Genomic DNA, 70,333 nt, shown 5'->3' with positions numbered 1-70,333 from the left:
ACCTCCATAGGGCTCAATGGTACTCAACAGATCAAACCTACAAAATTTTCTTTTGACAAAAAAGTAAAAATTATTAAATCACGAATTATGGGAGTTATTTTCGTAAAAATCGAATTTTGTGGGGTGTTTGCTACAGAAACCCTACTATAGTTTATATAAATACCCCGCTGTGTAGCCCCGGGGGCAGCCATTCCTGCACTGGTACAGCTGGGGTGTTTGCTACAGAAACCCTACTATAGTTTATATAAATACCCCACTGTGTAGCCCCGGGGGCAGCCATTCCTGCACTGGTACAGCTGGGGTGTTTGCTACAGAAACCCTACTATAGTTTATATAAATACCCCACTGTGTAGCCCCGGGGGCAGCCGTTCCTGCACCGGTACAGCTGGGGTGTTTGCTACAGAAACCCTACTATAGTTTATATAAATACCCCGCTGTGTAGCCCCGGGGGCAGCCATTCCTGCACCGGTACAGCTGGGGTGTTTGCTACAGAAACCCTACTATAGTTTATATAAATACCCCGCTGTGTAGCCCCGGGGCAGCCATTCCTGCACTGGTACAGCTGGGGTGTTTGCTACAGAAACCCTACTATAGTTTATATAAATACCCCGCTGTGTAGTCCCGGGGCAGCCGTTCCTGCACTGGTACAGCTGGGGTGTTTGCTACAGAAACCCTACTATAGTTTATATAAATACCCCGCTGTGTAGCCCCGGGGGGCAGCCATTCCTGCACTGGTACAGCTGGGGTGTTTGCTACAGAAACCCTACTATAGTTTATATAAATACCCCGCTGTGTAGCCCCGGGGGCAGCCGTTCCTGCACCGGTACAGCTGGGGTGTTTGCTACAGAAACCCTACTATAGTTTATATAAATACCCCGCTGTGTAGCCCCGGGGGCAGCCGTTCCTGCACCGGTACAGCTGGGGTGTTTGCTACAGAAACCCTACTATAGTTTATATAAATACCCCGCTGTGTAGCCCCGGGGGCAGCCGTTCCTGCACCGGTACAGCTGGGGTGTTTGCTACAGAAACCCTACTATAGTTTATATAAATACCCCGCTGTGTAGCCCCGGGGGCAGCCATTCCTGCACCGGTACAGCTGGGGTGTTTGCTACAGAAACCCTACTATAGTTTATATAAATACCCCGCTGTGTAGTCCCGGGGCAGCCGTTCCTGCACTGGTACAGCTGGGGTGTTTGCTACAGAAACCCTACTATAGTTTATATAAATACCCCGCTGTGTAGCCCCGGGGGGCAGCCATTCCTGCACTGGTACAGCTGGGGTGTTTGCTACAGAAACCCTACTATAGTTTATATAAATACCCCGCTGTGTAGCCCCGGGGGCAGCCATTCCTGCACTGGTACAGCTGGGGTGTTTGCTACAGAAACCCTACTATAGTTTATATAAATACCCCGCTGTGTAGCCCCGGGGGGCAGCCATTCCTGCACTGGTACAGCTGGGGTGTTTGCTACAGAAACCCTACTATAGTTTATATAAATACCCCGCTGTGTAGCCCCGGGGGGCAGCCATTCCTGCACTGGTACAGCTGGGGTGTTTGCTACAGAAACCCTACTATAGTTTATATAAATACCCCGCTGTGTAGCCCCGGGGGCAGCCATTCCTGCACCGGTACAGCTGGGGTGTTTGCTACAGAAACCCTACTATAGTTTATATAAATACCCCCGCTGTGTAGCCCCGGGGGCAGCCATTCCTGCACCGGTACAGCTGGGGTGTTTGCTACAGAAACCCTACTATAGTTTATATAAATACCCTGCTGTGTAGCCCCGGGGGCAGCCGTTCCTGCACCGGTACAGCTGGGGTGTTTGCTACAGAAACCCTACTATAGTTTATATAAATACCCCGCTGTGTAGCCCCGGGGGCAGCCGTTCCTGCACCGGTACAGCTGGGGTGTTTGCTACAGAAACCCTACTATAGTTTATATAAATACCCCGCTGTGTAGCCCCGGGGGCAGCCATTCCTGCACTGGTACAGCTGGGGTGTTTGCTACAGAAACCCTACTATAGTTTATATAAATACCCCGCTGTGTAGCCCCGGGGGCAGCCATTCCTGCACTGGTACAGCTGGTGTGTTTGCTACAGAAACCCTACTATAGTTTATATAAATACCCCGCTGTGTAGCCCCGGGGGCAGCCATTCCTGCACTGGTACAGCTGGGGTGTTTGCTACAGAAACCCTACTATAATTTATATAAATACCCCGCTGTGTAGCCCCGGGGGCAGCCGTTCCTGCACTGGTGCAGCTGGGGTGTTTGCTACAGAAACCCTACTATAGTTTATATAAATACCCCGCTGTGTAGCCCCGGGGGCAGCCATTCCTGCACCGGTACAGCTGGGGTGTTTGCTACAGAAACCCTACTATAGTTTATATAAATACCCCGCTGTGTAGCCCCGGGGGCAGCTATTCCTGCACCGGTACAGCTGGGGTGTTTGCTACAGAAACCCTACTATAGTTTATATAAATACCCCGCTGTGTAGCCCCGGGGGCAGCCATTCCTGCACCGGTACAGCTGGGGTGTTTGCTACAGAAACCCTACTATAGTTTATATAAATACCCCGCTGTGTAGCCCCGGGGGCAGCCGTTCCTGCACTGGTACAGCTGGGGTGTTTGCTACAGAAACCCTACTATAGTTTATATAAATACCCCGCTGTGTAGCCCCGGGGGCAGCCATTCCTGCACCGGTACAGCTGGGGTGTTTGCTACAGAAACCCTACTATAGTTTATATAAATACCCCGCTGTGTAGCCCCGGGGGCAGCCGTTCCTGCACTGGTACAGCTGGGGTGTTTGCTACAGAAACCCTACTATAGTTTATATAAATACCCCGCTGTGTAGCCCCGGGGGCAGCCGTTCCTGCACTGGTGCAGCTGGGGTGTTTGCTACAGAAACCCTACTATAGTTTATATAAATACCCCGCTGTGTAGCCCCGGGGGCAGCCATTCCTGCACCGGTACAGCTGGGGTGTTTGCTACAGAAACCCTACTATAGTTTATATAAATACCCCGCTGTGTAGCCCCGGGGGCAGCTATTCCTGCACCGGTACAGCTGGGGTGTTTGCTACAGAAACCCTACTATAGTTTATATAAATACCCCGCTGTGTAGCCCCGGGGGCAGCCATTCCTGCACTGGTACAGCTGGGGTGTTTGCTACAGAAACCCTACTATAGTTTATATAAATACCCCGCTGTGTAGCCCCGGGGGCAGCCATTCCTGCACTGGTACAGCTGGTGTGTTTGCTACAGAAACCCTACTATAGTTTATATAAATACCCCGCTGTGTAGCCCCGGGGGCAGCCATTCCTGCACTGGTACAGCTGGGGTGTTTGCTACAGAAACCCTACTATAATTTATATAAATACCCCGCTGTGTAGCCCCGGGGGCAGCCGTTCCTGCACTGGTGCAGCTGGGGTGTTTGCTACAGAAACCCTACTATAGTTTATATAAATACCCCGCTGTGTAGCCCCGGGGGCAGCCATTCCTGCACTGGTACAGCTGGGGTGTTTGCTACAGAAACCCTACTATAGTTTATATAAATACCCCGCTGTGTAGCCCCGGGGGCAGCCGTTCCTGCACCGGTACAGCTGGGGTGTTTGCTACAGAAACCCTACTTTTATGGTGTTACTGTTCCTTTAAGTGTCACAGCTATGAGGACAAAGTTATGATTTCATCACCAGGCTTCTCCAAGCAGAGAGAAGATTTGTGTATCAGCCACTATTGCACCTCCTTATCATATAGTATGTACAGAACTGCAAGCCCCAGCGCCCCGCTGTACCTGGAGACAAAAAGAATACATCTTGCAGGTTTTCATCTGAGGCCATTTCCAGAAGCTCTTTGGTCATGTTCACAAGTCGCCCGGCTACTGGCGGAACACGCCGGAAATCCAGGATCCTATGTTTCAGAAGGGAGGAATGGTTTAGTGAGAGAATTATATTGTATAACTCAGCCTGCAGCCTTGTGCCTTTATATGGGGGGCACAGAGCCCCTCAGTGACTGCTAATATCCTTATTATTTACAGTAGGGGGTACATTATCCCTTATAATACATGAGTGATACTCAGAGTTCCCTGTATAACTCAGCCTGCAGCCTTGTGCCTTTATATGGGGGGCACAGAACCCCTCAGTAACTGCTAATATCCTTATCATTTACAGTAGGGGGTACATTATCCCTTATAATACATGAGTGATACTCAGAGTTCCCTGTATAACTCAGCCTGCAGCCTTGTGCCTTTATATGGGGGGCACAGAACCCCTCAGTGACTGCTAATATCCTTATCATTTACAGTAGGGGGTACATTATCCCTTATAACAGATGACATACCCCGAGTACCTGCAGGCCACATAACCCAAGCCTATAGGACTCACCTGTCCAGATGGAAAGCTGCAATCTCCGCATTGTGGCGCTGAAAATCCACAAAATAAAAAACATCTTCTGAGGTTTCCTCGTCTCGACTTTGCCTTAAGAGAGGATGCAGATAAGATGTGAGGGGGGCTTAGAGTACAGGTATGGGACCTGTTATCCAGAATGCTCGGGACCTGGGGTTTTCCGGATAAGGGGTCTTTCCATAATTCAGATCTCCATACTTAAAGTCTACTAAAAAATTAAACATTTAATTAACCCAATAGGACTGTTCTGCCCCAATAAGGGGTAATTATATCTTAGTTGGGATCAAGTACAGGTACTGTTTTATTATTACAGAGAAAAGGGAATCATTTAACCATTAAATAAACCCAATAGGGCTGTTCTGCCCCAACTAAGATATAATTACCCCTTATTGGGGCAGAACAGCCCTATTGGGTTTATTTAATGGTTAAATGATTCCCTTTTCTCTGTAATAATAAAACAGTACCTGTACTTGATCCCAACTAAGATATAATTACCCCTTATTGGGGGCAGAACAGCCCTATTGGGTTTATTTAATGGTTAAATGATTCCCTTTTCTCTGTAATAATAAAACAGTACCTGTACTTGATCCCAACTAAGATATAATTACCCCTTATTGGGGGCAGAACAGCCCTATTGGGTTTATTTAATGGTTTAAATGATTATTTGGTCCACTTAAAGTGGACCTGTCACCCAGACATAAAAAGCTGTATAATAAAAGTCCTTTTCAAATTAAATAAGAAACCCAAATTAATTTCTATATTAACACATCCAAACCTGCTATAAAGGCATTTAAAAATCCCAGCTGTCAATCATAAATTGCCTGCCCCGCAGACAGACAAGTACTTTAACTTTCAATTCAGCTCTCACTTTCCCCCTCCCTCCTCACCATCTAACTGTGTAGCCATTGCTTGGCCTGGGCATCTGGCCCCCCATTCTGGCACATACACAAGATTTGGGGACGATACAAAGCTTGCCACAAAATGGCGCCTGCTGTGATTGTGTAATTCCAGGACTGAAGGAAAATAGATTTATATTACATATATAGTGTAAGTGAAGTTTATTTTACTTACCAAACACAAGAGAAAAGAATTTCAAATTATTTCTTAGGGTTACAGGTCCTCTTTAAGTTCCAAATTACGGAAAGAACCCGTATCTGGGAAACCCCCAGATCCCAAGCATTCTGGATAACAGGTCCCATACTTGTATTATTATATACAGAGTAGGATATTCTGTGTGTTGTACCATATTTAACAGTTTGGTGTTTCACTTGACTTCACTTTTGCTCCTATATATAAATCCATTTGGTGCTGTCGGGCCCAACGTACCTCATAGGCTTGAACATGGCTCTCCCCAAGTCTTGGAACTGTACGACCAGTTTGAGGTGGGTTCCACTTGGCTTCACAACTACAAACAGCAACATAAGCGCAGTCAGTTACACTCTAACAGCTTAGGGTAAGTGCGACTCTCAGGGAACGGGGGACAGAGTTGTGTGGCGCACAGGCTGAGTATAAGCACAGCGGGCAAGGGGGATAATACTATAACGTAAAGGGACGGTTCACCTTTAAGCTAACTTCTAGTGTGTTATAGAATGACTTATTGTAAGTAACTTTTCCATTGGTCTTCGTTATTTATTTGCCAAACGAGCAGATCTTCTCCTGATATGCCCACCTAGGGTGACATGAAGCTAATTTGATCATTTGGCCCTAGGGCCAAACAACTGAATTGCAATTGTGTACATAGGCGCTGTGGGACTCAGAACCGCATCCAGGTCCGATGTGGGGCCCAAAGGCACTTACTTTGGTCGCAGTCACATTCCTCGTTTAGTTTCTTTGTATCAAATGGGAGATCTGCCAATAGATAAGGAACTGGTATCAGATCCAGTAAGGAGAGAACTGAATACACTGAGAGAGACTGCACAGAACCAGCACCCACTGTTGTTTGGTGGGTCAGTACCAGCCCAAGCCCAGCACAGGCCTTAGGATATGTGCCCCTGAGATGCCCCCAGTAGCCCCCCATCTTTTACTGCACAATACTCCCGCCCCAGGTACACAATACTCCCGCCCCAGTTATGCAATACTCCCACCCCAGTTACACAATACTCCCACCCCAGTTACACAATACTCCCGCCCCTGCTACACAATACTCCCGCCCCAGGTACACAATACTCCCACCCTAGTTACGCAATACTCCCACCCCAGTTACACAATACTCCCGCCCCAGTTACACAATACTCCCACCCTAGCTACGCAATACTCCCACCCCCGCTACACAATACTCCCGCCCCAGGTACACAATACTCCCGCCCCAGGTACACAATACTCCCACCCCAGCTACACAATACTCCTGCCCCAGTTACACAATACTCCCACCCTTGCTACGCAATACTCCCACCCCAGTTACACAATACTCCCGCCCCCGCTACACAATACTCCCACCCCAGCTACACAATACTCCTGTCCCCGCTACACAATACTCCCACCCCAGTTACACAATACTCCCACCCTAGCTACGCAATACTCCCACCCCAGTTACACAATACTCCCGCCCCCGCTACACAATAATCCCGCCCCCGCTGCACAATACTCCCACCCCAGTTACACAATACTCCCACCCTAGCTACGCAATACTCCCGCCCCAGTTACACAATACTCCCGCCCCCGCTACACAATACTCCCGCCCCAGCTACACAATACTCCCGCCCCGCTACACAATACTCCCACCCCAACTACACAATACTCCCCCCCGCTACACAATACTCCCGTCCCCGCTACACAATACTCCCACCCCAGCTACACAATACTCCCGCCCCCCGCTACGCAATACTCCCACCCCCGCTACACAATACTCCCACATCCGCTACACAATACTCCCGTCCCCGCTACACAATACTCCCGCCCCAGCTACACAATACTCCCGCCCCAGCTACGCAATACTTCCACCCCCGCTACTCAATACTTCCGCCCGCGCTACGCAATACTCCCGCCCCCGCTACGCAATACTTCCACCCCCGCTACTCAATACTCCTGCCCGCGCTACACAATACTCCCGCCCCAGCTACACAATACTCCCGCCCCCGCTACACAATACTCCCGCCCCAGTTACACAATACTCCTGCCCCCTCTACACAATGCTCCCGCTACATAATACTCCCACCCCCGCTACGCAATACTCCCGCCCCCGCTACATAATACTCCCACCCTCGCTACGCAATACTCCCGCCCCCGCTACACAATACGGTACACAATACTCCTGCCCCAGCTACACAATGCCCCAAACTACAGAGCTGCTGAACAAAAAGTTGAATAACTAAAAATTACCAAATAATGAAAAATAAAGACCGCTACATAATACTCCCACCCTCGCTACGCAATACTCCCGCCCCCGCTACACAATACGGTACACAATACTCCCGCCCCAGCTACACAATACTCCTGCCCCAGCTACACAATACCCCAAACTACAGAGCTGCTGAACAAAAAGTTGAATAACTAAAAATTACCAAATAATGAAAAATAAAGACCAGGGGGGCAGGACAGTGACATTGGGTGGGTCTGATGACGATGGGGGTGGGGCCTGGCAATCTGCGTTTGGCAGGAGAGTCCTGTCTGGATTTCCTTATATGGGAAACCAGGCAAACAGTTTTGACCCTTACAGGCCCCCGGGATGCCAGGCTGCCAGCAGGACGGGTGACTCCGTACTTACCGGCTCTAATAATATTTATGTTCCCCATCCATTCGATGAGTTGCTCCACATTCCTGCTGGCCCGAGGGTACAGAGCATCTCGGCTTATCTCCAGGTGGAACTGCATCCAGGGGGCGCTCACATTAAGGGCTGCCTCTGTTACGTGGGCGGAGCTGTTCCAAGCGGCATGGTGCGTCAAATGCTCCTGGTTCCTGCAACATACAAAGCAGATTCACTGGCCAATCCCTACTTTCCATTTATTGCCCTAGTGTGTGAAACTCAGACACTCACAGTGGGCAAGTGTGGGGCAATATGGGGACAGTAGGGCAAGATGGAGACAGTAGGGCAAGATGGGGGCAGTAGGGCAAGATGGGGACAGTATGGCAAGATGGAGACAGTAGGGCAAGATGGAGACAGTAGGGCAAGATGGGGACAGTAGGGCAAGATGGGGACAGTAGGACAAGATGGAGACAGTAGGGCAAGATGGAGACAGTAAGGCAAGATGGGGACAGTAGGACAAGATGGAGACAGTAGGGAGGGCAAGATGGAGACAGTAGGGCAAGATGGGGACAGTATGGTAAGATGGAGACAGTAGGGCAAGATAGAGACAGTAGGGCGAGATGGAGACAGTATGGCGAGATGGAGACAGTAGGGCGAGATGGAGACAGTAGGACGAGATGGGGACAGTAGAGCAAGATGGAGACAGTAGGACAAGATGGGGACAGTAGGGCAAGATGGAGACAGTAGGGCAAGATGGGGACAGTAGAGCAAGATGGAGACAGTAGGGCAAGATGGGGACAGTAGGACAAGATGGAGACAGTAGGGCAAGATGGAGACAGTAGGGCAAGATGGGGACAGTAGAGCAAGATGGGGACAGTAGAGCAAGATGGAGACAGTAGGGCAAGATGGGGACAGTAGGGCAAGATGGGGACAGTAGGGCAAGATGGGGACAGTAGGACAAGATGGGGACAGTAGGACAAGATGGAGACAGTAGGGCAAGATGGAGACAGTAGGGCAAGATGGGGACAGTAGGACAAGATGGAGACAGTAGGGCAAGATGGAGACAGTAGGGCAAGATGGGGACAGTAGGACAAGATGGAGACAGTAGGGCAAGATGGAGACAGTAGGGCAAGATGGAGACAGTAGGGCAAGATGGTGATGCCAATACAATATTTGGGACGTGTGTGTCCAAGAGGTGAGCGTTACCATAGATACTTGTCATTTTTGGTCAATTTTTAATTTTTTTGCTCTGTCCAAGGAAAACAATAGTAGAAGGGATCTATTGGCCGTTACAGTTCAGCGCTGCCTCGTAGCCTGGAGACTGGGCCCTGGGGGGCTCTAATATGAATGGGCAGTAAGTGGGTGCTGTACAGTCCCCTATAAAGTTCATTGCTGTCAGATGGGGCAGGGGCAAGTAGGGCGACCCAAACAAGCACAAGTGAGAGTGATCCCTGCGTCACCCCCAGGGAATGGGACGTGTGTATAAGGATACAGAGCAGGTGCAGAAGGGAAGGCTAGAGGTGCAGCGGGAAATGCACTCCCCCGTGCAGGCACGACATGGAACTAGCAGGCATTTTTCCTCAAACAAGCGCTCTGCACATACGGATGTATTGTTCCAGGGGATATTCCAGCCAGTAACCAACAAATATTTGTTTTATTGTGATGTCAAACCTGCGCAAAACTCCTTTCCCTTCCCTTTGTATAATGGCCCAGAGCGTCATACACCTCTTAGCCAATCAAAATGCTGCACTGGGGCCCACATAGAGGGGCTGCTGCCTGCCCCAGGGCCCAAACACTAGGCTGCTGGGAGTTTCAGTTCAGCAATTCTAAAGCCAGTTATTTGCCTTTATATGTACAGCGGCGGCACCATACCTATTATTGTGTGAGACTGGGTCAGGGAACAGAACCCACTCCTGATTGGCCAAGCAAGAACAAAGCCCAATGGGGCAAAGCAGGGCCCAAACAAGACCCAGTGTAATGCTGTGGGAGTGGCTTATGGTTAAAGGGGAAGTATGAATTTTGGCCGCAGGTTGGTCTAGCCCTGTGATCGTTCTACTGATGATCTGATTGGCCGCAGGTTGGTCTAGCCCTGTAATCGTTCTACTGATAATCTGATTGGCCGCAGGTTGGTCTAGCCCTGTGATCGTTCTACTGATAATCTGATTGGCCGCAGGTTGGTCTAGCTCTGTGATCATTCTACTGATAATCTGATTGGCCGCAGGTTGGTCTAGCCCTGTGATCGTTCTACTGATAATCTGATCGGCCGCAGGTTGGTCTAGCCCTGTAATCGTTCTACTGATAATCTGATCGGCCGCAGGTTGGTCTAGCCCTGTAATCGTTCTACTGATAATCTGATCGGCCGCAGGTTGGTCTAGCCCTGTAATCGTTCTACTGATAATCTGATTGGCCGCAGGTTGGTCTAGCCCTGTAATCGTTCTACTGATAATCTGATTGGCCGCAGGTTGGTCTAGCCCTGTAATCGTTCTACTGATAATCTGATTGGCCGCAGGTTGGTCTAGCCCTGTAATCGTTCTACTGATAATCTGATTGGCCACAGGTTGGTCTAGCCCTGTAATCGTTCTACTGATAATCTGATTGGCCACAGGTTGGTCTAGCCCTGTAATCGTTCTACTGATAATCTGATTGGCCACAGGTTGGTCTAGCCCTGTAATCGTTCTACTGATAATCTGATTGGCCGCAGGTTGGTCTAGCCCTGTAATCGTTCTATTGATAATCTGATTGGCCGCAGGTTGGTCTAGCCCTGTAATCGTTCTACTGATAATCTGATTGGCCGCAGGTTGGTCTAGCCCTGTAATCGTTCTACTGATAATCTGATTGGCCACAGGTTGGTCTAGCCCTGTAATCGTTCTACTGATAATCTGATTGGCCACAGGTTGGTCTAGCCCTGTAATCGTTCTACTGATAATCTGATTGGCCGCAGGTTGGTCTAGCCCTGTAATCGTTCTACTGATAATCTGATTGGCCGCAGGTTGGTCTAGCCCTGTGATCGTTCTACTGATAATCTGATTGGCCACAGGTTGGTCTAGCCCTGTAATCGTTCTATTGATAATCTGATTGGCCACAGGTTGGTCTAGCCCTGTAATCGTTCTACTGATAATCTGATTGGCCACAGGTTGGTCTAGCCCTGTAATCGTTCTACTGATAATCTGATTGGCCGCAGGTTGGTCTAGCCCTGTGATCGTTCTACTGATAATCTGATTGGCCACAGGTTGGTCTAGCCCTGTAATCGTTCTATTGATAATCTGATTGGCCACAGGTTGGTCTAGCCCTGTAATCGTTCTACTGATGATCTGATCGGCCACAGGTTGGTCTAGCCCTGTGATCATTCTACTGATGATCTGATCGGCCACAGGTTGGTCTAGCCCTGTGATCGTTCTACTGATAATCTGATCGGCCGCAGGTTGGTCTAGCCCTGTAATCGTTCTATTGATAATCTGATTGGCCGAAGGTTGGTCTAGCCCTGTAATCATTCTACTGATGATCTGATTGGCCACAGGTTGGTCTAGCCCTGTAATCGTTCTACTGATAATCTGATTGGCCGCAGGTTGGTCTAGCCCTGTAATCGTTCTACTGATAATCTGATTGGCCGCAGGTTGGTCTAGCCCTGTAATCGTTCTACTGATAATTTGATTGGCCGCAGGTTGGTCTAGCCCTGTAATCGTTCTACTGATAATCTGATTGGCCGCAGGTTGGTCTAGCCCTGTGATCGTTCTACTGATAATCTGATTGGCTGCAGGTTGGTCTAGCCCTGTAATCGTTCTACTGATAATCTGATTGGCCGCAGGTTGGTCTAGCCCTGTGATCGTTCTACTGATAATCTGATTGGCCGCAGGTTGGTCTAGCCCTGTAATCGTTCTACTGATAATCTGATTGGCCGCAGGTTGGTCTAGCCCTGTAATCGTTCTACTGATAATCTGATTGGCCGCAGGTTGGTCTAGCCCTGTAATCGTTCTACTGATAATCTGATTGGCCGCAGGTTGGTTTAGCCCTGTGATCGTTCTACTGATAATCTGATTGGCCGCAGGTTGGTCTAGCCCTGTAATCGTTCTACTGATGATCCAATTGGCCGCAGGTTGGTCTAGCCCTGTAATCGTTCTACTGATAATCTGATTGGCCGCAGGTTGGTCTAGCCCTGTAATCGTTCTACTGATAATCTGATTGGCCGCAGGTTGGTCTAGCCCTGTAATCGTTCTACTGATAATCTGATTGGCCGCAGGTTGGTTTAGCCCTGTGATCGTTCTACTGATAATCTGATTGGCCGCAGGTTGGTCTAGCCCTGTAATCGTTCTACTGATGATCCAATTGGCCGCAGGTTGGTCTAGCCCTGTGATCGTTCTACTGATGATCCAATTGGCCGCAGGTTGGTCTAGCCCTGGGATTGTTCTACTGATGATTTTTACAAGGCTACAGATACAAGAAACTATATTTCTGAGAATATCTGAACATGTAGGGGAGGGTCCCTAGGTGTCGGAACAGGAGTGTGTGATCCCTGTCCCTGTGTATAGTACAGAGTTACTCACAGTGTATAGTACAGAGTTACTCACAGTGTATAGTACAGAGTTACTCACAGTGTATAGCACAGAGTTACTCACAGTGTATAGTACAGAGTTACTCACAGTGTATAGTACAGAGTTACTCACAGTGTATAGTACAGAGTTACTCACAGTGTATAGCACAGAGTTACTCACAGTGTATAGCACAGAGTTACTCACAGTGTATAGTACAGAGTTACTCACAGTGTATAGTACAGAGTTACTCACAGTGTATAGCACAGAGTTACTCACAGTGTATGGTACAGAGTTACTCACAGTGTATGGTACAGAGTTACTCACAGTGTATGGTACAGAGTTACTCACAGTGTATAGTACAGAGTTACTCACAGTGTATAGTACAGAGTTACTCACAGTGTATAGCACAGAGTTACTCACAGTGTATAGTACAGAGTTACTCACAGTGTATAGTACAGAGTTACTCACAGTGTATGGTACAGAGTTACTCACAGTGTATGGTACAGAGTTACTCACAGTGTATGGCACAGAGTTACTCACAGTGTATGTACAGAGTTACTCACAGTGTATGGCACAGAGTTACTCACAGTGTATACAGAGTTACTCACAGTGTATAGCACAGAGTTACTCACAGTGTATGGCACAGAGTTACTCACAGTGTATAGTACAGAGTTACTCACAGTGTATGGGTAAGAGTTACTCACAGTGTATAGCACAGAGGAGTTACTCACAGTGTATAGTACAGAGTTACTCACAGTGTATGGTACAGAGTTACTCACAGTGTATAGCACAGAGGAGTTACTCACAGTGTATAGTACAGAGTTACTCACAGTGTATAGTACAGAGTTACTCACAGTGTATGGCACAGAGGAGTTACTCACAGTGTATAGTACAGAGTTACTCACAGTGTATAGTACAGAGTTACTCACAGTGTATAGTACAGAGTTACTCACAGTGTATGGTACAGAGGAGTTACTCACAGTGTATAGTACAGAGTTACTCACAGTGTATAGTACAGAGGAGTTACTCACAGTGTATAGTACAGAGGAGTTACTCACAGTGTATAGTACAGAGGAGTTACTCACAGTGTATAGTACAGAGTTACTCACAGTGTATAGTACAGAGGAGTTACTCACAGTGTATGGTACAGAGTTACTCACAGTGTATAGTACAGAGTTACTCACAGTGTATAGTACAGAGTTACTCACAGTGTATAGTACAGAGTTACTCACAGTGTATAGTACAGAGTTACTCACAGTGTATAGTACAGAGTTACTCACAGTGTATGGTACAGAGGAGTTACTCACAGTGTATAGTACAGAGTTACTCACAGTGTATGGTACAGAGGAGTTACTCACAGTGTATGGTACAGAGTTACTCACAGTGTATAGTACAGAGTTACTCACAGTGTATGGTACAGAGTTACTCACAGTGTATAGTACAGAGGAGTTACTCACAGTGTATAGTACAGAGTTACTCACAGTGTATGGCACAGAGGAGTTACTCACAGTGTATAGTACAGAGTTACTCACAGTGTATAGTACAGAGTTACTCACAGTGTATGGTACAGAGTTACTCACAGTGTATGGTACAGAGTTACTCACAGTGTATAGTACAGAGTACTCACAGTGTATAGTACAGAGTTACTCAAGTGTATAGTACATGAGAGTTACTCACAGTGTATAGTACAGAGTTACTCACAGTGTATAGTACAGAGGAGTTACTCACAGTGTATAGTACAGAGGAGTTACTCACAGTGTATAGTACAGAGTTACTCACAGTGTATAGTACAGAGGAGTTACTCACAGTGTATAGTACAGAGTTACTCACAGTGTATAGTACAGAGGAGTTACTCACAGTGTATAGTACAGAGGAGTTACTCACAGTGTATAGTACAGAGTTACTCACAGTGTATGGCACAGAGGAGTTACTCACAGTGTATAGTACAGAGTTACTCACAGTGTATGGTACAGAGTTACTCACAGTGTATAGTACAGAGTTACTCACAGTGTATGGCACAGAGGAGTTACTCACAGTGTATAGTACAGAGTTACTCACAGTGTTATGTACGAGTATATGGTCACAGTGGTATAGTACTAGAGTTACTCACAGTGAAGTAAAGAGGAGTTATCACAGTGTAAGTAAGAGTTACTCAGCAGTGTAGTACATGAGTTACTCACGTGTTAGTACATGAGTTTTTTAAAAACACCACAATGTTTAAAAAAATAGGGTAAACAGACGGAGTACTCACAGTGTCAAGTACAAGAGTCCTCACAAGTGATGGGTAAGAGTTACTTCCCCAGTGTATGGTACAGATTACTGCACAAGGTAATACAAGTACTCACAGTGTATAGTACAGAGAGTTACTCAAAGTGGTTATAGTACAAGGTTACTCACTAGTGATAGTACGAGTTACACAGTCGTATATAAGATTACTCACAGTGTAATATACAGAGGAGTAATCAACAGTGTATAGTACATAGTTACTCACAGTGTATAGTACAGAGTTTACCACAGTGTTAAGCAACAGGAGTCTCCAGCGTGTATAGGTAAGAGGAGTTACTCACAGTGGGTATAGTTATAGTGTTTGGTTCTTACCCGTGAGCTGGGCGACCCTTCTTATAACTGTTCCATGGTATCTGGATGCTGAGCAGCCGTCCTGGGGGGGCAGTGGGAGGGCTCTGGCTGGTACAGGGGTGGGAGAAGAGTTGTGTATTTGGGGGAATCATTGGGGGTCCCCCCACTTGGCGCAGTCAAGCGCCGCCCCGATCGCGCCCGCATCAGTACGGCCACAGTGCAGTGAATTATCCACGAACAGAAGACCGCCAGAACCGACAACATCACTATTTCCGGATCCTTCGGCATGCCTATCTATGCAGCGTCGCGGGGCAGCTTCAGCCTGGGGTGTGTGAGCGGCGGCGGGGGGGGTTATACCTAGGGGCAGGTAGGGGCTGGGTGGGGTCAGTGGGGCAGGTACAGCCTTGGGATATATAGTTAGGGGGCAGGTAAGCTCAGCCAGTCTCCTCACTGATCTATAGGTACATAGCTGGCACCCAGTGGCGGCCGGCGGGTGTTAGAGCTGGGTGCCCCGGATGGCAGATTGTGCCTGAGCTGTGAGTGGCACCAGGTGAGGGGGTAAGGGCAGGGGGGGGGGCAGGGTACCAGGGGCAGCTGCTGAACCCGCTTGGGTCCAAGTTAGTTGCAGGGGCAGTTAGAGCCCGTCTGTTCTCATGGCTGGTACTACTGCTCGGGTCATGTTGGCATCCTGGCTCATACACCGGGGGGGCTCATATGTATATAGCGGCCTTCCGGAGGGGGCTTCCCGGCACCGGGGGAGGGAGAGCCCGGTCTGTCCGTCCCTCCTGCTCTGTATCCTCTGCTCCCAGGGTCCCGGCTTTCTGTCATGCTGCCCCCGCTACTGGCACCGACTGGGGGAGGGAGGTGGGTAGGGGCTGGTACAGAACCGTGTGTATCCCCTGTCTGCTCTCTGCTCCCCCTGCTCTCAGTGCTTCCAGCCGGCTCCCCCAGCTTATTCTCTCCCCTGCTCTCCCCTGTCCCTGTCTCGATCCCTAGCCTGTCCCAAATCGCTCCTGTCTGCTCCCTGTCCCCTAACTCAGCTCCCTGCCTCTTCCCTAGCCTGTCCCTACCAGCTCCCTGCCCTCTCTCGTAGCCTCTGTCCCTATGCCAAGCTCCTGTCTGCCCCTGTCCCCACTCAGCCCCTGCCCTCTCCCCTTAAGCCCTGTCCCTACTCAGCTCCGTCTGCTCCCGTCGCTACTCAGCTCCCGCCTGCTCTCCAGCCCTGTCCCTACTGCCAGCTCCTGTCTGTCCCCTGTCTCCCTTACTCGCTCCCGTGCCACTCCCTAGCCCTGTCCCTACTCGAGGCTCCTGTCTGCCCCCTGTCCCTACTCAAGCTCCTCTGCCTCTCCCTAGCCCGTCCTATCAGCTCCCTCCTCACTCTCCTCAGCGCCTGTCCCTACTCAGCCTGCCTGTCCCTAGCCCTTCCCGTACTCAGGCTCCCTCGACTCCCTAGCCCTGTCTACGTCAGCTCCCTTCTGTGCTCCTCTGTCCCTACCAGCTCCTGCCACTCCTAGCCCTGTCCCTATCAGCTCCTGGCCACTCCTAGCCTGTCCCCTTAACTCAGCTCCTGTCTGCCCCGCTGTCCCTACTCAGCCCTGCCATTACCCTAATGCCGTGTCCCCTACTCAGCTCCCTGTCTCTCCCTAGCCTGTTCCCTACTCACTCCTGCCTCTCCCAGCCCTGTCCCTTACTCAGACTCCTGCCTGTCCTATTGCGTCCCTACTCAGTCCTGCTCCCTCCCCTGCCTGTCCCTACGCAGCTCCCTGCCCACATCCCTAGACTGTCCTTACTACATGTCCCTGCCGCACTCCTAGCCCTGTCCCTAACTCAGCTCCTTCTGTCCCTACCGTCCCTATCAGCTCCTGACCTCATCCCCAGCCCTTCCCTACTGCAGCTCCTGCCTTGTCCCCTAGCGCTGTCCCTACTGCAGCTCCCTGCCTTCCTCGCAGCCCGTCCCTACTCAGCTCCTGCCACTCCCTAAGCCCTGTCCTACTCAGCCCCTGCCCACTCGCTACTGCACTGTCCCCTACCAGCCTCCCTGTCTCTCCCCCCCCTAGCCTGTACCTATCAGCTCCCTGCCCTCTCCCCCAGCTGTCCTACTCCACTCCCTGCCCTGGTCCTAGCCTGTCCCCTACTCAGCTCCCTGCCCACCCCTAGCCCTGTCCCCTACTCAGCTCCCTGCCCACTCCCCAAGCCATGGTCCTACCAGCTCCCGCACTTCCCCTACCTGTCCCCTATCAGCTCCTGCCCACTCCCTAGCCCTGTCCTACTCAGCTCTCCTGCCTCTCCCCTAGCCCTTCCCTACTCGCTCCCTGTCTGCTCCCTCTGTCCCCTACTCAGCCTCGCCTTGCCCACTCCCTGGCCTGACTACTCAGCTCCCTGCTCACTCCCCTAAGCCCTGCTCCCTACTCACTCCCGTCTGCCCTGTCCCTATTCACTCCCTGCCCCATCCTAAGCGCTTCCCTTACTAGCTCCCTGCCTCTCCCCTACCCTGTCCCCTACCAGCTCCTGCCCTCATCCCCAGCCCGTCCCTACTTCAGCTCCTGCCCTGTCTCGCTAGCTGTCCTACTCAGCTCCCTGCACCTAGCGTCCCTACTGCATCTTCGCTGCCCACTCCCTAGCCGCTGTCCCACCAGCTCCCTGCCTCTCCCCGCCGTCCCCGTATCAGTTCTGCCCTGTCCGCCGTAGCCTGTCCCCTACTCAGCTCCTCCTGCCCGTCCCTACCCCTGTGCCCTACTCAGCTTCCTGCCCCACTTCCCCTAGCCCGTCCCCTACTCAGCTACCGCTTGTCCGTACTCAGCTTCCCTGCCACTCCCCTAGCCGGTCCCTACTAGTCTGCTTCCACTCCCTACCCTGTCCCTATCAGCCTGCCTTCCTAGCCTGCCCCTTACTCAGCATCCCTGCCCTCTCCCCAAGCCCTGTTCCTACTCAGGTCCCGCCCTTCCTCCTGGTCCCTACTCAGCTCCTGCCCATTCCTCTAACCCTGTTCCCTACTCAGCTCCTGTCCACCCCCTAGCCCTGTCCCTACTTCACCCATGCCTCTCCCCCAGCCCTGTTCCCATATCTACTCGTTTGCCCCCCTGTCCTAGCTGTCCTATTCAGTCTCCTGCCTCCCCAGCACTGTCCTACGTCAGCTTTTCCCTGCCCCCTCGTCCGCCAGCCCTGTCGCAACTCAGCTCCTGCCTCTCGCCTAGCCTGTCTCAGCTCCCTTGCCTCTCCCTAACCCTGTTCCTACTCCAGGCTCCCCCACACCCCTTTCAGCCTGTCCTAGCTCAGCTCTGCCCCTCCCCGCCCATTGTCCCTACTAGCCCTGCCCACTCCCTACGCACCTGTCCCCTATACTCCTGCCCACGTCCCTAGCTGTCCCCAACTCGCTCCCCCTGTCCCTGTACTCATCCTGCACTCCCCTAGCCTGTCCCAATCACTCCCTGTCCTACTTTCAGCTCCCTGTTGCCCTTCCGCTAGCCGTACCTACTCAGCTCCCCTGCCCACTCCCCTAAGCCTGTCTCCACTTCAGCTCCCTGCCTACTCCCTACGCCCTGTCCCTATCTCAGTCTCCCCGCCGCACCGCTTGCCTGTCCCCTATGCAGTCCCGCCCTCTCCCTAGCCTGTCTCCTACTTCAGGCCCTGCCCTCGTCCCCTAAGCCCTGTCCGCTAGCTGTCCTACTCGCTTCTGCCACTCCCTAGCCCCTGTCCTTACTCAGCTCCCTCCCTCCCCCCAGCCTGCCCCTACTCACCCCTTGCCCTCTCCCCTAGCCCTGTCCCCTACTCAGCTCCCTGTCTGCTTCCCGCTGTCCCCTGACTCAGTCTCCTGCCTCCCCTAGTCGCCCTACTCTCCGTGCTATGCTCCCCTGTCCTCTCTCAGCTCCCTGCCCTCATCGCCTAGCCCTGTCCTCGTACAGCTCTGTCTGCTTCCCCTGTCCCTAGCAGCTTCCTGCCCTCTCCTACCTGCCCTACTCAGCTCCTGTCTGCCTCCCTGTCCTACTCAGCTCCTGCCCATCCCTGAGCCGCTGTCCCACTCAACTCCCTGTCCTCCTCAGTCTCCCTGTCGCTCCCACGTGCCCCTACCAGCTCTGTGTTCTCTCTGTCCTACTCAGCCCCTGCCCTCTCATCCCGTAGCTCTTTCCCGTATCAGCTCCCTGCCTCGTCCCCTAGTCCTGTCTCCCTACTTCAGCCCTTGCCCTCTTCACCTAGTCTGGTCCCTACTTCAGCTCCCTGCCATTCCCCTAGCCCGTTCCTACAGCTCCTGCTCCCAATGCCTTCCTACTTCAGCTCGCTGCCCTCTCCTAGCCCTGTCCTATCTCACTGCTCTCTCGCCTAGCCTGTCCCTACCGCTCCCTGCCCTCTCCCTAGCCTGTCCCCTACTCACTCCGCATTCCCTATGCCCTGTCCCAACCAGAGCTCCCCTGTCCTACTCCGCTGCTCCCTGCCCGCTCCTACTCAGCTCTGTCTGATCCCGCTGTCCCTACCAGTCCCTCTCTGCTCCCGCTGTTCCCTTACTCAGTCCGCCCTCCCCTAGCTCTTGTCCTAAGTCCTCTGCCTCTCCGCTACCCTGTTCCTACTCAGCTCTGCCCTCTCTCCGTAGCCTTGTCCTTCAGCTCCTGCCTCTCTACCAGCGCCACCGCTAGCCGGCCTGTTCTCGTCCCGTGTCCTACTCAGCTCCCTGCCCTCTCCCCTAGCCCTGTCCCCTACTCAGCTCCCTGCCCTCCCCTAGCTGTTCTCCTACTCAGCTCCTGCCCTTCCCTAGCCCCTGGTCCTACTCAGCTCCTGCCCTCCCTCTATGCCTGTTCCTACTTCAGGCTCCCTGCCTCTCGCCCATAGCCTGCTCCCTAGCTCACTCCTGCCCTCTCCTAGCCCTGTCTACCAGCTCCCTGCCTCTTCCCCAGTCTGTCTCCTACTCTAGCTCCTGCCACGTCCCCTAGGCCCTGTCCCTATCTCACTTCCGCCATCCCCAGCCGCTGCCCTACTCATGCTGCCCTGCCCATCCCCTAGCTTGCCCCAACCAGCTTTCCCTGTCTCCTACTAGCTCCGCCCGCTCCCATCTCAGCTCCCTGCTGCCCCTAGCCCTTTTCCTCTTCAGCTCCCTGCCTCACTCCCCTAGCTGTCCCTACTCAGGCTCGCCTGCCTCTCCTAACGCCTAGCCCCTGTCTCCCTCCAGCTTCCTGCTCCTGTCTCCTAGCTGTCCTTACTCAGCTTCCTGCCCTCTCGCCCTAGCCTGTTCCCCTCCTCAGCTCCTCGCCCCTCCCTAGCCTGTCCGTACCACGTCCCTGCCGCTCCTCTACCTATGCCCTGTCCCCTACTCAGCTCCGCCCTCCTTCCCTAGCCCTGTCCCCTACTCAGCTCCCTGCTTGCTCCCCTTTTCACTGGCTTTCAGACATTCACTTGGGGTTTGATAATGCCCCAAAATCCAAGGGGGACTGATAACTTGTAACTTTAGTAAACAACCTCATTGTGCAGGGGATCCTGGGAAATACTCCCCCTGGGCCCACAGGGTACTAATAGTACCGACCTGTATGGGTAATTTTCTGCTAATCTGCCTGAGAAGACATGGCCATTAGTTCCTTAGGGCCCAGTACAGTAAATATCAGACCTAATGGGACTTTCGGTGGATTAGGTGTCATTCCATCCTGGGCTGGCCTGTGCAGATAATCCCTTCCCTATTAGCCGGTCCCTGACACATTGCACTGATTGGCCACACAAGAAGCCAGTGACACCGTAGCCCTGTAGCCACCTAGTGGCCATATGTAATCCCTGCTCACCTAGTGCCCCCATGTGTGTGATCCCTATGGGGGTAGAATTAAGCCCTAAAGCAACAGCGGCACAAAAACATTCATATCTAAAAGGGATAGAGTTGGCGGAATAAAAAGCACTTCCATAAACCACAGCACAATATGTAATATTATATCATTTCCGGCTTGTCCCTCACTGCCAAGGAGTTACTGTGCTTTGCCAGCCTGAGGCAATAACGTAGGTAGGGCAGTACCATCTGGGCACGGGATGTGCCATACGTGAGCTATAAAGGTATAATTACTGCAAGTAAAGCTAAAAGGATCCAGTCTGCGTGGGATAATGTGGCCTTATTTATAGGCTTCTTTATATGGAGCTGAATGGGGGGCCGGGGAGGGACAGCACTATGTTATAGAATGGCAAGTTCTAAGCAACTTCTTAATTGGTTTTCCTTATTTATTTTTTTTAATTATTTGCTTTCTTCTGTCTCTGCAGCTTTCAAATGGGGGTCACTGACCCCGGCAGCCAAAACCTATTGCTCTGTGAGGCTCCAGTTTTATTGTTATTGTTACTTTTTATTCCTTATCTTTCTATTCAGGTTCTCTTCTCTTCATATACCTGTCCCTCATTCAAACCACTCCCTGGTTGCAAAGGTCATTTGGACCATAGCAACCAGATAGCTGCTGAACAAAAACTGAAATAAATAAAAAAACTACAGGTAATAAAAAAATGAAGACCAATTGCAGATGGTCTCAGAATATTAGTTGCTACATCATACTAAAACTTAACTCAAAGGTAGACATCCCCTTTAAACTGAGCATCTGTAGAATAGTGGGGGACGGATCATTAACCAGTTCCCTGTCTGGCGGGGGTGACTGATTTAAAGGGATAAGGCAACTACGGTGCAGTCACCCTGCTATAGTTCCAGGGGTACCCAGGGCACAAATAAGCACTCACCCCAAATCCCCCCCTAACTGGCCTTCAGGCTGGGCCCCCTTAGCCCATAACAAGGTTACAGATATATAGAAACATTGGGGTAACAGTCACCCTGCTATAGTTCCAGGGGTACCCAGGGCACAAATAAGCACTCACCCCAAATCCCCCCCTAACTGGCCTTCAGGCTCGGCCCCCTTAGCCCATAACAAGGTTACAGATATATAGAAACATTGGGGTAACAGTCACCCCGCTATAGTTCCAGGGGTACCCAGGGCACAAATAAGCACTCACCCCAAATCCCCCCTAACTGGCCTTCAGGCTGGGCCCCCTTAGCCCATAACAAGGTTACAGATATATAGAAACATTGGGGTAACAGTCACCCCACTATAGTTCCAGGGGTACCCAGGGCACAAATAAGCACTCACCCCAAATCCCCCCTAACTGGCCTTCAAGCTGGGCCCCCTTAGCCCATAACAAGGTTACAGATATATAGAAACATTGGGGTAACAGTCACCCCGCTATAGTTCCAGGGGTACCCAGGGCACAAGCACTCACCCAAATCCCCCCTAACTGGCCTTCAGGCTGGGCCCCCTTAGCCCATAACAAGGTTACAGATATATAGAAACATTGGGGTAACAGTCACCCCGCTATAGTTCCAGGGTACCCAGGGCACAAATAAGAACTCACCCCAAATCCCCCCCAACTGGCCTTCAGGCTGGGCCCCCTTAGCCCATAACAAGGTTACAGATATATAGAAACATTGGGGTAACAGTCACCCCGCTATAGTTCCAGGGGTACCCAGGGCACAAATAAGCACTCACCCCAAATCCCCCCCTAACTGGCCTTCAGGCTGGGCCCCCTTAGCCCATAACAAGGTTACAGATATATAGAAACATTGGGGTAACAGTCACCCTGCTATAGTTCCAGGGGTACCCAGGGCACAAATAAGCACTCACCCCAAATCCCCCCTAACTGGCCTTCAGGCTGGGCCCCCTTAGCCCATAACAAGGTTACAGATATATAGAAACATTGGGGTAACAGTCACCCTGCTATAGTTCCAGGGGTACCCAGGGCACAAATAAGCACTCACCCCAAATCCCCCCTAACTGGCCTTCAGGCTGGGCCCCTTAGCCCATAACAAGGTTACAGATATATAGAAACATTGGGGTAACAGTCACCCCGCTATAGTTCCAGGGGTACCCAGGGCACAAGCACTCACCCCAAATCCCCCCCTAACTGGCCTTCAGGCTGGGCCCCCTTAGCCCATAACAAGGTTACAGATATATAGAAACATTGGGGTAACAGTCACCCCGCTATAGTTCCAGGGGTACCCAGGGCACAAATAAGCACTCACCCCAAATCCCCCCCTAACTGGCCTTCAGGCTGGGCCCCCTTAGCCCATAACAAGGTTACAGATATATAGAAACATTGGGGTAACAGTCACCCTGCTATAGTTCCAGGGGTACCCAGGGCACAAATAAGCACTCACCCCAAATCCCCCCTAACTGGCCTTCAGGCTGGGCCCCCTTAGCCCATAACAAGGTTACAGATATATAGAAACATTGGGGTAACAGTCACCCTGCTATAGTTCCAGGGGTACCCAGGGCACAAATAAGCACTCACCCCAAATCCCCCCTAACTGGCCTTCAAGCTGGACCCCCTTAGCCCATAACAAGGTTACAGATATATAGAAACATTGGGGTAACAGTCACCCCGCTATAGTTCCAGGGGTACCCAGGGCACAAGCACTCACCCCAAATCCCCCCCTAACTGGCCTTCAGGCTGGGCCCCCTTTGCCCATAACAAGGTTACAGATATATAGAAACATTGGGGTAACAGTCACCCCGCTATAGTTCCAGGGGTACCCAGGGCACAAGCACTCACCCCAAATCCCCCCCTAACTGGCCTTCAGGCTGGGCCCCCTTTGCCCATAACAAGGTTACAGATATATAGAAACATTGGGGTAACAGTCACCCTGCTATAGTTCCAGGGGTACCCAGGGCACAAATAAGCACTCACCCCAAATCCCCCCTAACTGGCCTTCAGGCTGGGCCCCCTTAGCCCATAACAAGGTTACAGATATATAGAAACATTGGGGTAACAGTCACCCCGCTATAGTTCCAGGGGTACCCAGGGCACAAATAAGCACTCACCCCAAATCCCCCCTAACTGGCCTTTAGGCTGGGCCCCCTTAGCTGCTCTGTGTGGCCCCCGGTACAGACACAGACCCAGGTATAACTTATTGGCTGAATCACTGGGGAATAAAGGGAAATGTTGCCGTTAGAAGTCAGTCAGGAAGTTGAGTTGGCGAGTTCTCCATCAGCAGCAGACACAAGGAAATATTTACTAAACCACAGAAAATGCAGATTTGGGTATTTTTAGGTGTTTAGTTGTGCAATAATAAATGACGCATGTGCCCCATACTAAGGCCGAGCTTTATATCCGACGCCCTGTTCTTACTTTGTTTGCAGAAGGCAGCCCCCAGTGTAATTGCCCCAGAAGCTCTAAAGGGATTGGGGTAGGATCTGGGCGAGGCTGTAAGGGTGGGGTGTGAGTAAATAGGGCTATGAGATAGTAAGTTCCAAGCAGATACTGTGGGGGCTGCGAGTTCTACAGGCACTTGGAAGTCATTTATGTTGGATATTAAAGGGCAACTTATTGCCAAGGCACAATGACTTGAAGCGATATTCAGCACAGAGAAGAGCTTGCAATCAAACTAAATACATAAATAAAGTTTCATTAATCGAAATTGGAATTAGCTGCTTCTGGCCATTATATATATAGGTTATTCAAAATGTTTGTGTTGTGGCGATGTGGGGATCTTGTCCTGCTGTCTCCATCTTGCTCTACTGTCTCCATCTTGCCCTGCTGTCTCCATCTTGCCCTGCTGTCTCCATCTTGCCCTGCTGTCTCCCTCTTGCCCTGCTGTCCCCATCTTGCCCTACTGTCCCCATCTTGCCCTTCTGTCTCCATCTTGCTCTACTGTCTCCATCTTGCCCTGCTGTCTCCATCTTGCCCTGCTGTCTCCCTCTTGCCCTGCTGTCTCCCTCTTGCCCTGCTGTCTCCCTCTTGCCCTGCTGTCTCCCTCTTGCCCTGCTGTCTCCCTCTTGCCCTGCTGTCTCCCTCTTGCCCTGCTGTCTGCCCTCTTGCCCTGCTGTCTCCCTCTTGCCCTGCTGTCTCCCTCTTGCCCTGCTGTCTCCCTCTTGCCCTGCTGTCTCCCTCTTGCCCTGCTGTCTCCCTCTTGCCCTGCTGTCTCCCTCTTGCCCTGCTGTCTCCCTCTTGCCCTGCTGTCTCCCTCTTGCCCTACTGTCTCCCTCTTGCCCTACTGTCTCCATCTTGCCCTACTGTCTCCATCTTGCCCTACTGTCTCCATCTTGCCCTACTGTCTCCATCTTGCCCCACTGTCTCCATCTTGCCCCACTGTCTCCATCTTGCCCCACTGTCTCCATCTTGCCCCACTGTCCCCATCTTGCCAAATCAGTAATGTAGTTAACCCCGTATATATCATGTTTGGGTGCAGTCATTATTGTACAAAGTGCTGGAGTAGGAAGGAGGTGCCAAGATGGCTACAGAGGATGTAAGTTGGCCTATAAATGGATCATTACCCAGATCACAAGGAGCCCTGGGTGGGGTAGTTTGTTGGTTTTAGTGTATTAGTGATGTAAGCACACAATCCACTCTACGCAGGTTCTTATTGGAGGATTGTGTATTGCCATTGTCCCATGGTGGTTACTCGGTGCCGGGCCCCTGGGCCCTATGTTTTCTCTTGTAGCGTCTGTGAGTTTTTACTCCCTTGTGGGTTGAATTCTCCTGGATCCATTCTGCCCCCAATCCCTGAGTCCTGTCGCTCACTGCTGGCACCACTGCTGCTCCTCATCATCACGGGCAGGCCCGGGGGCAAGCTGATCTCCTGTACGGCCTGCAGCACGGCAAACAGCGAATGTCAAATAACATGTCCCTTTAGAGGGGGGGGGGTCACCTTTATATTAACTTTACTATGTTACAGAATGGCCTATTCCTAGCAACCTTGCAATTGGTCTTCATTATTTATTTGTTATTGTTTTTGAATGATTTGCCTTCATCTTCTGCCTCTTTCCAGCTTTCAACTGGGGGTCACTGATGTGCGTTTACAAATATATTAATATTGTTACTTTTTATAACTTATCTAACTGTTCAGCCCCTCTCGTATTCATATTCCAGTCCTTCATTTAACCCACTACCTGGACAAAAAGATAACTAACTAAAGAACTCACCAAAACTTAAAAATGAAAACCAGTTGCAAATTGTCTCAGAATATCAATGGCTAAAGGTGAACTTCCCCTTTAACGGTAAATCTTTGTCTTTAAGGTAAATGGTCGGGTGCTTACAGGGGTGATCAAGGCTTGGAATGGGGAGCAGATGTGGCCAAATCGGTTGCACTTATTCACATCGATGTCAGTGAGGCGCTGCCTGCGCTCTTTCCTAGCGGCGGCCATGTTTGTGCTCTCTTCCTGCGCACTTCCCAAGCTGGCCTGTGGGAGACAAGACTACATGTAGCTGTGTTCATGAGTCGTATCCTGCACAGGGTGGTGCGGGGGCTCCTGTCTCGGCTACAGTGGCTCCGGGAGGGGGGTTACGTACCTCGGAACTTGATCCTGTTGCCAGGTCAGGAATTTCTTGGCTCAGTATCTCAGGCAGATCCTCGGGGGCGGGTGTTAGAGCTGTGGGATAATAACATTGGATGAATGGGGAGGCGGGGCTCTGGGAGACATGTATAGTACAAATATGGCTTATTCCTGCCCTGGGGATAACAGTGCACCCAGTATTCATGTACTGAGACCCCCCCCCCCCCCAATACATGTGGGGTCTCTGTGTGGTGCCCCTCTCTAATATCCAGCTGAGATAACAGGGAACATGGAGGGGACGCTTAAGCCGGGGAGACGTGCCCACAAACCCACTTCCTGCCCACGGCATGCAGCATCTGGGTGTTGGCAGCGCCAGTCATAGGGTGGAATGGGGTCACTGAGGGGCACGGATACAGCCTGGGTGAGTGTGTGCTTATTGTGTGGGTAAGTGCCAGGGGCAGCATGCCAGGGGAAATACCATTGTGCCGGTCACTATGGGGGGGGGCGATAGTCCAGCTCTTCAAAGGGTAGTATGGTTAAAGATCAGTGGAACAGTGCCCCCTGCTGATGAATAAGATACAGACAAACAATATCAATGCCCCCACTCTAATGAGAAACCCTCTTATAGTGCCCTCCTTGCCCAGTGGGTTCCCCTGGCATGTGTGCATCAGACTGTATGTTATAGTGCCCCCCTCGCCCAGTGGGTTCCCTTGGCATCTGTGCATCAGACTATGTTATAGTGCCCCCCTCGCCCAGTGGGTTCCCTTGGCATCTGTGCATCAGACTGTATGTTATAGTGCCCCCCTCGCCCAGTCGGTTCCCTTGGCATCTGTGCATCAGACTGTATGTTATAGTGCCCCCCTCGCCCAGCGGGTTCCCTTGGCATGTGTGGGCAGACTGTATGTTATAGTGCCCCCCTCGCCCCAGCGGGTTCCCTTGGCATGTGTGCATCAGACTGTATGTTATAGTGCCCCCCTCGCCCAGCGGGTTCCCTTGGCATGTGTGGGCAGACTGTATGTTATAGTGCCCCCCTCGCCCAGCGGGTTCCTTGGCATGTGTGCATCAGACTGTATGTTATAGTGCCCCCCTCGCCCAGCGGGTTCCCTTGGCATGTGTGCATCAGACTGTATGTTATAGTGCCCCCCTCGCCCAGCGGGTTCCCTTGGCATGTGTGCATCAGACTGTATGTTATAGTGCCCCCCTCGCCCAGCGGGTTCCCTTGGCATGTGTGCATCAGACTGTATGTTATAGTGCCCCCCTCGCCCAGCGGGTTCCCTTGGCATGTGTGCATCAGACTGTATGTTATAGTGCCCCCCTCGCCCAGCGGGTTCCCTTGGCATGTGTGGGCAGACGGTACCAGTTTAGCCGCACTGCACTGGATTGAGTGGGAGTTTAGGAATGACAGTAAAGAAGCAGATCAGGGGGCGGGGCTATTTACTGGGTTTGGCCGACTGGAAGAACTGGTCCAATTGGGCTTAATGCTGGCTAATTATTCACCGGCCCAGAATCCCCTGTGAATTTGAATACTGAAGTGCAGTGCATGATGGGGGGGGGGGAAAGGTTTGTCAGATTTCCCATAATCCTTGAAGTGTCAGCTCCTTTGGACTCACCTCTGCCCTCGCTATTCTCCTCCTGTATCTCAGTTACTCCCGGCAGGATCTCCAGCCCTCCTGCGCCCCGGGGGCCCTTTCCTTCACTTCCCTCCGACCTGCACAAACACCAAAGTATCAAGCAAAAGCCTTTAGTGCTCTCTTCTGTCCCAGCAGTCTCTTTCCTCCATCGCTCTCTTCTGTCCCAGCAGTCTCTCCTCCTCCATCGCTCTCTCCTGTCCCAACAGTCTCTCCTCCTCCAGCACTCTCTCCTGTCCCAACAGTCTCTCCTCCTCCAGCACTCTCTCCTGCCCCAACAGTCTCTCCTCCTCCAGCACTCTCTCCTGTCCCAACAGTCTCTCCCCCTCCATCGCTCTCTCCTGTCCCAACAGTCTCTCCTCCTCCAGCACTCTCTCCTGTCCCAACAGTCTCTCCTCCTCCATCGCTCTCTCCTGTCCCAACAGTCTCTCCTCCTCCATCGCTCTCTCCTGTCCCAACAGTCTCTCCTCCTCCATCGCTCTCTCCTGCCCCAACAGTCTCTCCCCCTCCATCGCTCTCTCCTGTCCCAACAGTCTCTCCTCCTCCAGCACTCTCTCCTGTCCCAACAGTCTCTCCTCCTCCATCGCTCTCTCCTGTCCCAACAGTCTCTCCTCCTCCATCGCTCTCTCCTGTCCCAACAGTCTCTCCTCCTCCAGCACTCTCTCCTGTCCCAACAGTCTCTCCTCCTCCAGCACTCTCTCCTGTCCCAACAGTCTCTCCCCCTCCATCGCTCTCTCCTGTCCCAACAGTCTCTCCTCCTCCAGCACTCTCTCCTGTCCCAACAGTCTCTCCTCCTCCATCGCTCTCTCCTGTTCCCAACAGTCTCTCCTCCTCCATCGCTCTCTCCTGTCCCAACAGTCTCTCCTCCTCCAGCACTCTCTCCTGTCCCAACAGTCTCTCCTCCTCCAGCACTCTCTCCTGTCCCAACAGTCTCTCCTCCTCCAGCACTCTCTCCTGTCCCAACAGTCTCTCCTCCTCCAGCACTCTCTCCTGTCCCAACAGTCTCTCCTCCTCCAGCACTCTCTCCTGTCCCAACAGTCTCTCCCCCTCCATCGCTCTCTCCTGTCCCAACAGTCTCTCCCCCTCCATCACTCTCTTCTGTCCCAGCAGTCTCTTTCCTCCATCATTCTCTTCTGTCCCAGCAGTCTCTCCTCCTCCATCGCTCTCTCCTGCCCCAACAGTCTCTCCTCCTCCATCGCTCTCTCCTGCCCCAACAGTCTCTCCTCCTCCAGCACTCTCTCCTGTCCCAACAGTCTCTCCTCCTCCAGCACTCTCTCCTGTCCCAACAGTCTCTCCTCCAGCACTCTCTCCTGTCCCAACAGTCTCTCCCCCTCCATCGCTCTCTCCTGTCCCAACAGTCTCTCCCCCTCCATCACTCTCTTCTGTCCCAGCAGTCTCTCCTCCTCCATCGCTCTCTCCTGCCCCAACAGTCTCTCCTCCTCCATCGCTCTCTCCTGTCCCAGCAGTCTCTCCTCCTCCATCGCTCTCTCCTGTCCCAACAGTCTCTCCCCCTCCATCGCTCTCTTCTGTCCCAGCAGTCTCTCCTCCTCTATCGCTCTCTCCTGCCCCAACAGTCTCTCCTCCTCCAGCACTCTCTCCTGTCCCAACAGTCTCTCCTCCTCCAGCACTCTCTCCTGTCCCAACAGTCTCTCCTCCTCCAGCACTCTCTCCTGTCCCAACAGTCTCTCCTCCTCCATCGCTCTCTCCTGTCCCAACAGTCTCTCCTCCTCCAGCACTCTCTCCTGTCCCAACAGTCTCTCCTCCTCCAGCACTCTCTCCTGTCCCAACAGTCTCTCCTCCTCCAGCACTCTCTCCTGTCCCAACAGTCTCTCCTCCTACAGCACTCTCTCCTGTCCCAACAGTCTCTCCTCCTCCAGCACTCTCTCCTGTCCCAGCAGTCTCTCCTCCTCCATCGCTCTCTCCTGTCCCAACAGTCTCTCCTCCTCCAGCACTCTCTCCTGTCCCAACAGTCTCTCCTCCTCCAGCACTCTCTCCTGTCCCAACAGTCTTTATTCCTTTAGCGCTCTCTCATCTGCCCATTCCAGCCATTACACATGACATTTTTGCCTAATTAACTATATTAGAAATGTATCATTTTTACACTGAGCCGTTCCAATAGGGATACAGGTAAATCCCGGATAGAGGGATAAGCAGCCCGGCCTGATCCATGTACTCTCAGCCCTACTGTGTCCATAGATTCCCTCATATCTAACTCTCCCACTCTATGCTAGGAAAGCACTACTTATCTGTTAGTACAGATCCTATGATTGGAAGCAGCAGTCCTGCCCTGCTTTATGGCTGAGGTTTTAGCTGTAGTTACAGAACTGTCCAACACTTACACTACATAACACAGATATTATATATGGACAATATCACTTTAAAGAAAAAAAATGATTTAGATTCCCTTGTTCTTATTTGGTGTCTCTGTAAATCTATTTGTAAAGGTCCGACCAGAAAATTCCAATGGGAAAGTGAGTGTAAGTAATGGATGTGCGGATATGTGGGGCTGAGAGTAGGGATAGGGTATATTGGCTGTCAGTGTGACACACAGGGCCCTAGTATGGGGCTCCTCTCACTGGGCTGGGGCTACTGTTGTATAATCACAGCTCTATCTGTGTGTTGGGGGGGTCAGTATCTAGCTGTGCCATAAACCATAGGAAGGTATTAAGGAGAGTGGCAGGAAAGGGTTACAGTGCCGCCGCTCCTCACTAATGGCCATTATAGGTGCACATCCATCTGACTCGGCGCTTTCTCGTATCTCTGCTAAATTTGCTGATAAATAAAGCCCCCGAGCCCCCCCCACTCCTTCCCATCTGCTTCCATTTAGCTGTGTTTATTGCTATTGTGGCTCTGGCTCACATTAATGAGCCACCCAATTACTCACGCCAAGGGTGGGACAGGAATAGGGATGGGTTTTCTCTTTCATCACAAATGGGGCTTTTTTTCCTTTATTTGTTTGACCCAGTTCATCCCCCCCCCCCCCAATGGTGAGAGATGGGAGAGACACAGTAACAAAGAATGAGAAATAATAAGCGCTATGGATACACTGTATCTTCCACTTAGGGAGCGTAATTGGCAAAGAAAGGATATATGTATGTACGTGGCGCTGCCGGGACTCTCGGGGGCTCATTATACACAGCGAGAAGCTTTGGTCAGCGCCGGGGCACCGAGCAGCCTAGAATTGATTGGGATAGTGGTACAGCTTGTCCCTGTCCTTCCAATTAACCCCAAATAAAGGCCCAATTTCAAGTCCAATATTTGCTCAGGGCTCCAATACCCCCTAACCAGGTTACATATATATATATATATATATATATATTAGTCATTCAGACATAGTTCCAGTGACATTTAGGACAAAAATGATTGTTAACCCTTTCAGGTGAGGGAAGGAGGTAGTTATTCTTAATAAAGGTCTTAAAGCAGTGGTAGCTATCTTTGGGCAAACTGGGCATGCTGGGAGACGTGGATAAAGTAACTTAAAAGGGTGGCACTGGGAGCAGGGATAGCCTTAGCCCCACTTCTGCTGGGTAAGTGAATCTTCCCCAGTGATTTTCCAGTAACACAGCTCTGATTCTCTGTACTTCCTGCTCCTGGGCTGCTCTCTTTCCCATGGTCAGGCAGGAACCCCCCCGGGTAAGTGAATCCAATCTCCCCCCAGTACTTACCCAGGTACAGAGCTCTTATTCTCTGTACTTCCTGCTCCTGGGCTGCTCTCTTTCCCATGGTCAGGCAGGACCCCCCCCCTGGGTAAGTGAATCCAATCTCCCCCCAGTACTTACCCAGGTACAGAGCTCTGATTCTCTGTACTTCCTGCTCCTGGGCTGCTCTCTTTCCCATGGTCAGACAGGAACCCCCCCTGGGTAAGTGAATCCAATCTCCCCCCAGTACTTACCCAGGTACAGAGCTCTGATTCTCTGTACTTCCTGCTCCTGGGCTGCTCTCTTTCCCATGGTCAGGTATAGTGCCCACCCTTTTCAGGGCAGATTTGTTGCAGTGTAACAAACACAAATGGCGCCAGTCTCACCTGCTGTCCAGGTAAGAGGTGGGGTCACTTAGTTTCCAGCATTTGGATTGGCCGAACGTTCCCACTTGCTTCCCGTCCACTGTCCACAGTTTGGCCGTTTTGTCGGAGGAGCCGCTGGCAATGAATGGTTCCGAGTCGTACAAGAAATGTTCCACACTGACTACGGCGCTGTCATGGGCCCCCCAAGAGTAAAGTAGGGGTGGCCTACAGGTGTAGGTCTAATATGGAATAAAGCAATGCCAGTTAGTAACGTTATATATGTACCCAATAACGCCCCCTATTGGCCGGCACAAAGAAGGCACAAACATTTACCTGGGCGGCGGCCTGTAGCCCATAGGCGGAAATGTCCCACACCTGGACCAATCCCAGGGTGTCTCCCGATACCAGAACCCTGTTTGCCTTGTCACTTGCTAACCCCAATACAGAGCAGTCTGCCTCATCCTGGGCATAGAAACTCCCTGCAACACAAAGCCCATCAGTATCTATACAGGCCCCACCCCATGGCTACTAACCCCTTTCACTTACCCCATTCCTGCCCACCATTGGTCACTCGCCACCAACGCAGGGTCCCCGCCTCCGAACTGACCAGAATGGCGGCTTCTCTCTTTGCCGAACGTTTCTGGAGGAAGAAGAGTTTATCCACCGGTGCCGGAGACCTAAACGTTAAAGGGACAGTGGGGCTCATTTATTTACACTGGGAAAATTTGCCCATGGGCAGTAACCCATAGCAACCAATCAGTGATTGCCTTTTTTTCAGCCAGCTGCATGTAAAACAATGAATGCAACAATTTTATTGGTTGCCATAGGTTACTGCCCATGGGCAAATTTGCCCAGTGTTTATAAATGACCCCCAGTGAGTCTCTTGGGGTATCACAGTATATAGATCTGCAGCTGTCAAGGTGTTGTTGAACTACAACTCAGTGAGTAGGTGCAGGGTCTTGTAGTCCAGCAACTCTGCCCACATACTCTCCAATATTCAACTCCCCAATTTCCTAGTGCATTCTGGGGATGCAGCATACAAGCATATAGGGATAGACAGCTCTCTGATGGATCTGTAGCTCCCTCTGTGGCCATAGAATGTAAGTGCAGCTGAGAATAGTACGTAGCTATGGCAAATGGTAACTCATTTATATTATATATAAATATATCAAGAAACCTAAACCAGTGTAATGACTAATATATCAGTATATTCCATATCATTCAGGCTCCTATTAATGCCCAGCCGGTAGCCCCGTGCGCCCTGCGTGCCACTCCCAGCCCTCCCTGCGGCTGCCATTGGTCCTTACCCTTCCCATGTATCAGGGAAATCCCCCTGGGGAGACTTTAGCCAGGTCAGAAGTTAATTGTATGATCATTACAGCCATTTCCAAGCTCACATTTCCATTTATTTAACGAGAAACAGAATCCCTGATAGACCATTAATAGGGAATCCAGACTTACAGCTCTCTGTGAATTATACCCAGCCCCTCCCCTGGCAGGGAAATGACTCTAAATGAACCTCCTGTATTGCAGGGAAATAGAAATTAATTACTAGCTTGTTAGTGGTATAAACTGCTAATTACCGTTTTATGCAGGAAGAATTTCCATATCCGACCAAAGACAGAGCTTGCTTCCAGATCAGCCCACAGTGCAGCTATTAACCCTACTATTCCATCTACACAAGCTGGGTGCAGGGGGGTATTTGGGGGAGGTAGTTTCTGTGCAGGGGGGAGAGGGGCGGGGTTACACAGTCAGTCCCTCCCAGTGCAGTAGGTACAGTGGGTTCCCTGGGTATCTGGGGAGGTACTTCCTGTGCAGGGGGGAGAGGGGCGGGGTTACACAGTCAGTCCCTCCAGTGCAGTAGGTACAGTGGGTTCCCTGGGTATCTGGGGGAGGTACTTCCTGTGCAGGGGGGAGAGGGGCGGGGTTACACAGTCAGTCCCTCCCAGTGCAGTAGGTACAGTGGGTTCCCTGGGTATCTGGGGGAGGTACTTCCTGTGCAGAGGGAGAGGGGCGGGGTTACACAGTCAGTCCCTCCCAGTGCAGTAGGTACAGTGGGTTCCCTGGGTATCTGGGGGAGGTACTTCCTGTGCAGGGGGGAGAGGGGCGGGGTTACACAGTCTGTCCCTCCCAGTGCAGTAGGTACAGTGGGTTCCCTGGGTATCTGGGGGAGGTACTTCCTGTGCAGGGGGAGAGGGGCGGGGTTACACAGTCCCTCCCAGTGCAGTAGGTACAGTGGGTTCCCTGGGTATCTGGGGGAGGTACTTCCTGTGCAGGGGGGAGAGGGGCAGGGTTACACAGTCAGTCCCTCCCAGTGCAGTAGGTACAGTGGGTTCCCTGGGTATCTGGGGGAGGTACTTCCTGTGCAGGGGGGAGAGGGGCGGGGTTACACAGTCAGTCCCTCCCAGTGCAGTAGGTACAGTGGGTTCCCTGGGTATCTGGGGGAGGTACTTCCTGTGCAGGGGGGAGAGGGGCGGGGTTACACAGTCAGTCCCTCCCAGTGCAGTAGGTACAGTGGGTTCCCTGGGTATCTGGGGGAGGTACTTCCTGTGCAGGGGGAGAGGGGCGGGGTTACACAGTCAGTCCCTCCCAGGGCAGTAGGTACAGTGGGTTCCCTCATTTCTTTATTAAAATGATATTAGTGCAGCAACAAGCTATGCAATAAGGAGCAGTATTGGGCAACAGACAGCAAAGCAAGAAGTGCCCAGGGTACCTTGCTTGGGGACACTGCCGCAGATACAGATACAGTCTCTGAGTCTCCGCGTTCCACAGAATGATCTCTCCATCAAAACTGGCTGTAGCAAGAAGCCCCAGGGAGGGGCAGAAATCAGCAGTCAGGATATCCTCCTGGTGAAGTTGCCCTCCTTTCCACGAGTGATTGGCCGGCACATACACCTCCTGCAAGAGCAACACGGCAGTTCAACGCCCAATCAGAGGGAGTAAACATTCTCTTCCAACCAAAGACTTGAAAAAACAGAACTATGGCCAAGGATCAGATCAGAAAAGAACCATGGACCGCCCAATTGACCCATATACAGACCTACGGGGCAAATATCTCCTTATGTATGGCCAACTTTAGTAGCTCCTTGTGAGACTGATACAGCCAAGCAATGGATGGAAAGATGGATTCTGGGTATCAGATAAGGTTTTGGAGAGGTTGCATCTAGGGATGCACCTAATCCAGGATTCAGTTCGGGATTTGACCAAGATTCGGCCGAGTTTTTGCCACATAAGCAGCGATGAGCGGATTTGTCCCATTTCGTTTTGTCGAAAAACTTGCAAACCTCACGAAATGTCGAAAAATTTGCAAAACACTGGTGTTTTGACGTGCAAGTCTTTTTTATGTGGCCACACCCATTTTGACTCAACCACTCCCATGTTTACGCGACCACACCCTTTTTGACATGGCAGTGCCCATTTTTATGTGGCTGCCCCTATTTTCTTATGACCGCCGTTTTTTTTTTATGCAACCGCCACTTTTTTGAGCTGAATTTTTGTGGAAACTTCATGAAACAATTCACTAATGGCGAAATGTAAATGAAAAATGATTCACTCTTTAACCCTTCTGTATCCATTTCATTCAGTGTTCGGTTGAATCTTTTACAAAGGGTTTTGGGGTTTGGCCGAATCCGAAAATAGTGGCTTTAGAGTATCCGTAGTTACATCAGATCTAATTGGATCTGCTGCCACTCAAGTATGTCTTCAGCGGGGAAAAGGAAATGTAGACTCTGATTGGCCAAGCTCACCATGTGATAGTGGTTCTCAACCTTCCTAATACTGCGCCTCTTTAATACAGTTCCTCATGTTGTGGTGGCCCCAAACCATAAAATTATTCCTCAAACCATCGGAAATGTGCGTTTTCCGATGGTCTTAGGAGACCCCTGTGAAAGGGTCATTCGACCCCAAAGGGGTCCCGACCCACAGGATGAGAACCGCTGCCATATGAGAACCTTGGAATGGTAGGAATAAGGTGATTGGAGACTTTTGCCTGTCTATGGGATGCCATAAGGTAACCCTGGAGGGGTGGGGTGGGGTTGGCTATACTTACATTGGTTTTGGGGATGTCGTAAGTGACAATTTTCCGGTTCCAGCCGACAGTGAGGAACACATTCTCCTGCGAGGCCACGATGCAAGTGATCTCCGCATCCTCCACCGGCTCCAGTTGGTGCAGGTTGTGCCCGTTCTGAATGTTCCAGATCTGGGAGGTTTATTGATGACATATCCGTTACATATCAGCCACATGAGCCAATCCCATCTGGGGTCATACAGCGCAGCCAATGGTATGCGGGCATTTCCTTCTTGGCACAGTACATAAGGAAATTTCTTTGTATATAAAGATAAACAGAAATAGCTGCAATGGGCACAAGGTGTGACTGTACCTTTATGGTGCCGTTCCTCGCCCCAGTGATGAGCCTCCTCTGCGCTTTGTCGAGCGCCATGCAAGTGACTTCCTCCTGGCCGTGCGCGTTGCCGAGTAGAAGAGATTTGGCGCCGGTCTCCACATCCCACACGGCAACCGTGGAATCTTCGCTGCCCGTAACTATCTGGAGGCAAAAATAACACAGATCCCCCTTAACCTTCATTTAAAGATCAGTGCACATTCTTTGTGGGCTTCCAAACTGGCAGATGTGGCAAGTCAAGGGTTATACAGTATCTGCTGAGGCTTCTGATTGGCAACCATACGCACCTGGTACCTACCAATGGGCACTGCCACCCTGATCTCTTAAAGGGGCGGTAAATCATTCAAAAACTGCTCATAATAAAAAAATTGAAGACCAAGTGCAAATAACACTCTCTACATTATACTAAAAGTGAGACTGGGCCACCGGGACACTGGGAAAATACCCGGTGGGACCAGACCCAACCCTGTTGGCGCTTCCCCGTGCCACCTGTGTCCTCCCCTGATGCGTTCACATACGCACATTGAGGGGAGGACATCGGGGGGGGGTTAAGGGTGCGTGGCGGGGGCCCCTGCAGGGGACATGTCCGGTGGGGGGTACCTTGGGGGGTATGGGGCCCCGTTGGGCCCTGCACCCCCCAGTCCAACACTGGTTGCACTGAATCCAGGATTCGGTTTGGGATTTGGCCGAATCCAAGCCCCTGGCAGAACCGAATCCGAATCCTAAAAATCACGTGACTTTTTTGTCACATAAACAAGGAAGTTGCGGTGACATTTAACCCTTCCAAAACCTAATATATGCTAATTCGCATTCGGTATTCCCAAACTATATGGCCAATACCCATGGGCAGTGGTTCCCAATCCCCTTGGGGTGCATGGAGTAGTGATAGGGGGGCTCATCCTGAAGGTCATTTAGTGTGAGATTTGGGGAGACTATTTGCCCATGAATGGTATTTTTCATGCCATTGACTGCACTGTGTAATTGCCCCTTTTATGCCCCCTATTATTGTCTATGGATCCGCTATATACTATATATGGGATTGGCGGAATGCTAGAGGCGTGCTGCCCTGTGCCTAAGGGGTTAAATCCATACGCCCCACGGAGGCAGCTCAGGTTCTGGCAGAACCAGCCGAGTAATGAATTTGGGATCCTTGAGCCGCTCAGTCGCTCCGACGCGAGGAATCACTTATTTTTTTTTTCTCCTGACTTTGCTGAAATGAAAATGCAAATTCCCATCTCCAAATTGCCGTTAAATTGCCCCATTTTATGAGGTTGCGAGATGTCAGTTTGGGGTTTTACGATCAGTAGCGACGCGGTGATCGCTGTAGCGTGCCGAAGAGCCGCATTTATACCCCACTTTCCTTTCTGCTGACTTGCAATATTCTGCCAATTGGGCAGAGACAGGCTGTTAACTTGCGCTCTGCCAGCCTGTGCCCACAGTCTGCCCGTTATAGAACTATATTAGTCCTATGTGAGTGTAAGCTCTGGGGGGCGAGTGACAGGTTCACGTACTGATTCTGGGGGGGTTTGGATTCATGTACCTGGGGCAGTTGGTATTACCCACCAGATGGCAGAAGCTGCTGTAGAGGAGGCAGGTAACAGGTGCCCTGTGTGTGAAGAAAGTGCCCTCCGTGGGCTCAGCCCGTGCCAGTCTCAGAATGCCAATATAGTCGGAGTAGCAGACCAGTAAGCGGCTGGGGTTGGTGGGTACCAGCAGGAAGGGGAAGCTGCCCTGCTCTTGGATCCTGCCGGGCTGGATACAGGGGAACTTCAGCACCAGGGTGTGCAGGCACGTCTGTGAGGGGATGTCCCAAACCTTTAGCACCTGGGGGGGGGCATTCATTAGAGCCATATTCTTGTATTTCACCTCCTCATAAACCCCCTGGGCAGCCAGAGGGGCAATAAAGTCTTAAGCATACCCCTCAACTGTCCCACTTTCCACGGGACAGTCCCGGTTTTTATTGCGCATCCCGCTGTTCCGGATAGTTCCATGAATGTCCCGCATTTCCGTAATAGATTACAGAAACGCGGGACATTCTTTGAACTATCAAGCACAGTGGGATGCGCTGGCTGTAGCCGGCCGCTCCGGCTTCTTGTGCGGCGGTGACAGGCCCTTTTATAGGGTTGCACCTTGTGTGTACTGATGTCACTACATATGGAGCGCAACCTTATAAAAGGGCCTGTCGCCGCCGCACAGGAAGGAGCGTCTATGGGGGCTAATGTGTATGGGGCCATTTGGGGGCACTTACTATGGGGGCATTGTGTATGGGGGTACTGTCTATTGGGGATATTGGGGGAACTGTGTATGGCGGGTACTTTCTATGGGGGCAATGTCTATGGGGGCAGTGTGTATGGGGGCTACTGTCTATGGGGTCAATTGGGGCCACTTTCTATGGGGGTTACTATCTATGGGGGCACTTTCTATGGGGGGTACTGTCTTTGGGGGCACTGTGTATGGGGGGACTGTGTATGGGGAGTACTGTCTATGGGGGGTACTGTCTGTGGGGGCACTGTGTATGGGGGGTACTGTCTCTGGGGGCACTGTGTATGGGGGGTACTGCCTATGGGGGCACTGTGTATGAGGGTACTGTCTATTGGGTCATTGGGAGCTCTGTGTATGGGGGTACTGTCTATTGGGTCATTGGGAGCTCTGTGTATGGGGGTACTGTCTATTGGGCCATTGGGAGCTCTGTGTATGGGGGGGCAAAGCTGGTACATAGTTATAACTCACTTATAACTGACTGCCTTCTCTCTATATTTGTATTTTATATGTAGGAGTTGCCATATTGTTTCCCTTAGGCAGTACAGTATGAGGGTATAGCACATTTGCGTCTGATCCCGCCATTTCAACTGTATAAAAGGAGTATTTTTTGAAAAAGAAAAAATGGGGTGGGGTAATTGTGGCGTGGTCACAAAAATGGGTGTGCCGCACTGTGCACACCAAATCTTTTTGTCCCTCTTTTCATTTTTCAAATGTTGGGAGGTATGGTCTTAAGTCCAACATTGGGAATGAGACTGAGATTATACAGCCAGCTCCACCCTTCTCTCTGTGCTGCCTGTGCTCTCAGCTATATTAAGAAAGGGGTTAATTGGGCAGAGCTCTAGTAAGTAATTTGGACAGAAGATCAACTCACAGAGTCTTTGGAGAAGCTGAATATTTGCCCCAGGGGCTGATAGATCATCACATCCAGGATGGCCATGGAATGTTCCGGTAGGACGGCAATGGGGCGACACGTGACGTATTGATTCCATAGTCGCACTTTGTGGTCGAACCCCCCAGTTACCAGCAGATTCAAGGCCCGGCAGTAGTCGAAACACTGCACCCCCTGCAGAGGGAAATAGTGAGACACCCAGGCTGAGTACAGGGGCATTTTCTTCTTAAAGGGCCAGTGCACATTTAACAGTTCAGCCCCTGATACCTGATACTTTGTATATTATTGTAACCTGGGGAATGACTGTATGTAATGGGGTTAATATGTGCGTCCCACCTTGTTAATCTTCCACGTATAAACCTTTCCCTTCTGGTTAATGTCCATAATGAGCAGCGAGGATTGGGCGCTTCCCGATGATGTAATGATCAGTTGCTTCTCCGGGCAGTATATGAGTTTGGTGATGGCCTCGGGGTGAACGTCGGGGATAACCTGGTAGCTCAGCAGTTTGCTGTGATCTTTCAGCTCCTGGGTATATAGGGAAACCATATAATGTATTAAAGGGGAAGTTAAACTTAAAAATTACCTTTACCATTTAGCGACTCATATGTCAGAATGAATATAAAGAATAATCCAAGGGGTAAGGGGGAGGGTTTTAGTACAGCTGGGGTGAATCGGGGGGGGGGGGGGGCCTTGCAAATTAGTTATATGGGGCCCTCAGCATAGTCATCATATACCCCTTTGGCCCTACAGAGTTAGGGACTTACCTGCATGTAGATTTTAGTAGGGCCCGGATGCTGGCTAAATGGTTTCTCAAATACCCCCGTCTGGGGTTGGAGCAGCCAAAGAACATTCATCGCCCCATTATCTCCTCCCCACAACAGCAGGGACCGACTCTCTGGGGACTGAACAAACAAAAGGGTAAAGTTAAAGGGGAAGTTCACCTTCAAATTGACTTTTAGTATGGCATAGACATTGATATTCTGAGAGTTTGCAATTGGTCTTCATTTTTTTTTTGGTGGTTTTCAGTTATTTAGCTCTCCAGTGTGGAATTTTAGCAGTTATGTGGTTGCTAGGGTCTTGTTTACCTTAGCAACCAGGCAGAGGTTTGAATGAGAGACCGGAATATGAATAGGACAGGACAGGAATAGAAAGATAAGGAATAAAAAGTAACAATAATAATAAAATTGGAAGCTTAAGAGCAATTGTTTTCTGACCGCCGGGGTCAGTGGGGCAAAACCCTTGTATTCCCACTGGGGGGGGGGGGTTAGTACTTACCTGTTTGTTGTACCAATATGAGAAGGTTGTGGGAACGTGATTCAGAGCTGGGAAATAAAAAGGGAAATTATTATTTGTGGTTCCGCTAATTCCCTGAGCCTGAAGTGCCCAGCTTTATTACTGAGGGTAGTAGTACTCGCTGTGCTCTGTGCCTGGGGGGAGGAGGTTGGGAAGAACAGCACCCATACATATGGTTTCCATACCAAACAGGTGAAACTCCTCAAACAAGTTCATGGTGGAGACGTCAAAGAAGTGGATGTCACGGCTGGTGGTGGCGATGGCGATTTTATTAGCGTTGGGCAGATGCACAGCGTCCGTTACCCAGCACTTGAACCTCCTCTTCCCGGCTTGGGAGTCTGGGTATTCAGCAGCAACCTGGGGGCGCAAGGGTTAATAGAAAGCTCTTAGTTCATTACCTTCCCACTAGGAGGAGCTATTTTATTTCAACAAACTTAGAAAACATTGGCTTTATTAGCTTTATTCAAGCCCCAGCCCCTATCCCTGACCATGGGAAAGAGAGCAGCAGGAGCAGGAAGTACAGAGCATCAGAGCTCTGTACCTGGGTAAGTACTGGGGGGAGGTTGAATTCACTTACCCAGGGGGGGGTTCCTGCCTGACTATGGGAAAGAGAGCAGCCCAGGAGCAGGAAGTACAGAGAATCAGAGCTCTGTACCTGGGTAAGTACTGGGGGGAGATTGGATTCACTTACCCAGGGGGAGGTTCCTGCCTGACCATGGGAAAGAGAGCAGCCCAGGAGCAGGAAGTACAGAGAATCAGAGCTCTGTACCTGGGTAAGTACTGGGGGGAGATTGGATTCACTTACCCAGGGGGGGTTCCTGTCTGACCATGGGAAAGAGAGCAGCCCAGGAGCAGGAAGTGCAGAGAATCAGAGCTCTGTACCTTGGTAAGTACTGGGGGAGATTGGATTCACTTACCCAGGGGGAGGTTCCTGCCTGACCATGGGAAAGAGAGCAGCCCAGGAGCAGGAAGTACAGAGAATCAGAGCTCTGTACCTGGGTAAGTACTGGGGGGAGATTGGATTCACTTACCCAGGGGGAGGTTCCTGCCTGACCATGGGAAAGAGAGCAGCCCAGGAGCAGGAAGTACAGAGAATCAGAGCTCTGTACCTGGGTAAGTACTGGGGGGAGATTGGATTCACTTACCCAGGGGGAGGTTCCTGCCTGACCATGGGAAAGAGAGCAGCCCAGGAGCAGGAAGTACAGAGAATCAGAGCTCTGTACCTGGGTAAGTACTGGGGGGAGATTGGATTCACTTACCCAGAGGGGGTTCCTGCCTGACCATGGGAAAGAGAGCAGCCCAGGAGCAGGAAGTACAGAGAATCAGAGCTCTGTACCTGGGTAAGTACTGGGGGGAGATTGGATTCACTTACCCAGGGGGGGTTCCTGCCTGACCATGGGAAAGAGAGCAGCCCAGGAGCAGGAAGTACAGAGAATCAGAGCTCTGTACCTGGGTAAGTACTGGGGGAGATTGGATTCACTTACCCAGGGGGAGGTTCCTGCCTGACCATGGGAAAGAGAGCAGCCCAGGAGCAGGAAGTACAGAGAATCAGAGCTCTGTACCTGGGTAAGTACTGGGGGGAGATTGGATTCACTTACCCGGGGGGAGGTTCCTGCCTGACCATGGGAAAGAGAGCAGCCCAGGAGCAGGAAGTACAGAGAATCAGAGCTCTGTACCTGGGTAAGTACTGGGGGAGATTGGATTCACGTACCCAGGGGGAGGTTCCTGCCTGACCATGGGAAAGAGAGCAGCCCAGGAGCAGGAAGTACAGAGAATCAGAGCTCTGTACCTGGGTAAGTACTGGGGGGAGATTGGATTCACTTACCCAGGGGGGGGGGGGTTCCTGCCTGACCATGGGAAAGAGAGCAGCCCAGGAGCAGGAAGTACAGAGAATCAGAGCTCTGTACCTGGGTAAGTACTGGGGGGAGATTGGATTCACTTACCCAGGGGGAGGTTCCTGTCTGACCATGGGAAAGAGAGCAGCCCAGGAGCAGCAAGTACAGACAGTTCTGTGCCTGGGTAAGTACAGGTGCTAGTAGGATACATTTGCCCCCTGGTTAATATGATCCACGTGACTCTAGGAATGTACCTCGTAGGATTTCTGGGGGTGCAGGGCCAAATCCCACGTAGTGAGGACGCCGGTTTTGCTCACACTGAGGAGCCACATGGGAGGGGGGGAGCTGATGGCGAGGATCCTGCTGGTTGGCTCTTGCTGGAGAAGGAAAACAGTTTTAGAATAAAATGGTCAATTAGGATTTTGGGGGGGGGGTGTTTATAGACTAATTCTGGGGGCGGGGTTATAGTAGTCATGTGATACTGTAGCCCCACCTTGTTGCGAGTGCAAAGCCGTATGACTGGCTGTCCCAGGAAGGTCACCCTGCCAATCATCCTGTAGTCTCGCTTCCTGTATTGCAGCAGCAGGTAAGTGCAGAACTCCCCCCAGTCTACGTAGCCGTCACAGGAGGTGTCCACCTAGGGAAAGGTCACCCACACATTTATATATATATATGGGATCACCAGTGATGAGCCAACCTGTCCTGTTTAGTGATATGGCAACAAAAATACGCAAAATTCAACCAAGGCCCCGTATCCCGTCAGTACCTCGTTAAACAGAAGTTCCATGTCGTCGTCGAAACATTCCGACCCGAAGAGGTCGCAGAGAACCCGGCGGAATTCATCGAGGGTCATGTTTCCCGCAGGCCGCGCCTCCTGTTTCGCTCTGCGCCTCGTCGCTCGGAGATCGTCGGACTCCTCTTTGCAATTGGTCTCTTTGCCGTCGGAATTGTGCTTAGCGAAGGCTTCCTGCAGGAGGCGCAGGTCATCCAAACGGAACTTCTCCTCCAAGCGCAGGTTTTCATTGCGATCGAAGCTGGAACAGACGGAGTTAATGCAACAATGTGCAGGGAAGCACAACTGCATCTACATTTAATGTAGTCGGGAGTTTCAGCAGCTATCTGGTTGCTAGGGTCCAAATTACCTTAGTGACCAGGGAGTGGTTTGAATGAGAGGCTGGTATATGAATAGGAGAGGGGCTGAATAGAAAGATAAGGAATAAAAAGTAACAATAACAATAAAACTGGAGCCTCACAGAGCAATAGGGTTTGGCTGCCGGGGTCAGTGACCCCCATTTATAAGATGAAGGCAGAAAGTTATAAAACCAAAACAAATAAATAATGAAGACCAATTGAAAAGTTGCTTAGAATTAGCCATTCTATAACATACTAAAAATTGACTAAAAGTTGACTTCTTTAACCCATCCCTTCCTAATCACTAGTGGATGAACAATGACCCAGAACCAGAAGCTTCTGACACACCCTCAGCCCTTGCACCCTGTGCAGGCAGTGAATCTGCCCATAGATACGTCCTTCTGACGGATAGAATTTACCGTTTTACTTTCGATGGAATTTCTTCTTCATAGACACAGAATCCGTTACTTTTAGTACCCATTTCCGCTTAAAAAATATCTAAAACTTGTGCGTCTGGCTGGCCGCCGTATAGCATATCGGCCTTAGCGATGGCTCTTCACTTACTGAGTCAGAATGGGGCTTAATCTCCTTACTATTTACCTTAGGAGGGTTACACATATCCACCAATAGTGATAGGGGAAGAGGAAAGAATTCAGTGCAATGGAAACGATGGGCCAATTGATCATTAACGAATCCAATCAGCGGATGATGCGCTCAGCGGGCAAGAAACGGAATCTGTGCCAGTGGCTTTAACCCTTTCCCCGTCACTCAGCGGCAAATGAGCAACTAACACTTTCTCCTGTCTCTGTCCCTATATATGAATGTTGGACCCGGGACACGTATGTTCCAGAGCTGCTTGCCCTTACACGTTGTGGGTTCCTATAACAACAAATAAAAGTTTGGGCCGGCAAAGGTCGTTAGTTAAAGTGTAATGAGCCGCAGTGTCTCCCTTGGATTTGCCCATAAACAGAACATTTATATTAGAAGAGATTAGATACAAGGGAGGTTAGACACTGGACAGAGAGAAGTGCATGCTGGGAGTAGTGGGATAAGGAGGAGGCGCTGTGCTTTAATTACCCATTAGCCTTAGCTGTTGCCTTACAGCTGGGCTTTCCTTCTTCAAAGCACAGACACATTAAAGGGGAAATATCCCTTGTGAATCAGTTGCAAAGGGTCAATTACTATGTGTAGGGTGCAAACACCTGCCCGGCCTCTTCAGATTGTCGTGTCCTGTAAATAGGAAATTCCGATTTCCCTAAAATCAGGTTTAACCGCTTAGCTGCTGCTGATTATGGAACGTCAGCTGGTTGCCGTGACAATGCTCCCTAAGAAACTGGCTTCTCTGCTGACAGTGAGTGTGAGTGCTGAGCAAACAGTCTCACTTGCTGGGATGTGTACCCAACGCCATTGCTGGAAAGTGCCGACATGGTGGCTGTGCTAACTCTTGCCCCCCCTGGAGATAAAATATTTTAACAACGGGGGACTTGGGTCTGATTTGATCATATTACTCAATACCCCAATCATTCACCTACCTACGGGTGGGCGATATCGGGGGAATTTAGGGTAATTCGATCGTTTGACCCTGGGGAAAAGTCGGATCAGGACCGCATCGGCTCGTTTATGTGGCCCCCGATCCGACGAGATTTATAAATAATAATAATGCCAGGGGTCTCCTGGTCAGTTTGGTACCTCATTGGCATACGCTGATTTGCTGCCAGCAGCGCTAATACCTATTAATAAATTGGCTTCACTTCTGTCAGCGCTAAGTGCTCGGCAAACACTGCCTCACAATGGGATGTGTACCGATCCCCATAGCCGGACTGGCCTGTTTAACCCCCTGTGCTGCCTGGATACAAAATAGCTTTTAATATGGGTCTGCACTGAGTTCAACCATTCTCAGGCAGCCATACACTTTCTGTAGTGTATGTAGCAATAGCTCCCTTGTGTGGGTGTTAAACCTATATACCCCGGGATGGAGCATTTTCCAGCTTACCTTAAGATGCTTTCCTCATTGCAGAACTTCACCTTTTGCCCAGAACATTTTTGAAGCCCCTGGGAAAAAGAATTAAAAGAGAAGCTGAAACAAAAGCAAATACACCTGTAGGGCAACATGGAGACAGTAGGGCAAGATGGAGACAGTAGGGCAAGATGGAGACAGTCGGGCAAGATGGAGACAGTAGGGCAAGATGGAGACAGTAGGGCAAGATGGGGACAGTAGGGCAAGATGGGGACAGTAGGGCAAGATGGAGACAGTAGGGCAAGATGGAGACAGAAGGGCAAGATGGGGACAGTAGGGCAAGATGGGGACAGTAGGACAAGATGGAGACAGTAGGACAAGATGGAGACAGTAGGACAAGATGGGGACAGTAGGGCAAGATGGGGACAGTAGGGCAAGAGGGAGACAGTAGGGCAGTATGGAGACAGTAGGGCAAGATGGGGACAGTAGGGCAAGATGGGGACAGTAGGGCAAGATGGAGACAGTAGGACAAGATGGAGACAGTAGGACAAGATGGAGACAGTAGGGCAAGATGGGGACAGTAGGGCAAGATGGGGACAGTAGAGCAAGATGGAGACAGTAGGGCAAGATGGAGACAGTAGGGCAAGATGGGGACAGTAGGGCAGGATGGAGACAGTAGGGCAGGATGGAGACAGTAGGGCAAGATGGGGACAGTAGGGCAAGATGGGGACAGTAGAGCAAGATGGAGACAGTAGGGCAAGATGGGGACAGTAGGGCAAGATGGAGACAGTAGGGCAAGATGGGGACAGTAGGGCAAGATGGAGACAGTAGGGCAAGATGGGGACAGTAGGGCAAGATGGAGACAGTAGGGCAGGATGGAGACAGTAGGGCAAGATGGGGACAGTAGGGCAAGATGGAGACAGTAGGGCAAGATGGAGACAGTAGGGCAAGATGGAGACAGTAGGGCAAGATGGGGACAGTAGGGCAAGATGGGGACAGTAGGGCAAGATGGAGACAGTAGGGCAAGATGGAGACAGTAGTGTTCACACGTGACGTTTTGGAGCAGTACTTAATGGGTGCCCAATAATTGTGCTGTAAATTTTGAAAAAAACACTGAAATTGAAACAAAATACTGAATTCTGTATGATTTATGCACAAAGAGAAACATAGGTATACAGCTTGTATTCTGTAAAAAATCTTTTAACCAATTCTGAGAAAGACTCATTTAGTCCTTAAGCTTTATCCCCTCTATTTCCAGCGGTACCAGTTCATTATTTTTTACCATTTGATTGTAAATATTGATACTGACTTTTGTGTCATTCTCACCCACCTGCTTCTTTAGGAAGTGTTCTAGCTCTTGAAGTAGAGTGACAGACAGGAGTTGTCTCTGTAGGGCATTGGCACGTTTCTGAAGAAGAGTCGGAAGGGGCATCTTCAACACATCTAGAACATTACAAATGTCTTGAGGGAGTGTGGAATTTCTGTCTACAAAGAAACCTGACTGGATAAAATTCCTGATCTTTAAAGAAGAGTTGGAAGGAGCATCTTCAACACAACTGGAAGAGTCAACCGTACCAATGTCCCGAGGAGGTCTAGGCTTTCTGTCTACAAAGAAACCTGAGTGGACAAAAGTCCCTATCTTTACAGAGGAGTTGGAAGGAGCATCTTCAACACAACTAGAAGATTCAACCTTACCAATGTCCTGAGGAAGTCTAGGCTTTCTGTCTACAAAGAAACCTGACTGGACAAAAGTCCTGATCTTTACAGAGGAGTTGGAAGGAACATCTTTAACTTAACTCCAACTCCAACCCGAGAAGGTCTAGGCTTTAGGTCTACAAAGAAACCTGACTGGACAAAAGTCTCAATCTTATCAATGTCCTGAGGAGGTCTAGGCTTTATGATTACAAAGAAACCTGACTGGATAAAAGTCCTGATCTTTACAGAGGAGTTGGAAGGAACATCTTTAACTCAACTCCAACTCCAACACGAGGAGGTCTCGGCTTTAAGTCTACAAAGAAACCTTACTGGACAAAAGTCTCAGTCTTATCAATGTCCTGAGGAGGTCTAGGCTTTATGTTTACAAAGAACCTGACTGGATAAAAGTCAATCTTATCAATGTCCTGAGGAGGTCTAGGCTTTATGTTTACAAAGAAACCTGACTGGACAAAAGTCAATCTTATCAATGTCCTGAGGAGGTCTAGGCTTTATGTTTACAAAGAACCTGACTGGATAAAAGTCAATCTTATCAATGTCCTGAGGAGGTCTAGGCTTTATGTTTACAAAGAACCTGACTGGATAAAAGTCAATCTTATCAATGTCCTGAGGAGGTCTAGGCTTTATGTTTACAAAGAAACCTGACTGGACAAAAGTCCTGATCTTTACAGAGGAGTTGGAAGGAACATCTTTAACTCAACTCCAACTCCAACACGAGGAGGTCTCGGCTTTAAGTCTACAAAGAAACCTTACTGGACAAAAGTCTCAGTCTTATCAATGTCCTGAGGAGGTCTAGGCTTTATGTTTACAAAGAACCTGACTGGATAAAAGTCAATCTTATCAATGTCCTGAGGAGGTCTAGGCTTTATGATTACAAATAAATCTGACTGGATAAAAGTCCAGATCTTTACAGAGGAGTTGGAAGGAACATCTTTAACACAACTAGAAGATTTAACCTTACCAATGTCCCAAGGAAGTGTAGGCTGTTTGTCTACAAAGAAAGCAGGCAAAATGGTCCTGATCTTTACAGAAAACTCTTCCAGCAAGGAGTATCCATAGGGTTACAGAGAGCCTTAGCCAGAAATAAACATGCTGGGCTCTACAGAGCAACTTGGCCAAGCAGAAGGATCCTGAGGTTTGCAGTCAGAAGGTGCATCAGTTGCCTACTTCTTGTCTATTGGTATCAGCACCTTTTAGATCTTCACTGGCAGCTCCTGAAGGTCCTCCTTCCAGACTGAAGAACCCCCGGAAGTGTGACCCTCTTTTTCCTTGTTGACGCTAAGATCATGGGTTCAGCTCCTCAGCAGGAGACCTCCCCAAGACCCTGGTCTTCCTTTGCATTCATGTTGGTAATTTCAAGTCTGCGTTCCACGACTTTTGTTCGTGTATTTGTTGTGGCTTCTCTCCAACTAAAACCGGCCCAAAACAATTAGCTTGGCTGGCACACATCTACTAAACAGTAACAAGGCGCCGGCAGCTCGAGAACCGTTGTCGGCTACTGGATATGAATGGCCAAGCACTGGTTCCTGGTAGGCCTATATTATCAGCCAATTGTGCTTATCGGATATCAGAGAGCAAGTCGTGTTGTTTGGGTTAGCGGTTACACGGCACGCCTTGTTGGTAACAGTATAATGTTTTATAGTTGCACTGAATTCCTACACTGAGCTTTGTGTTTGATTAGTGACACGATGAAAGGTGGTGATTGACCCTCATTATCCGCCTGTTATTTCTGCTCATGTATCAAAAATCCACCTGCAGAGATGTATTATTGTGTTTAACTAGCAAATAATGGCGCGGCGTGCTTAACTCCTTCATGGCAGAGACAGGAATCACAGAGCTCTGTACCTGGGTAAGTACTGGGGGGAGATTGGATTCACTTACCCAGGGGGGGGGTTCCTGCCTGATCATGGGAAAGAGAGCAGCCCAGGAGCAGGAAGTACAGAGAATCAGAGCTCTGTACCTGGGTAAGTACTGGGGGGAGATTGGATTCACTTACCCAGGGGGGGTTCCTGCCTGACCATGGGAAAGAGAGCAGCCCAGGAGCAGGAAGTACAGAGAATCAGAGCTCTGTACCTGGGTAAGTACTGGGGGGAGATTGGATTCACTTACCCAGGGGGAGGTTCCTGCCTGACCATGGGAAAGAGAGCAGCCCAGGAGCAGGAAGTACAGAGAATCAGAGCTCTGTACCTGGGTAAGTACTGGGGGGAGATTGGATTCACTTACCCAAGGGGCGGTTCCTGCCTGACCATGGGAAAGAGAGCAGCCCAGGAGCAGGAAGTACAGAGAATCAGAGCTCTGTACCTGGGTAAGTACTGGGGGGAGATTGGATTCGCTTACCCAGGGGGAGGTTCCTGCCTGACCATGGGAAAGAGAGCAGCCCAGGAGCAGGAAGTACAGAGAATCAGAGCTCTGTACCTGGGTAAGTACTGGGGGGAGATTGGATTCACTTACCCAGGGGGAGGTTCCTGCCTGACCATGGGAAAGAGAGCAGCCCCGGAGCAGGAAGTACAGAGAATCAGAGCTCTGTACCTGGGTAAGTACTGGGGGGAGATTGGATTCACTTACCCAGGGGGGGGTTCCTGCCTGACCATGGGAAAGAGAGCAGCCCAGGAGCAGGAAGTACAGAGAATCAGAGCTCTGTACCTGGGTAAGTACTGGGGGGAGATTGGATTCACTTACCCAGGGGGAGGTTCCTGCCTGACCATGGGAAAGAGAGCAGCCCAGGAGCAGGAAGTACAGAGAATCAGAGCTCTGTACCTGGGTAAGTACTGGGGGGAGATTGGATCCAAATATGAAGCCTAATATACAGATTCATTTTCTTTTGATTGGATCCAGCAACCAAAGCCAACACAATATGGGTCTGTGGGGAGGGGTGTCAGTATTTACACAGAGCAGTCTGACAGTTAATGTTGGGCCCTACTTGGGGAGGATGTTGCATGGGGCCCAATGTCTCCAAGAGGGAGAAAAGCTGTTTTGATCGCAGCGTGGGGTTGCTATGGAAATCTCACATACACGTGGCATTAGCTGACTATTTACTGGCAGCAGGTTCCACTTGATATGAGTGGCGAGTCTGGCCTTTTCTATTATTCTCCTTAAATGAACATGTACTAAAGGTTATCAGTACAATTCCAGCATTATTTGTGCTTTTGCTTTAATATAACTGTGCCTTTTGTTCTACCGGCCTAGGCTTGGCATGGAGACGGCTATCTGGTTGCTATGGTCACTGGCAGAAAATGGTATTTGATGACAAAATTGAATGTGAAGAGACAGAATGAACAGCAAGATAATAATAACAAATTAAGTAAGTAATTAGTCTATAATACAAATCCAACCTTGCCCGGAATCTTAACTCTAATTGGTGCAGAAACCCAGGGGGTTATTGTTGCATAACAGCTACAATTCCTATACTGAGAATAGAGCCCAACACACAGCCATCATTGGGAAACTATGCCAAATGCATAAAAGGGTAAGTTAACCCTGGATTAGACATATAATAATAATAATTAGGTACTGGTGAAAATAAATTAGCAACTTTTCAATTGGTCTTCATTATTTATTCATGATAATTTTGGGAAAAGCCTTTACAAGTGAAGCAATTTGTTCCTCATTTTCTATTTCTTGCCATCTTGATTGCTGCTTTACAATACAACACATTTTATTTGACCCAAATTTATTTCACCCCCCCCCCCCCCCCAATTCTTATTCATGACATTCATTTCTATAGGTGGGAAGGTTCCGTACTACACACACTTTCCCAGCACACATATGTTTGATGTTGTGACATTTTCCAGGTAAATCACTGATGGAACAAGGTTTGCTTTTCCTTTATAAAGATCCGGCTGCCAAGGCTGATGTGTACATAAATATTTCTGTAGGGAAAGAGGAAAGAAATACAGTATAGAGGAGAGGGAGCCTGGAGCCGCAGCTGCAATAAACAGTAACAGCGGCCATAAATCACCCCCACACCTATAACTGCATCATACAGACAATAAATCAGGGATATTACTGGTACAAACACAGGCAGGCAGCCCATAAATCAAGGACTGTAGCAAGAGGCTAGCAATTGTGCCCATCAATAACACTGCAAAAGAATAATACAAAATAACATGAGAGTGCGATTATATTACCCCATACTCATCCCTTCCAGCATTCTGTATCAGAACCGGGGCATGTGGCACCGGCACAACCCACGTGGGGCAACATAGCTGCCTGTCTTACTCTCCTCTAACCTACTGTCTCCTTATCCCTCTGCTTTTACTGTTTCACTTCAGTACAGCCCCCAGCTTGTCCCACTGCTGCCATCTTGCCCTACTGTCCCCATCTTGCCCTACTGTCTCCATCTTGCCCTACTGTCCCCATCTTGTCCTACTGTCCCCATCTTGCCCTACTGTCTCCATCTTGCCCTACTGTCCCCGTCTTGCCCTACTGCCTCCGTCTTGCCCTACTGTCCCCGTCTTGCTCTACTGTCCCCATCTTGCCCTACTGTCTCCATCTTGCTCTACTGTCCCCATCTTGCTCTACTGTCCCCATCTTGCCCTACTGTCCCCATCTTGCCCTACTGTCTCCATCTTGCCCTACTGTCTCCATCTTGCCCTACTGTCTCCATCTTGCTCTACTGTCCCCATCTTGCCCTACTGTCCCCATCTTGCCCCACTGTCCCCATCTTGCCCTACTGTCTCCATCTTGCCCTACTGTCCCCATCTTGCCCTACTGTCCCCATGAAATTACTCCCATGTATATAAATATGAATATATCTGTAGTCCTGCCCACAGCCACAACATTAGGCTATAGCAATGGAACATTCCCAGTAACAATGCCTGAGTATATTGGGTTTCCCCCAGAGTAAGTCAGTGTATATTGGCTTCATTCTGTTGGATGAGACACATAATGGGGGGCTGCTACAGTCACGCCTGGGGCCCATTTACAGACACTAAGCTGCAGCCGTGTGTGACACAGAGACCAGAGCAGAACACTACAGGCTGGAGAATGAAGGCAAATCAAACCCAGTAGAGGTGCAGCTAAACTGGCTGCATGGTGCCCCCTAGTGGCACAAACAGTGGCCTGTATGAGAGTTGATTAAAGGGACACACAGGCCCTGAGCCTCTGCCCATACTGAGGGGTAATTGCTGTACCAGTGTATAAAGAAGAAGAAAGTTTGCCAGCGCTTAGTTTGCCTTTAAAAATAATTTTTACAAAAAATGAGGTGTTAGTACCACACTTTGGCCAAAATATGTAAGCTCACGTGCCGCGTCAAGGCCCCTCATTATACGTGAGTCCTACACTGTCTAATGACTTTGAGTCTGTGATGCAATTAAAATAAAGTCCCCCAGAAAGCAATGTGACTGAGTATTAAGACCCACTGCACCTACCTTCAGCTCAAAAAGGCTCTAGTGAAAAAGCAGGGAGCTTTTAAGCCCCAGCTCATTAGTACACACATGAAAGTGATTCATTGATTTAAGGCTACAGAGCAGCTAGAAGCAAAATTTGGCTACAATTTGTACACAAAACACAGAAAGAAATCGCCAGCGCTCGGTCTAACCCACGCTGTAGTGTTGACCAGCTGCTAGAAACACACTATTGTGCCAGCGCTCGGTCTAACCCACAATCTGGAGTTGACCAGCTGCTATAAACGATAAAATACCATTACCTATACACAAAGTACCAGTGTATAAGGCTATTCCTTAGGTACATCCCAGACCTGTGCCTTGGCTCTTCTTCTCCTCCTCACTGTGCACTCCATGGCTCTTTCAGTTACTTCCTTGCACTTGGCCACTTTATTCTGCCTCAGCACCCAGGCAAGCCTTCCCCCAGAGGTTTTATATGGGTGTGATGGGACCCCCCCAGTGCCCACAGGCTTCAACTACCAACAGCTGCACGTAACGACCGCTTTATTGCACCATGTGACCAGTCACATGGTACTGCCTCTCGCATCATGATGGTGACGTGCGATGGCATTGATACAAAAGTTATATTTTCTTTTATTGTGCAAAAAAACTATTTTCTGCTGCAGTTCCCCTTTAACATATTTTAATTTGTGTCATTTGGGCCAAATTCCTTGGGTTATTAATACAAAATATTGGGATTTATGATATACATTTGGGATTTTACCCTGTTATGAGAGCTTTATGCGGAAACCACTGGTATATCTGTCTATGATCTGTCTTCTCAGGGAATCTGAGCCCAATTTATACAGTATTGCCAGTCCAGGCTGCATAGTTATATTGGTAGGGGGCCATGGGTTATTCTGGGAAGGTGGTAAGGGGGAAGTAGTGGACTGTGGGTAGTTTTGGGGATGAATTAGGGGGCCCTGGGTTTTTCTGGGAATGTGGTAGGGGGCATTAGGGGGCCCTGGGTTTTTTCTGGGAATGTGGTAGGGGGAATTAGGGGGCCCTGGGTTTTTCTGGGAATGTGGTAGGGGGAATTAGGGGGCCCTGGGTTTTTCTGGGAATGTGGTAGGGGGCATTAGGGGGCCCTTGGTTTTTTCTGGGAATGTGGTAGGGGGAATTAGGGGGCCCTGGGTTTTTCTGGGAATGTGGTAGGGGGAATTAGGGGGCCATGGGTTGTTCTGGGATGTTGGTAAGGGGCATTAGGGGGCCATGGGTTGTTCTGGGACATTGGTAAGGGGCATTAGGGGGCCATGGGTTGTTCTGGGACATTGGTAAGGGGCATTAGGGGGCCATGAGTTGTTCTGGGACGTTGGTAGGGGGCATTAGGGGGCCATGAGTTGTTCTGGGACGTTGGTAGGGGGCATTAGGGAGCCATGGGTTGTTCTGGGACATTGGTAGGGGGCATTAGGGGGCCATGGGTTGTTCTGGGACGTTGGTAGGGGGCATTAGGGGGCCATGAGTTGTTCTGGGACATTGGTAGGGGGCATTAGGGAGCCATGGGTTGTTCTGGGACGTTGGTAGGGGGCATTAGGGGGCCATGAGTTGTTCTGGGACGTTGGTAGGGGGCATTAGGGGGCCATGAGTTGTTCTGGGACATTGGTAGGGGGCATTAGGGGGCCATGGGTTGTTCTGGGACGTTGGTAGGGGGCATTAGGGAGCCATGGGTTGTTCTGGGACATTGGTAGGGGGCATTAGGGAGCCATGGGTTGTTCTGGGACATTGGTAGGGGGCATTAGGGGGCCATGAGTTGTTCTGGGACGTTGGTAGGGGGCATTAGGGAGCCATGGGTTGTTCTGGGACGTTGGTAGGGGGCATTAGGGGGCCATGGGTTGTTCTGGGACGTTGGTAGGGGGCATTAGGGGGCCATGAGTTGTTCTGGGACATTGGTAGGGGGCATTAGGGAGCCATGGGTTGTTCTGGGACGTTGGTAGGGGGCATTAGGGGGCCATGAGTTGTTCTGGGACGTTGGTAGGGGGCATTAGGGGGCCATGGGTTGTTCTGGGACGTTGGTAGGGGGCATTAGGGGGCCATGAGTTGTTCTGGGACGTTGGTAGGGGGCATTAGGGGGCCATGAGTTGTTCTGGGACATTGGTAGGGGGCATTAGGGGGCCATGGGTTGTTCTGGGACGTTGGTAGGGGGCATTAGGGAGCCATGGGTTGTTCTGGGACATTGGTAGGGGGCATTAGGGGGACATGGGTTGTTCTGGGACGTTGGTAGGGAGCATTAGGGGTCCATGGGTTGTTCTGGGTAGGTGGTAGGGGGGCAATAGGGGACTGTTGGTAGTTCTGAGAAGGTGGTAGGGGGCAGGGGGGCAGGTTGCAGATTTTGCCCTTGCTCCCACAGGTGCCTAGTTCTGTTTCTGGACCCTTCTAGTAATAGGGGCTCCATATTTACATGACTTCCTCCAATCCTTCCCGTGCTCCTGTATCCTTCCCAGGGTGCATTTCTGCCGGCAGCCTTAATATCCGGCATTGTGCCCCAGGCCCCCATGCACTGTGTGTGTATCACTGTATATATATTATATATGTATATGGGGAGAGGGGTGTGTGGCTGTGGGTCTGGGGGAACCTCATTTATTTAATTTCTGTTGCAGTTCCCACTCCTTGGGGCAGTTACAGGGATGTGTGTTTGGCAGTGAAAGGGTGGCTTTTCCCTCTGTTTGTTCTCCTGATTAGGCACCAGCTGGGGGCTCCTTACCCCCCAATGCAAGCAGCAGTTGGACAGAGGGCTGACCTATAATCAGGTAGGGGTATGTGTGGATCTCAGTGCCACTAACTATTGGGCTGTAAATGAGTTTACTGGTGCGGCCGGGCATTAGGGGAGTGGATGGGACTCCCATGGGTGAGAGCTCAGTGAGTATGCTATGGAGCGGCCTTTAGAGACAGCCCTGCCTGTGCCACCTGTTGCCCCTAAATCTATTATATATATATATTCTGCCCCAGGCTCGTGTTCCTACATCATCCCATGTGTATGCGGAATTGCTCCAGGGGATAAGAAAGGAAAGCCTGGCATTAATCAGAGGCACAATAATCCCCGGCATTAAAGTGCTCCGCGGGCCGCCCTGCCCATTCCTTAGCATTCATGTTTTGTCTCCTTACAGCCCCTATCCGCTTGCGCTTTATCTTTTCATAGATGCCCTTTCCTGGGGGGGGCGCTGAGCAGATGCAACGCGGAATGTCAGCCAGGTGCCAGAGATTTAAGTAAATGTCAAGGAATGGTTTGAGCTCCTATGTGTTTGCCCTGCTATTATCTGCCCCTGTGCCCCACTCTTATCCACCCCTGTGCCCCACTATTATCCACCCCTGTGCCCCACTCTTATCCACCCCTGTGCCCCACTCTTATCCACCCCTGTGCCCCACTCTTATCCACCCCTGTGCCCCACTCTTATCCACCCCTGTGCCCCACTCTTATCCACCCCTGTGCCCCACTCTTATCCACCCCTGTGCCCCACTATTATCCGCCCCTGTGCCCCACTCTTATCCGCCCCTGTGCCCCACTCTTATCCACCCCTGTGCCCCACTCTTATCCGCCCCTGTGCCCCACTATTATCCACCCCTGTGCCCCACTCTTATCCGCCCCCTGTGCCCCACTCTTATCCACCCTGTGCCACTCTTATCCGCCCCTGTGCCCCACTCTTATCCACCCCTGTGCCCCACTCTTATCCACCCCTGTGCCCCACTCTTATCCGCCCCTGTGCCCCACTCTTATCCACCCCTGTGCCCCACTCTTATCCACCCCTGTGCCCCACTATTATTCGCCTCTGTGTCCCACTTCTATCTGACCCTGTGCCCCACTCTTATCCGCCTCTGTGTCCCACTTCTATCTGCCCCTGTGCCCCACTCTTATCCGCCCCTGTGCCCCATTCTTATCCGCCTCTGTGTCCCACTTCTATCTGCCCCTGTGCCCCACTCTTATCCGCCCCTGTGCCCCACTCTTATCTGACCCTGTACCCTGCTGTTATCCGCCCCTGTACCCCACTCTTATCTGCCCCTGTAACCTGCTGTTATCCGCCCCTGTGCCCCACTCTTATCCGCCACTGTGCCCCACTCTTATCCGCCCCTGTAATCTTCTCTTATCCGCCCCTGTGCCCCACTCTTATCCGCCACTGTACCCTGCTCTTATCTGCCCTGGGCCCCACTCTTATCCGCCCCTGTAATCTTCTCTTATCCGCCCCTGTGCCCCACTCTTATCCGCCCCTGTACCCTGCTCTTATCCGCCACTGTGCCCCACTCTTATCCGCCCCTGTAATCTTCTCTTATCCGCCCCTGTGCCCCACTCTTATCCGCCACTGTGCCCCACTCTTATCCTCCCCTGTAATCTTCTCTTATCCGCCCCTGTGCCCCACTCTTATCCTCCTCTGTACCCTGCTCTTATCTGCCCTGGGCCCCGCACTTTTCTGCCCCTGAGCCCCACTCTTATCCTCCTCTGTACCCTGCTCTTATTTGCCCTGGGCCCCACACTTTTCTGCCCCTGAGCCCCACTCTTATCCTCCTCTGTACCCTGCTCTTATCTGCCCTGGGCCCCACTCTTATCCTACTCTGTACCCTGCTCTTATCCGCCCCTGGGCCCCACTCTTATCCTACTCTGTACCCTGCTCTTATCTGCCCTGGGCCCCACTCTTATCCTACTCTGTACCCTGCTCTTATCCGCCCCTGGGCCCCACTCTTATCCTACTCTGTACCCTGCTCTTATCCGCCCCTGGGCCCCACTCTTATCCTACTCTGTACCCTGCTCTTATCCGCCCCTGGGCCCCACTCTTATCCTACTCTGTACCCTGCTCTTATCCGCCCCTGGGCCCCACTCTTATCCTACTCTGTACCCTGCTCTTATCCGCCCCTGGGCCCCACTCTTATCCTCCTCTGTACCCTGCTCTTATCCGCCCCTGGGCCCCACTCTTATCCTACTCTGTACCCTGCTCTTATCCGCCCCTGGGCCCCACTCTTATCCTACTCTGTACCCTGCTCTTATCCGCCCCTGGGCCCCACTCTTATCCTACTCTGTACCCTGCTCTTATCTGCCCTGGGCCCCACTCTTATCCTACTCTGTACCCTGCTCTTATCCGCCCCTGGGCCCCACTCTTATCCTACTCTGTACCCTGCTCTTATCCGCCCCTGGGCCCCACTCTTATCTGCCCTGGGCCCCGCACTTTTCTGCCCCTGGGCCCCACTCTTATCTGCCCTGGGCCCCGCACTTTTCTGCCCCTGGGCCCCACTCTTATCTGCCCTGGGCCCCGCACTTTTCTGCCCCTGGGCCCCACTCTTATCCTCCTCTGTACCCTGCTCTTATCTGCCCCTGGGCCCCACTCTTATCCTCCTCTGTACCCTGCTCTTATCTGCCCTGGGCCCCACTCTTATCCTCCTCTGTACCCTGCTCTTATCTGCCCTGGGCCCCGCACTTTTCTGCCCCTGAGCCCCACTCTTATCCTCCTCTGTACCCTGCTCTTATCTGCCCTGGGCCCCGCACTTTTCTGCCCCTGGGCCCCACTCTTATCCTCCTCTGTACCCTGCTCTTATCTGCCCTGGGCCCCACACTTTTCAGCCCCTGGGCCCCGCACTTTTTAGCCCCTGGGCCCCACACTTTTCTGCCCCTGGGCCTGGCTCTTATCTCCCAGTGTGTAAGGGGCAGGATTATATAAAGAAGAGATGGGAGCGAGTTGCTATTACTCGGGCTGTGCACTGTCGGTTCTCACTCTATAAACACTCACTCCCAGCTTTAATCCTCAGTGCCTTATTATAGAAGCTTTTATGAGAGATAAATTAAGGAGATGAAAGAGCAAATGAGTCGGTGATTATGAGCTGCTGGTCCTGGTCCAGGAATGAGTCCCTTCCCTGTAAGTGAGGCCGGTACTGACCCATAGGAGTCTGTATGTGTATGGGCTGTATCCAGCTGCGCTGGGGCTAATCCTCTAAATGCCCCAAGTCATAAAGCAAAAGTGCCCTGGCTGCCATTGTGCCATCATCACCCTCCTGCTAATCAGGGAGACACCATGTGACGGGCCCAGAGAATCTCCGCCACATGTTTCCTGTATGAGCAGCGAGCCCATTTGGGGCCCAGTAACCGGATCCGGCCCGTGTTGCTCAGAGGTCAAGTAGGAGAGAAAAGACAATGCTGGGCATTTGGGACCAGAGCCGGGGTATAAGTGGGTCCCGGCAGCCCGTCACTCACCGCCCTCTGCACCAATTAACTTCATGCTTTCTATGAAAGGAGAAGACATTTCTCAGGGGGGTGCCGGCGGCATAGAAGACATACTACATTATTATGGGGGGGTCAGCATTATTATGGGGGGGCTCAGTGCATTATTATGGGCAGGGGCTCAGTGCATTATTATGGGGGGCTCTGCATTATTATGGGGGGGGCACTGCATTATTATTGGGGGGCTCAGTGCATTATTATGGGGAGGGGCTCAGTGCATTATTATGGGGGGGCTCTGCATTATTATGGGGGGGCTCTGCATTATAATGGGGGGGCACTGCATTATTATGGGGAGGCTCTGCATTATTATGGGGGGGCACTGCATTATTATGGGGAGGCTCTGCATGATTATGGGGGGGCACTGCATTATTATGGGGGGGCACTGCATTATTATGGGGAGGCTCTGCATTATTATGGGGGGGCACTGCATTATTATGGGGAGGCTCTGCATGATTATGGGGGGGCTCTGCATTATTATGGGGGGGGCACTGCATTATTATGGGGGGGCACTGCATGATTATGGGGAGGCTCTGCATGATTATGGGGGGCTCTGCATGATTATGGGGGGGGCTCTGCATTATTATGGGGGGGCTCTGCATTATTATGGGGGGGCACTGCATTATTATGGAGGAGCTCTGCATTATTATGGGGGGGCACTGCATTATTATGGGGAGGCTCTGCATTATTATGGGGAGGGGCTCAGTGTATTATTATGGGGAGGGGCTCAGTGCATTATTATGGGGAGGGGCTCTGCATTATCATGGGGAGGGGCTCAGTGCATTATTATGGGGAGGGGCTCAGTGCATTATTATGGGGAGGGGCTCAGTGCATTATTATGGGGAGGGGCTCTGCATTATCATGGGGAGGGGCTCAGTGCATTATTATGGGTAGGGGCTCAGTGCATTATTATGGGGAGGGGCTCAGTGCATTATTATGGGGAGGGGCTCAGTGCATTATTATGGGGAGGGGCTCTGCATTATCATGGGGAGGGGCTCAGTGCATTATTATGGGTAGGGGCTCAGTGCATTATTATGGGGAGGGGCTCAGTGCATTATTATGGGGAGGGGCTCCTTTCCATAATTTTATCCCAGTTCCCCCCGTTGCTACTGACTGGTGCCCCCTCACTTGTGCCCCCTCACTTGTGCCCGACCCCGTGGTTGATTTCTGTTCTGCTTTCTCATTCCCTGTTGCATTTACCCCTTTTGCTTTGGTTCCAGTTGGTACATGAACCCCAAGCTCTTACATTTCTGATGCCACAAACCCGTGTCTTGCACCCAATCCACTTGTTTCGTTTTTGGCTAGGGTGGCTAAACCCAAACAAAGGGGCTGGCAGATGGCATTGGGGGTGGGGCAGCGATGCTGGGGGTGGCATAATGACATCAGGGGTGGGCACAGTCAGGTAGGGCTTTGACACAGGGGCGAGGTTATCACTTAAATGTTATTTCCTGGGCCTGGTTGGCCTGGCCGGTATTACAAACTTACTTACATCATATACATGTTCTCTTTGTTTCCCAACTAGAGTGCAAGCTCCTCAGCACACTGCCCTGCATAAATACCATCATATACATGTTCTCTTTGTTTCCCAACTAGAGTGCAAGCTCCTCAGCACACTGCCCTGCATAAATGCCATCATATACATGTTCTCTTGTTTCCCAACTAGAGTGCAAGCTCCTCAGCACACTGCCCTGCATAAATGCCATCATATACATGTTCTCTTTGTTTCCCAACTAGAGTGCAAGCTCCTCAGCACTCTGCCCTGCATAAATGCCATCATATACATGTTCTCTTTGTTTCCCAACTAGAGTGCAAGCTCCTCAGCACACTGCCCTGCATAAATGCCATCATATACATGTTCTCTTTGTTTCCCAACTAGAGTGCAAGCTCCTCAGCACACTGCCCTGCATAAATGCCATCATATACATGTTCTCTATGTTTCCCAACTAGAGTGCAAGCTCCTCAGCACACTGCCCTGCATAAATGCCATCATATACATGTTCTCTATGTTTCCCAACTAGAGTGCAAGCTCCTCAGCACACTGCCCTGCATAAATGCCATCATATACATGTTCTCTTTGTTTCCCAACTAGAGTGCAAGCTCCTCAGCACACTGCCCTGCATAAATGCCATCATATACATGTTCTCTATGTTTCCCAACTAGAGTGCAAGCTCCTCAGCACACTGCCCTGCATAAATGCCATCATATACATGTTCTCTTTGTTTCCCAACTAGAGTGCAAGCTCCTCAGCACACGGCCCTGCATAAATGCCATCATATACATGTTCTCTTTGTTTCCCAACTAGAGTGCAAGCTCCTTAGCACACTGCCCTGCATAAATGCCATCATATACATGTTCTCTTTGTTTCCCAACTAGAGTGCAAGCTCCTTAGCACACTGCCCTGCATAAATGCCATCATATACATGTTCTCTTTGTTTCCCAACTAGAGTGCAAGCTCCTCAGCACACTGCCCTGCATAAATGCCATCATATACATGTTCTCTTTGTTTCCCAACTAGAGTGCAAGCTCCTCAGCACACTGCCTATGTGAGAAGAGAAAAAGGGAGCCCAGCTGAGTGGCTATGAGACAGCATCTTGCCAATGCGGTGACAATGCCAGGCTGCATTCCAGCTGGCACATGGCTCCCACCCCTGGCATTCCTTTCCCAGGGCACGGGGGCTGCCGGATCGCTCTGCCCTCATCATGTGAAAGAATGTCTCTTGCAGAATCTTAGAGCGCTAATCCCATTCTTAAGAGCAAGAGGTCAAGACTCCCAATTGTGCCCGCTGGCACGGCGCCGCGCTTGGAAAGAAAGAAAAGGCAACATCATTTCTATATTTACATTATAAAGTAAAAAAGAAGTCGGGCACCGGCGGGTCCTATTACCAATTATAGAGAGGGGATAAACCTCAGGGATTATTCCTGCTCTTTATAAAAGCGCATTATCCCCAACCAACGGGTATTTGCACTCGGTGATAGGGTAAGTATCAAACCCCTTAATTATTAGGGGGGTGGGATGTGTCTGGCATATACTTACCTATTATATTATACGAAGTTGTATCAGGAGTCAGAACCAGCAGTGCAGAGAAGGGAAAGGGACAGACACAGTGACAGTTACACATAACTATAAACCCAGTGAGAATGAGGAATGAATGGATATTGGGGAGTTGTATCAGGAGTCAGAACCAGCAGTGCAGGGAAGGGAAAGGGACAGACACAGTGACAGTTACACATAACTATAAACCCAGCGAGAATGAGGAATGAATGGATATTGGGGAGTTGTATCAGGAGTCAGAACCAGCAGTGCAGGGAAGGGAAAGGGACAGACACAGTGACAGTTACACATAACTATAAACCCAGTGAGAATGAGGAATGAATGGATATTGGGGAGTTGTATCAGGAGTCAGAACCAGCAGTGCAGGGAAGGGAAAGGGACAGACACAGTGACAGTTACACATAACTATAAACCCAGTGAGAATGAGGAATGAATGGATATTGGGGAGTTGTATCAGGAGTCAGAACCAGCAGTGCAGGGAAGGGAAAGGGACAGACACAGTGACAGTTACACATAACTATAAACCCAGTGAGAATGAGGAATGAATGGGTATTGGGGAGTTGTATCAGGAGTCAGAACCAGCAGTGCAGGGAAGGGAAAGGGACAGACACAGTGACAGTTACACATAACTATAAACCCAGTGAGAATGAGGGATGAATGGATATTGGGGAGTTGTATCAGGAGTCAGAACCAGCAGTGCAGGGAAGGGAAAGGGACAGACACAGTGACAGTTACACATAACTATAAACCCAGTGAGAATGAGGAATGAATGGATATTGGGGAGTTGTATCAGGAGTCAGAACCAGCAGTGCAGGGAAGGGAAAGGGACAGACACAGTGACAGTTACACATAACTATAAACCCAGTGAGAATGAGGAATGAATGGATATTGGGGAGTTGTATCAGGAGTCAGAACCAGCAGTGCAGGGAAGGGAAAGGGACAGACACAGTGACAGTTACACATAACTATAAACCCAGTGAGAATGAGGAATGAATGGGTATTGGGGAGTTGTATCAGGAGTCAGAACCAGCAGTGCAGGGAAGGGAAAGGGACAGACACAGTGACAGTTACACATAACTATAAACCCAGTGAGAATGAGGGATGAATGGATATTGGAAAGTTTCTTAGAATTATATTTTCTATCATTATAGGTTAAGTTCCCCTTTAATAAATTTGTAAATATATCTATCTATTTATCGATCTATCTATCTTTCCAGCCATCTATCTAACCTACCTAGAAATCTGTCTATGTCTCCCTATGTTGCCATTTATATCTATCTATCTATCTATCATGTATGTGCCTGTATGATTAAAGGTTTGGTGTTGGAATTGTCTTACACTTTATCTGTTTTATTTCCATTTGTCCTCTTCTTCTCTCTTTAGACTCTGAGCTGAGACACCTCTGATTCCTATTGGCTGGATTAGAGCAGGTAATGATTGTGATAATGATATATATATATATAATGTGAGTGAGTTTATATATATACAGTATATAATATATGTGAGTGTGTGGGTAGGATATCTCCCTTTCCTTCCCATAATTACCCCGGCACGGATGAATTTCTGTTTATTAGCCCAGTTGCCCCATGGCGCTGAGAATGTCTGTGGGGATTTACCCCGTCCCCTGGGGGGTCTCTGATCGTGTGTAATATAATCCTATAAGTGCACAGACAGTTCTGCTTTATGAGACTCTCCTGTTCCTCGCGAGGTGCCAAGTGGGGTTCCATTCTGTGAGCGAGGGCAGGCATTCGGTGTCAGTCTTGTATGAGTCACTGGCTTTTGTTGTCCAGCTGTCTGAGCTGCCGACCCAATAAATCCGTGTCAGAGTTGCCATTGACTCTTGGAGACATTGTTGTTGCAGAGCCATGAGCGACCATGAGATGTCGGTTTTTGGGGTGGCGGCCCCGTTCCTTCGAAAGCCGGAGAAAGAGAGAATCGAGGCCCAAAACCAGCCGTTTGATGCCAAGACCTATTGCTATGTTACTGATCCGGTCTTGGACTATGTAAAGGGCAAAATAAAGAGCGCAGAAGGGGGGAAGACCACAGTTGAGACTGAGGATAACAAGGTAAGCAACATTACTACATGACCCAAATGTTCTGTTATCTTACCACTCACTTATTATCTAGACTAACCTGCATGTATTAAATGGAGGCCCACCTAGATACACATCTCCATTCTAGACCAATCTACATGTCTGAAATGTAGACCAACCTAGATACACATCTCCATTCTAGACTAACCTACTAACCTACATATCTCAATTGTAGACCTAGTTAAATGCCTCAACTCCAGACTAAAGTACATGTATATAAAAGTAGACTAACCTAGATACACATCTCCATTCTAGACTAACCTACAGGTCTCAAATGCAGGCTCGCCTAGATACGCATCTCTAGTCTAGACTAACCTACATGTCTCAAATGTAGACCAACCTAGATGCACATCTCCACTCTAGACTAACCTACATGTCTCAAATGTAGACCAACCTAGATACACATCTCCATTCTAGAATAACCTACAGGTCTCAAATGTAGGCCCACCTAGATATGCATCTCTATTCTAGAATAACCTACACGTCTCAAATGTAGGCCAACCTAGATACACATCTCAACTCTAGCCTAACCTACATATCTCAAATGTAGACCAACCTAGATACACATCTCAACTCTAGACTAACATAATAACCTACATATCTTAAATGTAGACCTAGTTAAATGCCTCATCTCCAGACTAACCTACATGTATATAAAGGTAGACTTACCTAGATACACATCTCCATTCTAGACTAACCTACTAACCTACATGTCTTAAATATCAACGAACCTAGGATACACATCTCACTTGTGCTATTTGTCATATTTTATTACCAAGTCCCTATTGGCATGATACATACCATTGCATTATTGCATTACCCATAAGACCTTAGACAGTTACTATAGCTAGAACAGGATGCACGTAATGAAGCATGTCTTTTGCAGTTGAAGATAAACAAAGGATAATTCGGTTTATGGTTCTTTTTTTCCTGTTCTTCTTCAGACAGTAACTGTCAAGCCTGAGAATGTCTACCCCATGAACCCCCCAAAGTTTGATAAAATCGAGGACATGGCGATGCTGACCCACCTGCATGAGCCGGCTGTTCTGTACAATCTAAAGGAGCGATATAAAGCCTGGATGATCTATGTGAGTCTTTCTTTAGATATATATATATATAACCTAATTTCATTCCGTGTGAACCCTCATGTAGAGAGATGTAGTCAAACCTAGTCCCTAAGGGTGACTCGTAAGTGAACCCACGTACAGTACTCTGTACTTCCTGCTCCTGGGCTGCTCTCTTTCCCATGGTCAGACAGGAACCTCCCCCTGAATCCAATCCCCTCCCCCCAGTAATCCCTGCTCCACTGAGAGCAATAGCTATGGCCGCTGTACAGCAGTTACACATTATTTGCTTGTGTTTATAGACCTACTCAGGCCTGTTCTGCGTCACTGTCAACCCCTACAAGTGGCTTCCCGTGTACAACCCAGAGGTGGTCAATGCCTACCGTGGGAAGAAGCGCTCGGAGGCTCCGCCCCACATCTTCTCCATCTCGGACAACGCCTATCAGTTCATGTTGACCGGTATGCCATTTGCTTAATTCTGGGCAAAGTAGTGACTACCACTTGTTTATACCGACCAATCAGCAAATCTCTTTGAACAGGGAGTGATTTCAAGTGTTGAATCCCCCTTTCACAGACCTGCAAAGCGCTCGTCCCATTGGGGTGGGGGCGCTACACGCATATATACAGTTGGGCAATGATGTGTAAATGCGCACGTGTGTAACACGTATGTTCTTTGTTTCCGCAGACCGGGAGAACCAGTCCATCCTGATCACGTAAGTGATTCCCTAGGATCCCGCTACAGACTAGTGCGGCACGGGTAGCGCCGGCTCTGCTCATTGCTCCTCCTCTTATGTTTCTAGCGGAGAATCCGGTGCCGGGAAGACGGTGAACACCAAACGCGTCATCCAGTATTTTGCAACAATTGCAGCTGTGGTTGACCCCAAGAAAAAGGAAAAGGAGTCCACCGCTAGCATGAAGGTGACATGTCTCTGTGTATTGCATCACTGTCCCATAATCCTCAGGCCGTACAGTTGCTTATTAACCCCTCATCCCAACAGGGAACCCTTGAGGATCAAATCATTCAGGCCAACCCGCTGCTGGAAGCCTTCGGCAATGCCAAGACCGTCAGGAACGACAACTCGTCTCGTTTCGTAAGTTCCCCTCCCAAATACAATGTGTTAGCTTAAACACTGACAGCCCATTCCCATGGGTGATATTATGTGCCCCATTACCCTGGGTATCCATGGCAATCCTGCCAATGGTGCCCTGCCGCTCATCAAAAAGCACCTTCCCTCCGTTTAGCTATTATATTTTATTTTACCACATACTAGAAGGAACTGCGGGTATCTTTTATGGTACACTGGGTAGGGAAGGGCGACACAGGGTAGGGAAGGGCGACACAGGGTAGGGAAGGGCGACACAGGGTAGGGAAGGGCGACACAGGGTAGGGAAGGGCGACACAGGGTAGGGAAGGGCGACACAGGGTAGGGAAGGGTGACACTGGGTATGGAAGGATAAGAGCATATGAAAATCTAAAATCTTGTTGCCTTTAGGGTAAATTTATCCGAATTCATTTTGGCACGACTGGGAAGTTAGCCTCAGCGGATATTGAAACTTGTGAGTATTATTTGTGTGTGAGTTAGTGTGTGTGTGAGTGTGTGAGACCTAAGGATTAGGGAGGTGGTAATTCCTAATTGTATGAATTTCATTGCAGATCTGCTGGAGAAATCCAGAGTGACGTTCCAGCTCCTGGCAGAGAGAAGCTACCATATCTTTTACCAGATCCTGTCCAACAAAAAACCAGAGCTGATTGGTTAGTAGCTAAAGCATTATCTGTCTATATCTATCTATCTACAGGGAGACAGTAGGCAAGATGGAGTCAGTAGGGCAGGATGGAGACAGTAGGGCAAGATGGAGACAGTAGGGCAAGATGGAGACAGTAGGGCAAGATGGAGACAGTAGGGCAAGATGGAGACAGTAGGGCAAGATGGAGACAGTAGGGCAAGATGGGGACAGTAGGGCAAGATGGAGACAGTAGGGCAAGATGGAGACAGTAGGGCAAGATGGAGACAGTAGGACAAGATGGGGACAGTAGGGCAAGATGGAGACAGTAGGACAAGATGGGGACAGTAGGGCAAGATGGAGACAGTAGGACAAGATGGGGACAGTAGGGCAAGATAGCCAGTGCCCCAGTACCACTTTATATAAGTGTTTTTTGTTTGTTTTGCAGATATGCTCCTTATCACCACAAACCCATATGATTTTCCCTACATCAGCCAGGGGGAGATCTCCGTAGCCAGCATTGATGATACAGAAGAATTGCTTGCCACTGATGTGAGTATGGCTCCTATTTCAATTGGGCTGTGAGCCAACACTGGGGCTCAATTACTATGCTGGGCCACAAGGAGAGCAGTTTTGCATTTATACTAATTCTGATGCAGGGGCCAGCACTACATTTTATGTGTTCCTGCAGAGTTTTCTGTGGGTTCCATGGTGGTACTTTTTGGACCCAAACTCTAGATCTCCATCAAAGAGGAATAGTAATGTTAGTACTTATTTTATCTATATCTAGAGCGCTATTGACATTCTGGGCTTCACGCCTGAAGAAAAAAACGGGATTTATAAACTAACGGGGGCAGTCATGCATTATGGGACAATGAAGTTCAAGCAGAGACCACGTGAAGAGCAGGCCGAGCCTGATGGGACAGAGGGTAAGTTGGGGTGAATTAGAGACCTGCCATATATACTTCCCAATGCACAACAGATCTTTTGTAAAAGGGTGGCAATCATGGAATAGAGGAGAGAGCCCTTAATGAGCCACTGTGAGAGTCCCCATGGTCGTAGGATCTGCTCCCCCTATAGTTACACCAATGGCAAATCTATTTTGAGACATGGGGGCTCAGTTACTAACTGCAGGCAGGACAAACGGGATCAATTATGAAGTTGAAGGGAGGGAGCCAAGTACGAAAAAATGGAGCACCGAGACTTGCAGTCACCCCCTATGGATACAGTGCAGCTTGCATTGGGCAGCACTGTATTCACAAGGCACATAGGCATTTCCTTTCCCACCTGCCCCCCTAACTTGTGTGCCCATCAGGTGGTGGATTTTAATCTGGTGCATGGGGCCCTCTGTATGACCACATAGAGGCACTCTCTTGTCCTTTCTGTGCTCCTGTTCCACTGGGGATGGGCACGATGAGACCACCTCTGAGTTTGATTATGAGATTATGTCCCATAAACCTTTGCAACTAAAGCGCGTGTCTGTTTTATGGTTTCCCAGTGGCCGATAAAACCGCCTACCTGACTGGGCTGAACTCAGCGGATCTGCTTAAGGCTCTGTGCTATCCCAGGGTTAAGGTTGGGAATGAATATGTAACCAAGGGTCAAACAGTGGAGCAGGTAGGTTCTCCTGTAGGTAAGTGCATTTGCAGATCAGATGTCCCCATGGGTGTGAGTGCCTGGTTGTCTCTTTCAGGTGCACTATAATGTCAATGCGCTCAGCAAGTCGGTGTATGAGAAACTATTCCTGTGGATGGTGACGCGCATTAACCAACAGCTGGACACTAAGCTGCCCCGGCAGCACTTCATTGGTGTATTGGACATCGCCGGCTTTGAGATCTTTGAGGTTGGTAGAAAATAATGGGATAAACATTAACACGTGATCATATTCCTGTTGGAGGTCTTCCCCAGCGCCCTAGTCGCTGTACGACTTCAGATTGTTACAGACATTGCTAGTTCTTAATGAGCTGAAACAACTGAGTTGGTCGGATCACAGTCAGTTGCATGAAGGGGCCAATTTGAGTGTAGGTGGGAGTCGTAGGTAGAAGAGGAAGGTCCCAGTACAAGATTTAAATGGCTCCATTCCTTCAGTTCAACAGCTTGGAGCAGCTCTGCATCAACTTCACCAACGAGAAACTGCAACAGTTTTTCAACCACCACATGTTTGTCCTGGAGCAAGAGGAGTACAAGAAGGAGGGGATCGAGTGGACCTTCATTGACTTCGGCATGGACTTGGCCGCCTGCATTGAGCTTATTGAGAAGGCAAGTGGAAACATGGCTATGGTGGCCAAAGCTGGTGGCATAAAGGGCAGGTCCTATGGGGACTTAATCTGGGCCCAACTGTGAGTTGAAACGTCCCCTTGGCTCCCACTTTCTGATATAGATGGTATATATGGCTCAGAACTCAACACAAATTGTCACAGGGGGAAAATGTGCAGCCGCCTCCCTCCCCCCCCCCAGAACTACCCACCACCTTGCACCCCCTGCCCCCCCCAGTAGTGTCAAGATGACATTTACAACATCTTTACTTACCTTTTTCAGCCAATGGGCATTTTCTCCATCCTTGAAGAGGAGTGCATGTTCCCCAAGGCAACTGATACTTCCTTCAAGAACAAGTTGTACGACCAACATCTGGGCAAGTCCAACAACTTCCAGAAGCCCAAACCGGCCAAAGGCAAAGCCGAGGCTCACTTCTCTCTTATCCACTATGCCGGGACGGTAGATTATAACATCAAAGGTTGGCTGGAGAAGAATAAGGACCCACTGAATGAAACTGTGGTGGGACTCTACCAGAAATCCTCCATGAAGCTCTTGGCCAATCTCTATGCCACCTATGAGTCTACAAATGCAGGTAAATAACAGTAACCCCATGTGGCCATTACAGGACTGACCATATCCATGTGATCAGTACCGACCCTTTATTTGAGAAATAGACCCCAACAGGTATGAATTGTAAGTTCTACATGAAGGATCTTTCCTGTAATTGTGACCATTCTAATGTTCTAATTGGCCACTAGCCCAGCCTGTGTCACTAGTCCTCTCACTGATCCCCTGACTGGCTGCTGGCTGACTCTTACTTGATCACAATAGGCATTGGGCCCAGGAAATATACTTGGGCGCTAGAAACAACCTTCCCGCAGGCAGCATTGTTCTACATCTAAGAACAGTTTTATCTTTTGTCCCAGCAGAAGCTACAACCAAAAAGGCTACAAAGAAAAAAGGCTCCTCCTTCCAAACGGTGTCGGCACTTTTTAGGGTGAGTTACAGAGAG

At 50.2% G+C, this 70,333-nt stretch overlaps 3 protein-coding genes across 7 annotated transcripts in view; 1 reads left to right on the top strand and 2 right to left on the bottom strand.

Annotated features, from left to right (window-relative positions):
* Window positions 1-8,303, bottom strand: part of fam20a.2 (family with sequence similarity 20 member A gene 2) — a gene marked incomplete at its 5' end in the record, with an annotated part of 16,426 nt that extends 8,123 nt beyond the window's left edge. The window contains 5 exons of the mRNA XM_031894364.1: window positions 3,783-3,898; window positions 4,372-4,464; window positions 5,719-5,797; window positions 6,190-6,240; window positions 8,096-8,303. Of these exons, the coding sequence (XP_031750224.1) occupies window positions 3,783-3,898; window positions 4,372-4,464; window positions 5,719-5,797; window positions 6,190-6,240; window positions 8,096-8,303 (547 nt within the window). The remainder of the gene's footprint in view (window positions 1-3,782; window positions 3,899-4,371; window positions 4,465-5,718; window positions 5,798-6,189; window positions 6,241-8,095) is intronic.
* Window positions 8,304-25,531: 17,228 nt separating this feature from the next.
* efcab8 (EF-hand calcium binding domain 8) lies at window positions 25,532-53,433 on the bottom strand. Of its 5 annotated transcripts, none has more exons than XM_031894726.1 (22): window positions 53,257-53,433; window positions 47,176-47,288; window positions 45,882-45,940; window positions 43,524-43,791; window positions 43,251-43,394; window positions 43,012-43,134; window positions 41,108-41,279; window positions 40,905-40,951; window positions 40,394-40,531; window positions 39,966-40,154; window positions 39,612-39,803; window positions 38,042-38,302; window positions 36,458-36,622; window positions 36,127-36,276; window positions 34,792-34,976; window positions 32,625-32,755; window positions 32,412-32,557; window positions 32,100-32,317; window positions 28,058-28,155; window positions 26,464-26,543; window positions 26,211-26,354; window positions 25,532-25,762 (listed from the first exon to the last, which is right to left on the bottom strand). In XM_031894726.1, the coding sequence occupies exons 2-22, from the start codon at window positions 47,275-47,277 to the stop codon at window positions 25,598-25,600; spliced, it is 3,177 nt and encodes a 1,058-aa protein (XP_031750586.1). In that variant the 5' UTR covers window positions 47,278-47,288; window positions 53,257-53,433; the 3' UTR covers window positions 25,532-25,597. The 5 variants fall into 5 exon arrangements, 4 of the variants coding, with proteins under 4 accessions (XP_031750586.1, XP_031750587.1, XP_031750588.1 ...); XM_031894727.1 differs by lacking the exon at window positions 53,257-53,433 and adding an exon at window positions 48,520-49,434; XM_031894728.1 differs by lacking the exon at window positions 47,176-47,288 and having other exon boundaries at window positions 53,257-53,418.
* An 8,562-nt stretch (window positions 53,434-61,995) lies between these two features.
* Window positions 61,996-70,333, top strand: part of LOC100495065 (myosin-3) — a 23,622-nt gene continuing 15,284 nt past the window's right edge. The window contains exons 1-17 of the mRNA XM_031894575.1: window positions 61,996-62,111; window positions 63,570-63,616; window positions 64,048-64,252; window positions 65,224-65,367; window positions 65,646-65,802; window positions 66,029-66,056; window positions 66,144-66,261; window positions 66,342-66,434; window positions 66,837-66,900; window positions 66,998-67,096; window positions 67,514-67,617; window positions 67,856-67,994; window positions 68,564-68,682; window positions 68,759-68,908; window positions 69,154-69,324; window positions 69,604-69,913; window positions 70,251-70,318. Coding sequence (XP_031750435.1) covers window positions 64,052-64,252; window positions 65,224-65,367; window positions 65,646-65,802; window positions 66,029-66,056; window positions 66,144-66,261; window positions 66,342-66,434; window positions 66,837-66,900; window positions 66,998-67,096; window positions 67,514-67,617; window positions 67,856-67,994; window positions 68,564-68,682; window positions 68,759-68,908; window positions 69,154-69,324; window positions 69,604-69,913; window positions 70,251-70,318 — 1,965 coding nt within the window. The 5' untranslated portion in view covers window positions 61,996-62,111; window positions 63,570-63,616; window positions 64,048-64,051. The remainder of the gene's footprint in view (window positions 62,112-63,569; window positions 63,617-64,047; window positions 64,253-65,223; window positions 65,368-65,645; window positions 65,803-66,028; window positions 66,057-66,143; window positions 66,262-66,341; window positions 66,435-66,836; window positions 66,901-66,997; window positions 67,097-67,513; window positions 67,618-67,855; window positions 67,995-68,563; window positions 68,683-68,758; window positions 68,909-69,153; window positions 69,325-69,603; window positions 69,914-70,250; window positions 70,319-70,333) is intronic.

The sequence above is a fragment of the Xenopus tropicalis genome, chromosome 10 (genome assembly GCF_000004195.4).
Source record: "Xenopus tropicalis strain Nigerian chromosome 10, UCB_Xtro_10.0, whole genome shotgun sequence".
Classification (NCBI taxonomy): Eukaryota; Metazoa; Chordata; class Amphibia; order Anura; family Pipidae; genus Xenopus; species Xenopus tropicalis.
The sequence above is the reverse complement of the archived record's forward strand: the minus strand, read 5'-3'. Positions and strand labels throughout refer to the sequence as shown.

Bases quoted from the DNA above. Each gene is read 5' to 3' on its own strand.
- efcab8 (XM_031894726.1), bottom strand. From the start codon at position 47,277: ATGCCCCTTCCGACTCTTCTTCAGAAACGTGCCAATGCCCTACAGAGA. The intron at 40,952-41,107 runs GTATGGAAACCA...TTTATTTCCCAG, and splicing joins TGAGGAGTTTCACCTGTTTG to CTCTGAATCACGTTCCCACA. The intron at 28,156-32,099 runs GTGAGACTGGCG...GTGTTTGTGCAG, and splicing joins ACCTCTTACCTGGACAGCAG to GTCGGAGGGAAGTGAAGGAA.